The 72,089-nt window shown below is 44.0% G+C and overlaps 1 protein-coding gene across 6 annotated transcripts; it reads right to left on the bottom strand.

The window, feature by feature from the left end:
- Positions 1-3,282: 3,282 nt before the first annotated feature.
- LOC125091743 (integrator complex subunit 6-like) lies at positions 3,283-56,609 on the bottom strand. Of its 6 annotated transcripts, XM_047715663.1 has the most exons (19): positions 56,169-56,609; positions 55,950-56,027; positions 33,877-34,026; positions 32,956-33,045; positions 32,541-32,724; positions 32,141-32,269; positions 29,892-30,055; positions 27,120-27,272; positions 23,845-23,977; positions 15,966-16,060; positions 14,845-14,955; positions 12,359-12,577; positions 11,586-11,709; positions 10,219-10,361; positions 8,589-8,823; positions 5,583-5,957; positions 4,703-4,796; positions 4,167-4,299; positions 3,283-3,544 (listed from the first exon to the last, which is right to left on the bottom strand). In XM_047715663.1, the coding sequence occupies exons 1-18, from the start codon at positions 56,277-56,279 to the stop codon at positions 4,191-4,193; spliced, it is 2,697 nt and encodes an 898-aa protein (XP_047571619.1). In that variant the 5' UTR covers positions 56,280-56,609; the 3' UTR covers positions 3,283-3,544; positions 4,167-4,190. The 6 variants fall into 6 exon arrangements, 5 of the variants coding, with proteins under 5 accessions (XP_047571619.1, XP_047571621.1, XP_047571618.1 ...); XM_047715665.1 differs by having other exon boundaries at positions 3,283-4,299; positions 8,721-8,823; XM_047715662.1 differs by having other exon boundaries at positions 3,283-4,299.
- Between the last annotated feature and the right edge of the window lie 15,480 nt (positions 56,610-72,089).

The raw sequence follows: 72,089 nt of genomic DNA on the forward strand, positions 1-72,089 counted from the left end.
ACTGGGTATGTATCCGAAGAAAACAAAAACACTAATTTAAAAAGATATATGCACTCCTCTATTTACTGCATTATTAAAATACCCAAGATATGGAAGCAAGCCAAGCGTCCATCGATAAATGAATGAATAAAGAGGAAGGTGTGTGTGTGTGTGTGTGTGTAATAGAATATTACTCAGCCATAAAAAGAATGAAATCTTGCCATTTTGCAATGACATGCATGGATGGAGCTAGAAGGTATAATGTAAGTGAAATAAGCCAGTCAGAGAAACACAAATACCATATGATTTCACTCATATGTGGAATTTAAGAAACAACCCAAATGAACAAAAACAAAAACAGAGACAAACAAAACAACAGACACTTAAATTTAGAGAACAAACTGGTGGTTGCCCAGAAGGAAGGTGGAAGGGAGGGTGAAATAGGGAAAGAGGATTAAGAGCTCATGATGAGCACTGAGTAAGGTAAAGAAGTGTTGAATCACTGTATTGTACGACTGAAACTAATTTAACACTATGTTAATTATGTCAGGATTTTTAAAAAAACATTATTACATCTCATAATTTTGTATGTCAGGAATTTGAGCAGGGTTGAGATAGCACTCATTCTGCTCCATATGGCATCAAGTGGAATCAGATGGCAGCTGGACTGATCTAGTACATTTTGTTGTTGTTGCAAACTACACATAAAATCTACCATTTTAAAAGGTACAGTTCAATGGCATAAAGTTCGTGCACCATGTTGTGTAACCATCACAGAACTATCTGGTTCTAGAACTTTCTTACTATCCCAAAAGGAAACTACACTAGCAGTCATCCCCCATTTCCTCCTCTCCCCAGTCCCTCAGTGCTAGTTATGTATTTTCTGTCTCTATGGATTGGCCAGTTCTTGGTATTTCATGTAAACGGAATCATACACATATGCCCTATCTTGTCTCGTTTGCCTTCTTTCACTTACCATAATGCTTTCAAGTTCACCCATGTTGTAGATGTGTTGGTATTTTATTCCCAGCAATGTATGAGGTTTCCAGTTTCTCTACATCCTCAACACTTGTTCTGTTTCTTTTTTATTATAATCATCCTGGTAGGTGTGAAGTGTTATCTTATTGTGGGTTTGATTTGCAGGTCCCTAATGACTAGTGATGTTGAGTATCTTTCCATGCGCTTGTTGGCACTTTGTGTATGTTCTTTGAAGATACTTTTTTTCCAAAAAATTTTGGCCTCTTTTTCCTTAGACTGCCTCTTTTCTGTTGAGTTGAAAGAATTCTTTTTATAGTATGGATATTAGATATATGCTTTGCAAATATTTTAAAATACTCCCAGCCTATGGGTTATCTTTTCACTCTCTTGATAGTCCTTTGATGCACAGAAGCTTTTAATTTTGCTGAGGTCAAATTATCTATATTTCCTTTTGTTGTTTGTGCTTTTGGTGCCATATTTAAGAAACCATTGCCAAATCCAAGGTCATGAAAATTAGCTCCAAAATTTCCTTCTAAGAGTTGTATGGCTTTAGCTCTTATTGACCTTAATTTTAAAGTTAATTTTTGTATATGGTATGAAGTGGGTATACAACTTCCGTTACTGATTTCTAGTTTGATTCCATTATGGCAAAGAGAATACTTTGTAGGGGCTCCTGGATGGCTCAGTCAGTTAAGCATCCAGCCTTTTGATTTTGGCTCAGGTCATGATCTCAGGATCATGGGGTCGAGCCCTGAGTCAGGCTCTGTGCTCACTGGGGAGTCTGCATGAGATTCCCTCTCCTTCTGCTCCCTCCCCGCCACTTGCATGAACTCTCCCTCAACAAATAAAATCTTTTTTAAAAAGATACTTTGCATGCATGGGGCACCTGGGTAGCTCAGTGGGTTAAAGCCTCTGCCTTCGGCTCAGGTCATGATCCCAGGGTCCTGGGATCGAGCCCCGCATCGGGCTCTCTGCTCGGCAGGGAGCCTGCTTCCTCCTCTCTCTCTGCCTGCCTCTCTGCCTACTTACGGTCTCTGCCTGTCAAATAAATAAATAAAATCTTTTTAAAAAAAGATACTTTGCATGATTTCAATCTTTTAAAATTCACTGAGACTTGTTTTATGGCCTGAAAAGTGCTCACAAAGTACTTGAGAATATGAACTCTGCTCTGTAGGTGTCTGTTAGACCTAATTGATTTACAGTGTTGTTCAAGTGCTCCATTTCCTTACTGATCCTCTAACTCGTCATTCTATCCACTATTGTTCTGAGCCTAATGCTTAACCAGAGGTGAAATCTTATGGTCCTCTCAGGTCTTTTCTGACTCTGAGCCCTGCCCCGGGCATGCACATGGTTTTCTAGATACCCAGATGCACACGGGAACATGTCAAAGGCCTTATTCTCCAAAGTAACTCATTCCCTAGTGTTTCCTTCCCGGAGGTGCCCAAACAGAAGCAGTCCTTCTGGGAGCCCCCAGACAGGTTCAAACAGACAAACACAATTCCTTGGGACTAAGGTCCAATCTCCTCTCTCCAGAGCCAGGAACCCACACTTAGAATGCAAGCTGCCATCCTCAAGACCAGGGAGGGGGTTGGACAAGAATACGTTCAAATCCCCCAATACTCTCTTATCATGTCTCAATGGCTTTTTTCCTGATTCAGCATTTGCTTGGTTGCTGTAAATCTTTGACTATCTTCCAGAGTCCTTCATTCCCACAGATTTTTCAGTGTGTCTGGACAGGGGTTGACCCCCCAGAGTATACTCCTCTGGCATTTTCCCCAACATCACTGGGTTCTATGAGTGATGTTTTGAGGCTTAAATCCTAGTGTTAACATCTTCATTTAACAATATGCACTGTTTCTGAAAGGAATAACACATCACAGAAAAGATAAAACTAGAAATTTCTTGGGGAAACTGGGTGGCTCAGTTGGTTAAGTGCCTGCCATCGGTGCAGGTCATGATCCCAGAGTCCTGGGATTGAGCCCTGCCTCAGACTTCCCGCTCAGGGGGGAGTCTGCGTCTCCCTCCGCCCCTCCCCCAACTCGTGTGCTCTCTCTCTCTCAAATAAATAAATAAAATCTTTTTTTTTAAGATTTTATTTATTTATCTGACAGACAGAGATCACAAGCAGACAGAGAGGCAGGCAGAGAAAGAGAGGGAAGCAGGCTCCCTGCTGAGCAGAGAGCCCGATGTGGGACTCGATCCCAGGACCCTGAGATCATGACCTGAGCCGAAGGCAGCGGCCCAACCCACTGAGCCACCCAGGCGCCCCATAACTAAAATCTTTTTAAAAAACTAAAAAATTCTCTAGTATTACCAAACTTGTGAAAATCCATAAAATGATTTATTTTATATACGCAAACTCAAAATATCTTTGTACACTTAAATTTTTGCAAATTAATACAGACATCACAATACTGCTCCATATAAACCTTTGTATAAACATTAAAGGAACTATATACATGATTTTTTTTTTTCTTTTAGTGCTTCCAAAGCACAGAATGTCCAAGTCCACCTGAAGACTTTCTGGCGTCACATGCAAGAACAAATGTCAGGGTTGGGGTAGCCTCAGGTGCACTTGGTGATGCCTCTAGACAAAATAGAAGAGAGTTGGAGGTAGATCGTTTGTGACTCTCCGTGCCCCCTCCCACAGAGAAATAAGTTACCCGAATAGCAGCTTTCTTACTCTTTGATTCAAACTGTCCTGAATACTGCATGGTTTAAAAGGCACAACTAGGAATTGTTGAGAACTTTGTTCGGCACGCACAAGATGACCAGTTGGCTTCTGAACACCTATTCTTTTCTGGAGGACGTCGTAAGGGCACCGAGCAGTGCTCCATTTACAGGGGGCCCTTAGTCACTCTGGAAACGCCCAGAACAATAAAGCTCTGAGGAGGAAACCCTTATCACATCTAGTAGGGGTGACAGTGTTTACTGAAATGAACCTGCAGAATTAACAACATCACCTTCCTCAACTGGGAAAAGAAACAACAAAACAACAAACTAATACTTTCAAGGAAAACTCTTAGGGCAAGAGCCACCTTTTACTTCCAGAGACTCATAAAATTAAAAATAATAATAATAATAATAATAATAATAATAATAAAAGCTCCATGGCTTTTTCTTAGCTTCAGGAAAGCATTTCCCATGGCCAAAACATTCTAGGAAGCTTTAACAATATCCTGTTCCATCCTACAGCACGGAGAACTTGCCCTTTTTTCTCCTTGGTCTTTGTATTAACACGATGATCGGCTGTTGATGTGATTAACATTGTTGAGGTGGTGGTGGGAGTCTATTTTTTCTAGGACCTTCTCCAGGTACTGGATTAAGACTCGTCTTTTAAACCTAAAAATAAAGAGAAATTTTATTAACCAAAAGATACTAAAAGCACTTCCGACATATGAGTGACAAAGTGGAAGGCAGGGGACAAAGTGGGGCTGGTGATCTCCATGAGGATCGAAAATGCATCCTCATGTAAAGATGGGGCTTAGCAAATACAAACAGTGCCAACTGAGGGAGGGCCCAAGTCTGCCTCAGACTGTGGTGAGCCCAGAAGATTCCATAGAGTTGGATGAACGAGTTAGACTCAGATACTATCGATCTAAATGACTCTGGAGACAGCATTAACTATGAGTGAGGGCCAGGGCTGGAGAAAAGCCAGGCAGGGCTTATTCCTCCCCCTGTCCTGCACTGGGCCCTACTATTTAAAAAAAAAATTAAAAAATGAAGGTCTCCTCTTTACACCCACCTTGCGGCTTCCTTGATGGTAAATTCAACAAATTGTTTCTTGACTGCAAGAGGCCCTTGCACTTCTTCAAGCAAAATGAAAATCCTTTCGTACTCTGAAGATATATATATTTAAAAAAAGGCACTTCAGTATTTAAAAAAAAACATGAATGGGAAATAAAATTCAATCTTTATACATCCTCGGGATGGAAAGTTAGATATAATTTGTATTTTAAATAGTCAAATCAAAACATCCGCCCCTTAGCTCCTAAGGGAACTCGTAAACACTGCCCAGATGTGGCAGGCTGAGTCACGGCCCCCAACGTTGTCTGCACCTCAATTCCCAGAACCTGCAAATACGTTATCCTATATGGCAGAAGGGACCTGACTTAACACATGGGATTAAGTTACGGATCTTGAGATGGGGAGGCTCTTTGTGTTTATACGTCAGCGTAGTCACAAACATCCAAATAAGAGGGAGGCCTTAGAGTTGGCATCAGAGAGGAAAGATGTAAGGAGGGGAGAAGGCTAGGCAGGAGAGAAGGTGCTAACAAGACAGGCTCAAAGACAGAGGAAGGGGCCAGGAGCTAAGGAGGGCCGGCAGCCCGTGGAAGCTGGAAAGAGCAAGGAGACAGATTCTCTCTAGAATCTCCAGAAGGAGCTCTGGCCAGCCAGCACCTTCCTTCCAGCTCAGCGAAAACCATTTCAGGATTCCGACTTCCATGACTCTAAGAGAAAGGTGTACTGGGTCCCTTTAGTTAAAGCAAGAGGAATCGCTTTAAATGATGTGAAAACCCAATACTCCCCAAAAATGTACCTCAAGAGAGAGCATGAATCATACCCCGAGTCACAGAATGAGGACCTTCCGTTATATTATTGACGCATGTTCTTTCACTACTTACTTCGTCCAAATTTCCGAACTTCCTTCATTAACTGATGTTTTATATCAGCATTGATTCCTTGCGCCATGGCAGGAGTTATCTGCAAAGCGTTTGCTACAGTTCCCAAAGCAGATGTTCCTGAGACTTTCCGATCCTCTACAGAGACACTGCCGCTTTTGCTTCCCCCTAGGATTGCGTTAGTCCCAGGTTTGTGAATCAGGCCATCCTTCCTCAGACTAGCAAAGTCATCAGACAGAGAATCCAACTGGTTGTGTGGAATACCATCTCTTGCCATATTCATAAGCTCTAGCGGAGCAGGTTTTGACAGGAAGCCATCAGGTGCGAGCTGACCATTTTCCATCTTCTCCTCGTGGACCTCAGGAATGACCATAACGTCTGGAAACCAAGTGAAGAAGTTAAGCTGTGAGGTAGGTGTGTTCCAGCCACCCCACAGGTAGATCCCGGTGCTCCTCAGTTGTGAGGAAATTCTTTGTTTCAGAGAGCAAGAAGACAGACAGATGGAGTCTGAGAGCCCTCCAACTGAGCTCAAGGAGATAATACCACAAAACCATTTGCTTCTCTTCCTGGCACTCTGAATACACATGGAAACCAAGTCAGACAGTACAACTAATAAACATTCTCTGATCCCTGGCAGCCACGGCCTAATGGCTGCCTGTGTTTTACAAGTTGAAAAGCAGCAAGTCTCACTTGATGTCACGATTCCTGTCACTGACATATGGGTTAAAGCCTCTTCCTTCAGCTCAGGTCATGATCCCAGGGTCCTGGGATCGAGCCCCGCATTGGGCTCTCTGCTCGGCAGGGAGCCTGCTTCCTCCTCTCTCTCTGCCTGCCTCTCTGCCTACTTGTGATCTCTCTGCCAAATAAATAAATAAAATCTTTAAAAAAAAAAAACACCATGCCTCACTGAGTTTGGCGCCACACTACGTGGGCCCCCTGCAAACTCTCTTCTCTACCTCGAAAGTTCTGAGGAAAACAGAGGTGGCCATTAGGTCTCAAGGCTCTATATGGACTCCATCACCAAAAATCTTTGTCTGTATATGATTCTCATCATTCCCTTCTGTGACAAAGAAGTGGGTTTCCTTTTCCTCCCAAGTCTGATCCCTGTACTTCATATGCTCAGCTTCCCCAGGCCAGGCACTGAGCCAAAGCCTGGGGATCAGCAGGGAATGAGACAGATGGAAACAATCCATACCCTTATGGAACTTACATCCTTATGGGGAAGGCAGCCAGTAGGTGCACAATGGGCAAAGGGAATAACACAGTTTGACTTTGTGTTGGGAAGGAAGGAAGCAGGGATGTGAGTGAGAGCAGGACGGGAAACCTCCACGATCCGAGGTCAGGCAGGGCGCTCTGAGGAGGGGACCCCTGTGCAGAGCCAGAAGCGGAGACAGAGCCGGCCCATGCACACACAGAGGCGGCGGTCTGGTTGCCGTGAGGGCCGTGCACAGCCCCTATGAGGGGACAAGCCGGGGCCATGGAGCAAAAGTCAGAGGCAGAGAGAGCAAGGAGGATGTGGAAAGGACACGTGATGGCAGGAGAGGCTGGCAGGGCCAGGTCATGCATGGTATGGAGACCAGTGTCAGGATCTCAGACTCTGTTCTGAGTGCAAGGGGAGTTGACGATGGATTTCGCAATGGATGTGGCACGATCTGGTTTCTGTGCGGACAGGGTCACTCCGGCCACAGGGCAGGGTATGGGTTAGACAGGGCCAAGAATGGGAAACAGGGAAATCAGATGAGAAGCTGCTGTAGTAGTCTGGGGACAGATGGTGGCAGCATACACTAGAGGGATGGAGACAAAGGGGGCAAGACAGGGATTCCATCGGGTGTCAGGTTGCCTGGATTTGCTAAGAGATGGAAGTGAGAGAAGAACTGAGAGGAATCATGGTGACTCCAACGGTTTTCACCTGAACCCCTGGGGAAATAATAGTGCCAGGGCTGGGCAAGGGCTGGTGCCCACCTGCTCGTTGAGAGGGGATTGCACCCAGATCTTCCCGACCTGGCTCAGTGACCTCACGCCCACGGCCTGACCTCAAGAATGCTGGCATTATTTACTCTGTGGAAACCTGCAGACACTGTAACCCAGGGTTTTGCTCTCCCAACCCCCACACCCTCCAATGGCCGGCTGTCACACACAGCTTTAGCAACACACACTGCCAAATGGTGTCACTTAAGATTAAGCGTCATGCCCTGGGGACGGCTGTGGGGAGAGCTGTTACGGAGACAACAGAGGTGAGGCTTTCCCAAGAACCACGTGAAACCCACTGAGTTTTGTCTGCCTATCGGACATCTCGGTGGGGATACCATGTCCATCGACAAATTCAAGTCTGGTTTTTGGAGCAAGCTGTAGTCAAGAGAGGTAAATACGTGAGTTGTTGACACGTGTATCTCTTGGAGAGCCCAAGACTGTATGGGATCACCTAGGGAGGGGAGAGGGGCCAGGATGGAGCCTCGGGTCCCTACACTATTTACAGGTGGGAGAGAAGGGCAGGAACCACAAAAAGAGGATCAAGAGGGGCTGCCATAAAAGGGCAAAGAAAACCAGGGGTCGTAGTGTCTGGGAACTGGAGAAAGTTTCCATGGGGGAGGGAGCGAAAAACCACGTCAAATGACACGAAGAAGCAATGGCCACGGGTGGCAGACATGGTGGACCCTGATGATGCCCATGGCAGTGGAAAGGAAAGGCGGAGCCGGACTGCACTGGGTGAGAGCAGGATGGGGACATGAGGCCACAGAGGCAGCCCAGACCCAGCCGAGGTCTTCTTGAGCCTGTTCGCTCCTGCTGCTTCAGGAACCTGCTGCCTCTTTCTGATTCACGCAGCAGACATGCTCCCACCACCACCAGAAGCAGGGCCTCCACTCCCCCACGGGGCACCTTTGGTTTAATAACAGTTTACTTAATGACCAAAAAGCACATACGAAAGACATGAGTACAAAGGAAATGGAAAGTTGCTTAGTGTCTTAGTCCTCTAGGAGCCATAAGGAAAGCACAACCACTACTCTATACCTGTATGGACAAGGGTGGGTTTTAGGAGGTTTGGATAAGATGGTAACCACGAGGCTGAGGGTGGTCCCTTGCCGCCCACGTGATTAGTTACAGTAGGTGGTGTTTGTGGTCTCGCCAACAGCAGGGACATACTCCGCCTTCTCTTAGATGACAGAGGACTGCTGGCTTCTCCCGGACGCTTCACTTTGTTTTGTGGCCCTGCTACGAACTCATCTGCTTCATCAATCATCATTCCCTAGAAGACATCAACGAACGCGTTCCATTAAAGACCACATGTCCCACCCCCAACACAGGCCTTGCCTCTCCGCTCCAGCAGAACGGGGCGCCAAGGTCAGACACGGTACAGTCAAAATCACCCAGAAAGCTTGAGGATCGAGCGACTCGCATCAGCCGAAATGGGAATATAAACCCACAGTGACCTTTCTGCGGAAGGACAAACCATTCAGAACCAACCCTGGATAAAGGAAACAATTCCCTTTGTGTGCTTTTGCGCTTTAAACGCACCATTAGGAAATATTGATTATCCCTGTATGGAATGCTGCATGGAGATGGTGGGCGGCAGGCAGATGGAAAATGTCATTCCCCTGACATGCTGACATGACAGCAACCTCACAGAGATTCAAGTATGTCCACCGTGGGGGCTTTTCACTCTTGGGGGGTACAGGATGAGAGCAGACATGTAAAAGGGTAGCTAAAAGCTGTTCTCATCCAAGGATAACCCAAGAATATGAAAGTATTTTCATAAAATCATGAATGATATTTCCAAGGCACTTTCCAAAGCAAGACTACATGCCAGGTCGTGTTCGAAAATGGTATTACACGCACTCACTCAACATTCCACAGGGCTCTGTTAGTTAAGTGTAACAAGCAGCCCCAGCACTACAGAGGAAGAGACCAAGGCACAAAAAGATTAAGAAAAACTCCAATTAATTGAGGATGGGGTGAAGTGGAATGCCTTCCAGTCTTGTTTTGTTACAAGAGAGATTACTGTATGGTCTGTACCTTAATACCAATTGTCTTCTCCATGTGTGCAGATATAATCCCCATGAGTCCTCATCCTGAAATGGTCAAGTCAGCATCTCTCCCTCCCTCTCCCACCCCCACCACACCCCACATTTAGATCTCTAGTAGGACAATCCAAATAAAGCAACATCACCTAGTACTTCCTATTTCAAAAGGAACAGTTAGTTCATCACGGTGTAGATAGAGCATTAGTGATCTGAGTCATGGAAACAGGAAATAAATGGCGATCTCAATATTAAAGGAATTGGTGTGTAGAGGTGGGAATGCATATAGGCTCAAAGCTGGAAAGATGTGAGTTCAAATCCGGCTTTTATCAGCCGTGTTAGTTGACTGCTACGAGTTTTGATTTCTTCTTATTAAAGGGCAGATGGGAACGCTCATCTACAAGATGCGATCATTTGAAACACCAGCTCCTACTTGGTACCCAATTAAGGCCTATTATTTTCTTCAAGCAACACACCTTCACATCCATTCACCAAGAGCCCTAGAGTCCTATTTTATTTTTTAAACAGAGGGATAAGCTCTGATTTATATTCATCTTGCCCAAAAGAAAGGAAATGTAGCAAGGATATCACGAGGTACACAGACCCAGAAATCGGCATCTTACCTTCTTATCTTGTTTGAATGGGTTGCCGAAAGTATGCAGTCTTTTTGGTTGATCAGGATCAATCTCTCGAAGGGGGGAAGCCAATGTCTTTAGATACTCCTGATAGTTACCCATTTGTGCCACTGGAACGCTATGAAGGGAATCTGTAACATCACAGGAAGAGACAGAGATGCCAATGCCCCGTTTTGAGAGGACACGATCCTAGCTGGCTTTAACAATGTGGACCTTGGCATCCAAAGCCTAAAATCTCAAATCCAAAGATCCAAAAGCATCTCTCTTCGTCCCACTCAATACTCGGGGTACCATCACTACTGCCTACAAGCTCAAATCACTAGGCTGACCACAACTCCCTTCCGCATCCAACTGGGTTTGAAAATGGGCTGACATTTAGTATGCCACCACCCAACCTGGGGTGCCATGTTTGTTCTGCATTTCAAAGAGCCTAGGCTCCATGGTTCTCTCTCATCATCCAGAGAACCTTGGATAGTAGGCCTTATGTTCTTGGGAGAATGTGATTAAATCTACAGGCTCTCTTCCTAGTGAAGCTTTCTCCTCGCCACAAAACTTGGTGTATGATTGCAAGAGATGGGCTGACTAAGATTTGCTCATTTTAATGGACAAATGACCCCTTTTAAAATGAACAAAAGGGAGTAAAGGGGAATTGTACACCGTCACCAATTATCCTAGACACTCTCCGGTTCATTCTTTTCATCTAAATGAGGAATTCTGGATCGAATTCATCAGGACAGGCCAGGTTGTGCAATTTCCAAAATGTGACAGACCTAGCTCCTGCCACTTTCCAACTCACGAAACCCGGACTTAGCTATTAAAATGCTCGCGAGAGGGAGAGAGAGCGAAAGCCAAAGCAAGAAACACACTCCTAACCATAGAGAACAAACTGATGGTTACCAGAGGGGAGCGGGTTGGGGGGATGGGTGAAACAGGTAATGGGGATTAAGGAGGGCACTTGTGATGAGCTCCCGCTCTTTGGACGGAAGTGCTGAATCACTAAATTGTACACCTGAAACTAATATTACACTGTATGTTAACTAGACTGGAATTAAAACAAAAACTTCAAAAAAAAAAAAGATGCTCACTCTCAGTTTCCATGTCCATGAAATGGGCATAAAAGCAGTATCTCTCTCATGGGACTGTTTTGACGCTTCGAGAGCTGAAGCCTGCAGGCCGGTTAACGCACACCTCCCCTAAAACCTGAGGACAAGCAACTTGTGCCTGGGAAGTGTAGGGATTTAGCAAAAATGGGCATTCTAAGCTTTTAAAGATTACCGATTATGCAGTAAGTGCCTTCATGTAAGTCAGGCTTGACGTTTTCCTAATCAACAAAAAATACTGCTTTGTTCATTTACCTTCATCTTGTCCCACAATAAACTTGTGTGTCTTCAGGAGATTGGATCTCATTCTTGTTAACTGGTCTAAAAGACCTCTACGTGGAATATCGTAAGCATTTCTATATGTCTGAGGTTTCAAATCCTATTCGAAAGGGAACAAATAATTTCAGTCACTCCTGAGGCTTTTGGTGTAGAAGTGTCATTCTTAACTCTCTTAAAATCTTGGTGAAGAGAGAGATAGTCATTGTAATTAACTTATGGTAGAACAGGCTGGTGGCCAATTAGCCTTTGATGGCCTTGTTCTGAATTCCAATACACCCACACAGTATTCAAAGCACTGGGAATATCCTTTTCCAAGTATGTCAGCTGGCCTGGCCAGTTCTGCCCAACATGGACCTCGTCTATGGGAAATCGTGGGGCCAGGGGTCTGGGCAGGGCTGGCCCAGACTCTCACAGGTGCTCTGCTGCCTGAGTCTCTTCATACCCGATCCTCTTGTCCTCTCCTCTCACAGGGGCTAGATCAGCAGTCCAGCCTGAAGGCTCTCCCTGCCCACTTCTGTCCTCTCTTCCCTTTATCCTTGACAGACATTACCCACCCCACCCCCCTCTGGAATGCATCTTGCGCATTTCATGCCATATTGGCATCTGCTGGCAGGACAATTCCTAGACTGGTCCGTATGGATAACCATGAAGTCCAAAACAGGATCGTAATCATTTCAAAATGAAAATAATGCGACATAAACGTATCAGACAAGTTCAAACAAACACAAATGATTTATGTCACGGTTTACCTTGTTTAGGAGCCCTAACTGGAAGCCAGCAAATTCTTTGGTATTCAATTCTGTCAGTCTTGGTGCACTTTCCCCTATGATTTCTTTTAATAGTTTTCTAAAATTTTTACTGTGCGTCAAGGACACGCCAACTCCAGAATGGTTTTTCACTCTGATTCCAATTTCCTGGGGAGGTTTCTTCCCCACGGATGCTAGTATTCGTTCTGACTCTAGTTTGGTCTAAAATGAAAGTACATAATATGTTAAGAAAAGATCTACATTATCACAGTTGTTTTCACTACTTAAGAAAGGTAATACTTTAAGAACCCCACAGAACAACTTTTCAATCATAAATCACAGAAAAACTGATAATTAAACATTTCCCTGTGCTTCTCTGTGCTAGCACAGCAAACAGGGAGGGCGCCTAGAAAGGTAAATAACTTACTACATTTTTTTCTCTTGTCTAGTGTCAAAATTTGATTGAATCGTGGAGAGAATGGAAACTGTGGCTAAGACTTCTGTTCATAGACATTTAAAATCACATTTTGTTGTTATAGAATCTAGTCTAAGTCAACATATTTATTTCAGATCCAGACATAAAGGTTTAAGACTCTGTATTTATAAATGTAAACTAGTGCTAAAATTCGGATTCCATAGATTGGCATTACATCTGGAAAAATTAAACTGTTTGTTTCTAATATCGGACTGCCCCCCAAAAAGTAACGTTTAATTTAACAAACATTACCACATAAATAATATGTAATGTATATACTCAGTAATCTTCCAGCTAACTGGCAAAAAACACCTCTCTTACTAGACACTGTTAAACCACATTGATAAATATTGCTTGACAGTGTATTATAGCAATATATTGGGCATATTTTGGGATTTACATACATCTGAGATGGTTCAAGGAACACTGGCAACATAGTTATTAAATTAGTAATTAAATTAGTAATTGGAGTGATTATAAATTAGTAATAATCTTTTTCTTTTTCTCTAAAAGAAGGACTCCTGCCAATGCCCAGTAAGCCCAAAAGAATTTTGAGTTTCTTATGATTAGGTCAGAGATACCCACTAATTTTCACTATGCTTGGAATTAAGTACATGTATTATCTTTTGCAAAAAATTAAGTTATGAAATAAGGGAGAAGAGCAAATGAAGGGTCTGTTTCCAGAAATGGTCCCAAAATCCCATTCGGAAAACTACACAAGCAACATGTCCCAGAAGATCCCAGAACTTGCATGAGTTTCAACTCTGCTCACTATTCTTCCTTGTGGCCATACCCTGCTGACACAGCCTTAAAGGCCTAAAGTAGACATCAAATAAAAAATATATATAAATCAACAGGTCAATCAATCAATAACCAAAACAAAACATTAACAACAACAACAAAAATCTATTAGCAGAGAGGAAAGGGGGTCGTGGGGACACTCGGTAGACGGGAAATCTAGGTTTGCCTTTACTGTCTCTTGCATTTATGAGCACGCTGGCTGGTCAGGAGCTGGTAAGCCTCAGGCCATCCTTCTGTCTGGGCCAGGTCCTCGCCAGGAGTGTCAGTGTCCCCAACTGTGGAGTCATTTTGGTTCTTTAGTGAAATCTGACACTCTTTTGCTTACTACTGTCTGTCTCCTACAGGCCCAGCTTCCAAACATGTCTGACTTAAAGCCTGACAGCCACTACAAATGCTAGTACTGGTCCCTACCTGGGAAAACCCTTGTGCAGAAGAAGAAAGTAAAAAGGCAAAAAGGCTGCATCATCTTGTCATATAACGTAACACATTTCTATGGCAGTAAAGCTCTAACTCAGTAGTTCTCAAATATTTCCATCCTGCAAGAATGGGCTAGGTAGAGGTGAGAAGTATGATAAGTAGGGGTGAGTGGAGAATGAGGTACTAATAGAGGTGAATAATGGTAAATGAGGTTGGGGGGATAAAGGAACAGATGGAGGGCAAGAAGAGGGGAGGTTGAACTCCACTCTTCAGGTCCCTTTGGGGCCTGTCACCCTCCAGCACGAGGAACACTGGTCTCATCTCCCCGTCTCCAAGAAAAGGCATCTGCATATCTATTGCCTAAACGCGAATGTCAATGTCACGCAAGACGCTGAATCACACCATGCCTCCGAGGGCTGACCTAGAAAAGGGGGCGGGATACTCTAGCCCAATGTGACTTGAGGAGAAACTAGGTTTAGGACAGACAAAATGTGACCCATGAGATAATTTGACTAAGCCTCTGCCCCTCTTAGGCCACAAGGTTATCAACCAGCTTGTGGGCAGCACAAACCGGCGAGCGAAAGGAGAAATGGCACAGTATCCAATGACACTGACAGACCCTTAACTGTAGTTTAATGGTGAAGCTAGAAGCCATAGAGAATCACATTATTACTAATCCATAAAGTGGAGAAATAGATACACATTTAATCTGAAAAAAGTACAATTACACTAAAGAATAAGGAAATGCACTTCTGAGGGCAAAGGATTTTTGTTTGTTTATTTTTACCAATACTACCTGTTGGCTGAGTTTTTTAAGGTAAGAGATAACACTGTAACTAAGTCCACAATCTAAATTATCTGATATCAGATTTGGAGCTCCCATCATCCTTAGTGCTTTCTTTAATGGCTATAAGGAAACAAAATACACAACAGTAAGAATAGAATAAATCTTAAAATACTCAAAGTTCAGTTATAAGGGGCAAAGGGACACGATTCATTTCTTAGAAGTCAAGGTGCTGCACATAAAACCAAACATGGAACATTAAAAAGTGGCAATGAATACAGCAGAGGAGTAAGAAGCAGAAAGTAACAAAATCAGAAGACAGTGGGATAAGAAGAGCAAGAAACAGCAAATTCAAACAGGTAAATTGCTTTCAGGCTTAAGTCCCGAGTCATAAAATCATTTCATATTGCATTTTATCGTGCACCCCGTTCCTGCCATGGTAAATACTGATGCACCCCAATTTCTCCTCCCAGTGATACCAATGGTACCCTTTAAGATTCTGCCTTTTCACCTCTAGAAACTTGGCTGAAAGTTTGCCATATCCGCCTCTGAAATGATTTTGATCGTCTTGATTTCGATTATACAACCAGTTCAAAATCATCATGACTGTTTTTTCCCAAATTGTAGAAACCCAAATGAGGCCAAGTAGCTTTTTGTTCTTTTTGGATTCCCCTCCCCCAACCAGCACCCCTGCCTCGTGCTGTGTCTCGGACACATTTAACAGGCAGAACGTCCATATCCAGCCTTCTGAGTTGTTTTTCAGAGGGAAACCACATATTGAAAATTTCTAGAGTTAAAAAGGGAAGTTGATATCATACATGAATCCAGACCTATTTTTCTTAAATCCCCAAATTCCACTTTCATAAGGTTACTTTTCATAAGAGAAACACAGATAGACGTGTTGTTATAAAACAAAAACAAAAACAAAAACAAAAAAACCATGGCAGTTAAAGGCAATAAAATAAAAAAACAATTCTCTTACACATAACTTGAGAAGACAGTGGCGATACAAATATTTAGCAATAAAAATATTGAGCTTATTTCAAGGGTCCAGTGTTTGGTTCACTGACATTTCTGGTGACAAGAATCATCACTGATACAGCTAATGCATATATATACACATAAATACATACTAATAAGTAGTACGGAGGCAGAGTTTTTAAGTAGCTGTCAAAAGCCTGTCGCCACTTCAGATTTGCCTTAAGCTTGTGAACTTTAAACAAGTCATCTGTAAGAGAAAAACCAAAGTATTACGTGATTCCAGTCCTAAATTCCAAGATTGAAACCAAGCAACCCGCATCCATTATATCGTTTTCTAGACATCTCAAGTTTTAATTACATTAGCTGAACATTCATTGATCTGATTGTCTTTTTTGGTACCATTTACCAAAATTATATAGAGTATTTTTCTAGAAAAAAAATTCTCAGGTTAGATATTCCTCTGCCATCTGTGAAGCTACGTAAAATATCGTATTAAAGCCGACTCCGATCCACGTGAACTTTCTGACCGGTTACATATTGGTAACACGGCTGTACTAATTTCCCGTGAGGGGGACTCCATGGTCACTGGCTGATGGAATATTTCTTTTATTCGAATGGAGGGTGGAAAGGCAACAACAACAAAACCCCGAACTCAGAGAGACAGAGAACAGCTCACTGGTTGCCAGAGGCCAGGCAGGGGCAGGGTAGGCGAAACGGCCAAAAGTTGTCGAATGGTACAAACTTCCTGTTACAAAATAAGTAAGTCCTGGGGGTGTACTGCACAGCATGGTGACTCTAGCTAATGATCCTGTAGTGCCTATTTGTAAAGCTGCTAAGATAGTAGATCTTCAAAGTTCTCATCGCAAGAAATTTGTGGTCGTGTGTAGTGATGGATATTAACTAGTGTTTGCAGTGTTCTTTTCACAATATGTACAAATTTTGACTCATTACGTCGTGCATGGGAAACTAATGTTATGTGTCAATTATAAGTCAATAATTAATACATAAATAAATGGAAGGTGTGGTAAAGAAACTTTACAAAGTATATGAGAACAAAAGCGAAGCCTCTAACTTGCAGGCAAGGACAGCGAGCTCTTAAATTATGCTTTGGATTCGCTTTTATCAGCCTGTCCTATTCCACACCCAAGCCCCACCCTTCATTTCTTCCATCTCAAGCCAAACATTGGATCTGTCAAATGTTAGTTAACAATTAGGTCATGGCACTAGTACAAGCTAGTGGAGACGTTAGGTTGAAGTTCGAAACTCTGTACAACTAAGTATGTTTCTTGAATACCGTGTGCATTAATACCCCTAAAGATACTGTCCTTAAATAAGCAGACATCCCTTACCTTTCTCAAACTTAAATTTAATTGTTTTAAGAATCTAAATGCATAAACTACAGAAAAATTTCCAAACCATGTCATTATCTCCAAGGGTATGAAAAATGTATTTTTATATATTAATTCAAAATTGATATCGTCAGACATCAACAAAAACCTGCCACACTTACTACAAATGCCAAAGATATTTTGAATTCATCTTCTATTTTGTTTCTTCAGGTTTCATTGGCTCTTATCCAAAAAAATCCAAATGCTTTACTTCCAAGGACAAAAGCATCCCTATGCCATATGCATAATTTCTCTACAAATAGGCCTATTCTTTGAAATGCTGAATTACTTCAGTTAAGAAAAGCAACTACACATTTTCTTCCTTTTACTGCTATAATAAATTATTCACCCCTGCCGAAACTAATTTAAATGAATTTACAAAGTCATAAAATGTGGGTCTTTTGTTCTTTTGGCACAGGGTAGAAAGAACAAAGAAAAACAGATCTGAAGAGATTTCTTGCCCATTGTAACATGCAGGTCCCTTAAAGACCATTCATATCTTGATAGAAAGGAACGCGAGACGGTGGAAATACGCTGTTATACTTGGGTCTTTATGTGGAGTCTGTTGGGAATTAAGCAGATTTTTAGAAACTGACAAATTGAAATAGAAGACTGGGGAGACATTTAGATATAAATAGATTAGATAATGAGAGTCAAGAATAGTCTTAGAATTTCAAACAATGCCAATTGCAATGATTCCACCAATTAGTCTAACTGAGTCTAATTATTTCTTGTTGGAGTTTTTGAAACGGGGGAGGAAGAAAGAAAATGTTCCACAGCCTAGATTAAGGGTAGAGAGCTACTGGGGTAAGGGCCACTTGAGTCACATTCTCCATGGGGCAGGAAATGATGTTCATGGCGTTGTATGAGGATGGGACAATGAAGACGTCATAAACCCTCAGCTAGTCAACATTTGAAAGACAAAGAGATCAGAGTGTAAGAGAGTGAAGTGATACTGCCCACACCTCAAAAACTAGTAACATTTTCCCTTCCATTCGTTTCTCCCCGTTTCCTGCTGAAAAAAAAAAAGGGGGGGGGTGGAGGAGGTGGGTTTGAGTTCCAGGCTCAGCCACACACTTAGCAGAGTGAGCTTAGAGAAACCACTAGCCTTGTTGAGCCTCCATTTCTTTTTGTTCTCCTGATAATAGTACTGGTCTTAATATGGAGCTGAATTTTATTTTTTTTTACACAAATCCCAGTTCTTAATTAAAAAAAAATAGGGGCACCTGGGTGGCACGGTCAGTTGAGCATCCAACTTTTGGTTTTGGCTCAGGTGGTGATCTCAGGGTCATGAGACCGAGCCCCACATAGGGCTCTGTGCTCAGTGCTCAGTGGGGAGTCTGCTGGGATTTCTCTCTCCTTCTCCCTCTGTCCCCCTTCCATACTCTCTCTGTCTCTCTAAAATAAAAAAATCAAATAAATAATCTTTTTTTAAAAAAACAGGTGAACTGACTGTGGTAGAGTTAAGAAAAAAAGTTATTACAAATGTCTTAATTTCTGTAGTTACTGGCCCTCGATAGAAAAAAAAAATTCCTTATTGAGAGATAATCTTCTTGCTAACTATGATACTGACATGATTCTCATGATGGCTCATTGATCCAATTAAGCCTCACTTATCCATTCCAGGTTAAGTTTTAGTGCTTAAATAATTAAACCTCTGTTAACTACTTCTGATGGAAATCCTGAATCAATAAAGAAAAAAAAATAAGGGTGATCTTATGGACAGTTATCATACTATGCAGTAATACAGTGATGTTTCTGGGCATTAGGAAGTGTACATGCCTTCACTTGCCTTTTTTACTAAATATCCTGCCCACCAAACTGCAAAACTGTCCTACATCTTTATATAATGTCCTTCATATGGAACAGCAGTGTCTTTAAGAGCTATTAAAATAACACAGGTATCAATAATGACAACAGTAATGATAATGCTAATAGCATAAATGAACAGTTACTATTGGCAAATTAACTGCATTAATTCATTTAATCCCAACTAAATGCTTTTGGGATATGTACTATCATTATGCCCATTTTACAGATGAAATAAGTAAGGCACAGAGAAGCTATGTATCTTATCCAAGCTCACAAAGCCAGCAAATGGCAAAGCCAGGATCTACATGAGGGCAGCTATGCTCTACAGTCCATAGTCTTTTCTTTTTTAAGATTTATTTGTTTGTTTACTTGAGAGGGGGGAAGGAGCAGAGGGAGAGTGGGAGAGAGAGAATCACAAGCAGACTCCCCGCTGAGTGGGGCACCTGACACAGGGCACGATCCCATGACCCTGAGACCATGACCTGAGCTGAAATCATGAGTCATGAAATCAACTGACTGAGTCACCCAGGCGCCCCTCACAGTCCATACTCTTAACAATATGGGGCTACACAACCCAGAAAGTGAAGTAATGGTGGAAATGTCGAGAGCATCTAGTTCAGAACTCAACACAAAACCCAAGTTTGGGATTCGGGGGCACAAGGACCTCCAGCCTCTAACGGTATGAAAAACCCCATGCTCCCTGGGAAGAGAGAGGTTACAGAAAAGCCTGGAAATGGGTATTTAAGGCCAAAGGACAGAATAGGAACTGAGTCGAGGACAGACTGACCCTCAAATGGACGTGTGGCATTGGGGAAGGGGAAGGATTCAAAGATGCATCTGGGGTTCCTGGTTTGAGATGTTTGCAGAGGGACAGTGATGCTCTAGGCAGGGCTGGATCCTTGGTGTCAGAGGTTAAGGAGGACCAGGGACAGATGTGGCACATGTACCTCTTGTGATGGAAGACACTGCAGGGAGAAGGGGAACTTGGCATTTGGGGAAGAGGCAGACTAATGGGTGACAAGCAGCCGGTGCCGGGAGTTGACCTTACCTAGTCCTGGGGAGTGCAAGAGTGGGCAACATGTGGCTACTTAGGCACAGCAGATTTAGACAAAGGAAGGACTGGATGCCTCCTCTTCACCTCTATTACCCACAAGACCAGCAAAGCCCATGCTTAGAGAGTGGTTCTTGCTACTGTGAAGAGCTGCGCATCTCAATCTCTACTGGGAGACAAGCTACCATGGTTAGGGGCACTTTCACATAATAATTTGGAAGGCAGGCTGAGTTGAGACCAAAGATGAGATCCCGGAATTCAGCCCCTAATAGTTCTATAGAACTTTCCCACTGCCCTGTGGTAACAAAGCCAACCCCGCCCCCGAGGTGTCATTGAAGACCACATGGGGAGGAGTATCGAGGAACTCCTACTTCTCCCAGCCATGGAGGTTATCATTCCAGTGAGGATTCAGAACCCCCGCCCAGCCCCCAACAGCAGTAACGAGGAGCCCCCCTCCCTAAGAGTGTCAACAGAGGCCAAGTGGGGAATCTGGACTTCTACCCGCTCCTGGCACTAACAAGGCAGTACCTTGTAATCTCTGCCAGGAGGGTGAGAGAAAGCTGAACCAGAAGGCTTAAATAAGATCGAGACTCAGAACCCAATACTGAAAAGGCACAGGATTCAATGGAAAATCACTCATCTCACCAAGAACCAGAAAGATCTCAAAACACATTCAAAAGACCATCAAGAGATGCCAACACTGAAATGACAGAGACATTAAAAATATCCAGTAAAGATGTAAAAGGAGCCAGCACAAAAAAATGTTTCAACAAGCAATTTTAAACAGGCATGACACAAATGAGAAAACAGAAAGCCTCATCAAAGAAAGAGAAAGGAAAAAGCTGAAGATGTAAAGAAGAACCCAGTGGAAATCTTAGAACTAAAACATACAAAAACCAAAATAACGAACTCAATGGAGGGGCTCAAAAGCACAATGGAGGGGACAGAGTAAATAATCAGTAATCTGGAAAAGATAACAGGAGAAATCACCCAATCTGAATAACAGAAAACACACACACACACACACACACACCACCAAAATGACCAGATCCATAATTTGAAAATTTTTCCCTGTTCCGTAGCTTGCCTTTTCACTCTGCTGATTATAGCCTTTGCTGCACGAAAGCTTCTAAGTTTGATGGATCCCCATGTGTTTATTTTTGCTTCTGTTGCCTGTGCTTTTGGTGTCATGTCTCTATTATTTCTTTTTTTTAGTTTCAAGTTTTTATTTTAATTCTAGTTAATGAACTTACAGTGTTATTATATTCATTCCAGGTATAAAATTTAGTGATTTGGCACCTGCATACAACACCCAGTGCTCATCACAACAAGTGCCCTCCTTAATGCCCATCCCCAGTTTCCCCCCACTCTTCCCCTCTGGTAACCAGCAGTGTGTTTTCTATGGTTAAGAGTCTGTGTCTTGGCTTGCCTCTCCACCTTTTTCTCCCTTTGCTCATTTGTTTTGCTCTTTAAATTCCACATAGGTGTGAAATCATATGGTATTTGCCTTTCTCTGACTTATTTCACTTAGTATTATACTCTCCAGGTCCAACCACATAGTTGCAAATGGCAAGATTTCATTTTTCATGGCTGAGTAATATTCCATTATGTATACATACCACCTCTTCTTTATCCATTCACCTATCAATGGAAACCCAGGCTGCTTCCATCATTTGGCTATTATAAATAATGCTGCTATAAATATGAGGTGCATGTATCCCTTTGAATTAGCATTTCTGTAATCTTTAGGTAAATACCTAATAGTGCAATTACTAGATCACAGAGTAGTTCTATTTTTAACTCTTTTTTCTTTTTTTTAAATTTTTTTAGGAATCTCCATACTGTCTTTCCCAGTGTTATTATTTCTTACAATTGCATGTGACTCTACAATTATCTGAAAATAAAAAGCAGTCTTAAAAACAGAAAAATAACACCATTAACAGCCTAAGTGGAGGTTATCTAGTCTAATCCTACACTTTACAGTCAGCAAAACTGAAAGTCATAAAGGATGCAACTGTGCCATTTGTGTACAGCTAAGTGCAAAAAGTTGGACAGAGAAGGGAAAAACGTATGACTTCACTCATATGTGGAATCTAAAAACACAAAAGAAATGAACAAACAAACAAAAAGCAGAATCAGACCTGTAAACCCAGGGACTGAACTGATGGAGGGACGGGGGTGGGGGGATGGGTGAAACGGGTAAAGGGGAGTGGGAGGTACAGGCTTCCAGTTACGGAATGACTATGTCACGGGAATGAAAGGCACAGTGTAAGGAATGTAGTCAGTGGTATTGTAACAGTGCTGTGTGGGGACAGATGGCAACCACACTTGTGGGGAACACAGCAGAACATACAGACTTGTCCAATCACTATGTCATACACCTGAAACTGTGTGACATTGTGTGTCAACCACACTCATGTAAAAATATTTTTTATGAAATCATTAATAACTAATAAATGTATTTGAATTTATAAATAATTTAAACAAATCCACAAAATATAGGTACCTTCTATTGGTACCCTTATGAAACTCAAAGACATAACCTACATTTTATATCAGTAACAATCACCTTCAAGAGGACATTTCTAGACTGGACTAAGAAATAAAGTAGGTAGACTATATATAAAACAATCATGCTAATCCATTTAGGATGACCCATTCTTAACCTGCTTAACTTGCAACATATTTTTTATATTTTATGTTTTATTTTTATGTTTTTATATTTTTCAGTATACTTAGTATAAACACTATTTATAGCACTAAAAATCTTAATGCTTTTAATGACTCGATTAAAACACAAAGGTTGTGGGGCGCCTGGGTGGCTCAGTTGGTTAAGCAATTGCCTTCAGCTCAGGTCATGATCTCAGAGTCCTGGGATCGAGTCCCACATCGGGCTCCCTGCTTCTTGGAGAGTCTGCTTCTCCCTCTGACTTTCTCCCCTCTCATGCTCTCTCTCACTGTCTCTCTCTCAAATAAATAAATAAAATCTTTAAAAAAAAAACACAAAGGTTGAAACTTTTGCAAAAATTAAGAAGCCCCAACAAATAAAAATGATCTCAATTTTACAACTAGAAGGATACCACGTGGTACGACTATATTGCTCCAAACAGATGTGGCTCTTTCAATGAGAAAAAAAAAATCTCTACACACATTTTCAGTGATATCTCGGTAGCACCTCCTGGAGTTGCTCTTTGTAGAATTTTACCATGGAAACGACAGCTTCTATGACTACAGTGATCGCAGAATTGACTCTGTACCTTGTTCCTTAACTTGCCTAACACCAATGCCTCCAGAGCACTTAAGATTCTTTTATGGGGGAATGAGTGGGAGCCAGTAACCCCCACAGAAGCCCTATTTTCTGGAGAAAACCATCAGATTCTTGGAGCATTAACCCCAATCACGGAATTTTTGGTCCCAAATTAGTCTACAGAAAAGCCAAGTCTCTTGAAATGAGGCTGGGGGGATGGAATGGCAGCTCTGGTTCTCACAGCCTGAGGAACAGCAGGAGCTCTCTTTAGGAGAGAGGCTTTGTCTCTTTGGTCTGATTCAAAAAAACAAAAAACAAAAAAAACAAAACAGAAAACACAAAAAACAACAGCAACAAAGCGAACAGAACAGAAAACAATGTGCAAATTCTATCCTTCCAAACCCGTGTTTAGCCTTTTCTATATCCCGATTATCAATTACTCTTCGACTACATTTAAAATGCTTAGCCCATTCTCCTCTTTTTCATTTCTGTTGCGTTTTAAAGACGAGGAAGTGACACATAACTTTACTTACCTAAAAGAGGGAGTAAAACCGGGTAGTTGTACGGCATCACAAAGAGGTTTACACAAGTTAAAGTTGTACTGGCTTTTAAATAACCAAATGGATAGCCAAGTTCATTGTATTTTCCACTGCTAGTAACAAATACCTAGGAACATGAAGTCAGACACAGTCATGACAATGAGGATTTTATGTGAAACCGAACTCCCAGCAACATTCCAGAATGACATCTAACGCATAGCTTAACTGTAATATAAAAATGGCAATAGTGTTTTTAACCTGGGGTTATACCTACATAGACCATACTCAGTAAGAATGTTCACACTGTAATTCTTTTTACATTATATTAAAAACTGAACCCAGGGTGCCTGGGTGGCTCAGTGGGTTAATTAAGCTGCTGCCTTCGGCTCAGGTCATGATCTCAGGGTCCTGGGATCGAGTCCCGCATCGGGCTCTCTGCTCAGCAGGGAGCCTGCTCCCCCCCCACCCCGCCTGCTTCTCTGCCTACTTGTGATCTCTGTTAAAAAAAAAAAAATCTTAAAAAAAAAATTTGAACCCAGACTCTGCAGTCATCATTCGGAGACCACGGGCTCCATCAACAATTTCCAAATATTTACTTGGTTAGCACAATGGCAAACGAGGCTGAAACACCACTAAGTGATACCAGCCATGAAAACAAACAATGGACTTTAAATGGGCTTTGCTTCCTTTGGTGCCCCCATTCCCCTACCCGTTCACTCATTTTTCACCCAGTAAATACTTATCAAGTAGCCTATTATGAGCCAGACACCGGTGCTAATTATTAAGAGGCAGCAAAGAGATGCTTTGGTTCAATCTGGAAGGCATTTTCTCTTCTAAAGGATGCTGGCAGAGCAAACATTCAGTAAAGATTAAAACATTAATCTTGGGGCACCTGGGTGGCTCAGTCAGTTAAGCATCTGCCTTCAGCTCAGGTCATGATCCCAGGGTCCTGGGATCCAGTCCTTCATCGGACGCCCTTGCTCCACGGAGAGCCTGCTTCTCCCTCTCCCTCTGCCTACTTGTGCTTTCTATCTCTCTGTCAAATAAATAATTAAATCTTTTAAAAAGACTATTAAAAAACATTAATCTTTATTCCATGTGACTACCCCCTTATTCCTCGCTGATGATTCCTGGTTCAATATATATTATACAGTCAGGTCCCGTACACTTGATAGGCTGGGCTGAAGTCCTCTGGCTACCATACTTTCTCTCTATTCCTTGTTTCCTCTTTGGCCCAAGTTAGGGCGCCGGTATAGACTTCTAGGGACCTACACCGCTGCCTTTTCCCAACTCCTTCAGCAGTATCACTGAAGACAAAAGTCAAACCCTGATGGCGAACAGAATCCATTCACCTTGTTAATTCCTGGTACCATCCATATCTCCTACCAGTTGACTAAACTCTTGCTATATTTAGTCACAGCTAAGAATAAATCTTTTCTGTGTCATTTCGACCCCACAAAACAGTAAGTCGTGTTGGTGCTATAAAACAGGACTTATCTCCTAGATTTCATGTCATTATCTGAACCATAACAGAAACAAAGAAGTGTAGTAACACAGGGTGGATTTCCCCCGTTTTCCTAAGTATGTATAACAGAAGAGAGGGGAAATCATCATAAACAATTAAAAATATTACACATAGCCATCAGGGATCAGACCTAGGAGCCCCATGAGAGGAGAAACACTGATTTTTTTCCTCTCTCTGCCTTTCTCTCTTTCTTCCCTCCTCCCTTACTTCCCCCCTTCCTTCCTTCTCATAAGCCCCCTGAGTTTTTCCAAATTCCTTATCACCTGCAGATTCACAGAATTGCGGGGGGGGTTTCAAAGGGATCATTAGAGACCATCTCATCTAGAGAAAGTGTCTGGCCCAGGACCACATAACTGGAGGCAGACCTAGGGACCTAGGGTTGGAATCCAGGCGCCACTATGATTTAGCCAAATTTTCTGGCTCCTGGTTCATCTTATTCCTTTTCACTCCCACTAATTCCTTGCCTTCAAACTAAACCAAAGTCACATAAGTTACAGGACCACAGGCATATGGCATATTTGAGGGGTGGTGCAGGGAACAAGGGCAGGATGTCTTATGTGTCTTGGGAGAAGCTTTACAAGAAATGTGCTATACAGAAATGAGGGCTTCTTTTTTAGGGAAAAGGTATGATTTGTAACTGTATTTGCTTTTACAGCAAAATTGGTGTCAATCCATGAAGTCAACCTCCTCCGTGGTTTTGAGTCAACATTCTATCTCTACATTGTATTTCTACATTCCTAGCGCATTTCCGGGGTATCGTACTGTAATATAAACATACATTCAGAAAAGTGTGTGAGTGAAAGCACATGTGTCATCAGCACCCAAATCAAGAAATAGAACACGACCAGAAACCTCCTGCTGGGTGTCCCTTGCAGGCCACTGTTCTGCACCCCCCAAGAGAAACCACCAACCCAACTTCTGACAGAGTCAGCCCGCTTTGCCTCTCTTCGAGCGTAGATAAAATAGAATCATAGGATGTGGGATCCTTGATGTCTGGCTTCTTCTGCTCAATATTATATTTATGAGATTGGTCTATTTCTTACACTTCTACATTCCTGCTTCAAGTGTGTTCCTTTTCTCCTACCCAGTTTTAGCATCTTTGGAGAATTTAAGTAGCTTAAAGACAACTAGTAGCAATAATCTCACATTTTAGGATGAAACAGATGGCAGTCTAAAAGTGTTTCTTGCGTAAATAGAACCTAACAATTACTGATTGCTCTATGGTGCTGGCGTCTAGGGATAGAACAAACATACTTCCAGCGTAGGACTTCCTTATTATATCCAAATAGAAGGGCTGTGTGACTGCCATGTCTGGATTTTTACAAACTAATATCTGAAGGTGAGTCTATTAATAAATCAGCAAGCCCTTCCAGCTGAAGTGTAACACTTGGAAGAGCCAGTTAACACGTGTATTTGCCGCATCCAAGTGAAATCCGCGTTATGCACACCGATGTGCTTTGTACAAGAAGAGAAGTTTGGTTACATGACGCTAACACAAAAACTAGTTTCAGGGATTATGGGGTTTTTGTGTCAAAAGTATCTTGTACACCTGAAACTAATATTACACTGTGCTGTTAACTATCTGGAATTTAAAGAAAAACGTTTAAAAAAATTGTTCTTGTACTTCTAATCTGTCAAGGTCACATGAAACTTCAGCTGCAGAAGCCACCGCTGAAACTTCTTGAAACAAATCCCAGATCCCAGAACGGTTACAGACATTTGGCCGACAGGTAAGGGTCAGTACCTGCCAGCAGGTATGGGGAGACTTTCGTTCCAGGATGTACTGAGTTAAGGGTGAAGGTTCAAGTTCATATTTGTCAAAAGGAAGTTTGTCTATTACCATTGGCTCACAATCTACACAGGAGAACCTCACAACAGGATGAGATGTTCGTGGAGGCTAAAAGACAAGAGGGGAAAATACGGTGCGTTATCAAGGTGAGCTTACATTTCTGACAAACCCACAACCCCTTTTGTGTTTTGTGAAACCATTGTTGAGATCTACACCAGTGCTTTGAAAAAGAGGGCATTGCCAACAGCATCCATCCAGGCAGAGCACATGGATTCTTTGGCTCTACCATCTACTTGGCACTGGGAGGAGGAAAGGTAAATTAGAACACTCATAACTATAATTTCAGTGAAGCAAAGATGATAAGTGCTTTGAATATGGTTAGGAAGTCACTAATGATCCATAGGGTGAACTCCAACTTTCAGATCCACTTTGCAATCCCCAAGCATGATCTGCCCTTCATTCCTTGGTACCGAGAGGTTACACACAGTCCAGATGCTACCCGGGAAGAAGAAATCCATGAAGCTGTCTAATGAGCAAATGAGAGAGCTAGAGCCACTAATGAGCAAGCAGAAAAACTGTAAAGCCGTGGGAAGGGCAAGACAGGTACCAAAAATGAGCCAGTCCCAACACCCAGGGCCACTGGAAATTTCCTTTCAAGCTGATTTTTTACAGCACTTCGCACACCCGCACACTTGCCTCTGAACAGCTGAGGGCCAAGGCTGCTTTGGGCTGGGCTGCAAAGGCCCACGTGCCTGGGGCACCAGAGCGGAGGAGTGGAGCGGCCATTTTATTAACAGGTTTAGTCTGTGGGGACGGAGAGCACCAGGGAGAAAAATGGTGGCAGCAAGAGCGAGCCCAAGAGATGAGGAGATAGGACAAGTCCCAGGGACAAGGGTGAGACGTGACTCCCCCTCTTCTTCCAAGAGATCTCTCAGTCTAACAAGAATATGACAAAACATCTCTGTTTCCCTTATAAAGGGGGAAACCATGCTCCTTTGTCTTTGTGGTTTACATACCTACAAGATCTGTCCTGGGAGCTGAAGGAAACAGCCATCAAAGTGCTTTTAAAGCTGGAGGGATGGTAACGGGGGTGATGTGTGAGCTGGAATTTCTTTCATTCCAATTTTTCCTGATTTCCATTTTTTGGGAGAGAGAGGGTGCAAGCATGGGGGGAGGGGCAGAGGGAGAGGGAGAAAGACAAGTAGACTCTGCACTGAGCATGGAGCCCTGGCATGGGACTCGATCCCATGATCCTGAGATCACAACCTGAGCTGGAATCAAGAGTCAGTCACTTAATCAACCAAGCCTTCCAGGCGCCCCCTTGATTTTCATCTAAATTAAACTTGAGAAATATTTCTGGCTTCTTAAATTTAAACCAATTTTTAAAAAGCCATAAAGACACAAGTGAGTGCAGCCTTGTCACTAGCAATAATGACATAAATTCATAACTGAAACATTCACTCTGGGGTTTGGAGCTAAGAGCAACTGCACGCTGAAATCTGACCAGTGTGTCACCTTGGAGCCCTGAGGGAAGGTGGAAGAGATATACCCTCACCCACAGCAGGGACAGAAGTGGCTACAGTCCTATGTTCTCATGGCCTCTCCTAAAAAAAGGAGCCTAGAAAGAGTAATCCACGGGGCACCTGGGTGGCTCAGTTGGTGAAGCGTCTGCCTTTGGCTCGGGTCATGATGCCAGGGTCCTGGGATTGAGCCCCGGGTTGGGCTCCCTGCTCAGTGGGAAGCCTGCTTCTCCCTCTCCCACTCCCCCTGCTTGTGTTCCCTCTCTCACTGTGTCTCTCTCTGTCAAATAAATAAATAAAGAAAATTTTTTAAAAAGAAAGAAAGGAAGGAAGGAGTAATCCAGAAGAAAATACAGTTCATGATAGAAATTTCTAAAACATACACAGAATGCAGAGTGGCTGACTGCAAAGGTGCTGAACTGAAGGCGTAGTGATCATTTTTTGTGCCTCTCCCCCCCCACAAGAAGGATCACTCTGGCCTTTGTGCAGAGGCTGGGGGAAGGAAGATGAAGGCAGAGTGGGTTTCATATGCTCTCCTTCATTATCATACATCCTTCTCCCCCCAAAAGCCGATTCGTCTGGTACTAGGAGCAACTACAATGTCAAACCCTCCTCTCCCAATGCAGTGAACAAAAAGAAAAGCCCTCACTTAGAGATCATTTTTAAATATTGCTTAATTATCCATCATTGAAAGGTACACTGCCAAGGAAACAAGTTGATCTAGTACAAAAAGATGAAAAGCAGATCCACGAAGTTCCACTGTATGTCTAATGACTCCCTGGGAGGAAGCCGAAGAGCTTCTGTTTTTAATGTGTTCCAGGACCTATGCGAGGTGCAAGCTAAGTTTTCATTTCCTGAGGATGTGCATGAAAAACAATGCTAGCCCTCTTTGGACACGGCATTTCCCATGTCAATCAAGTCAGCCGCAGGGAAATAAAACCCCAGCCACAGACTGTGACGCCGTCAAAAATAATAATGCTTTGCTTTACCATCCAAAGTGGGCAGTTCAAGTGGCGAAAGGCAACGAAAAGAAAGAATGCCAAAAGAGCAAGGAAGTCCTCTCTTGCTTTTTTAGGTACAAGCTTAGACTTACAGCCAGAGATAAAAGCTTGTAGCTTAAAAGCCTCAAAGCAATTTTACAAAGGTCACTGTAATCAGCAAACTGAAAATCCAAATGATGTTTACCTTTTTGTTTTATGACACTTACTAGTGAAGGTAAATTCTGATCTGGCCAAAAAGATTCTGGAATTGGCCAATGTCCAACAGGAACACCAGTCTTAGAGTTAGGTCGTACATAAATGAGCTTATGACAACTATGCCATGGTTGAGGAGCAAATGAATTGCTTGGCCTGGCTGAATCCATAAGTCCATCTAAAAGGTAAACAACAAAGACAGAACAAGCTAAAACGGTCATTCATGAAAAATGAAAGAACTAAAAGACTCTACTGGGATTTCTGAATGTTCTCTCTAGCATTTTTTTCATCTAATCCATCCCTCTAATCCAAAACCTGCCCCCATCCTTAAATATGCCCTCAACACCTAGTTATATGGAAAACTATTATAAAATTAGTTTTCAATTTTCTGAATTTGGGCACATATATTACACACACCAAACCACTAGTTATTTTTCCAAATTAGGCAAATGAAATCGCTCATCCCCTGGTACAGTTTTTATATTTGGGGGAATCTGACAAAAATAGGTTATAAATTCCACTTAGATTTTCTTTCTATTCCCAATTAGATTTTTTTTAAAAAAAGTATACCTTAATAAACAGACCCAATGACCACAAAGGCAAAATTAAAACAATCCAGATTCACTCAAAGATAGAAGGAATGCTGACAGTACAACCCATGTATAAAGTTTGGGGAAGGGAACATAGAGCAAATGCATCAAGTTTACTATAGGACTAATTCATGACAGTTTCCCCATGCACCATTAAAAGTCCATGGAAACTGGGCATTGTATAATGCTGAACAATGTATCCTGAAAGTGTTTTAATTATTTAAACTAGCATATTTCATTTGTCCCCCCAAAAGAGGACAAGACAGAATTATATAAACTTTAATGCAATGATTCAATAGTCTATATTTGTAAAAGAGACATTTTAATTATTTGAGTCATATTTTTAAAATTACAGGTCATTTGATTTACTTATTTAAGCATTACTTTAAACAAGTAATTACTTTACACCAAAAGATTTACTAGGGTCCCCGATCTCTAGGGAATACATGTAAAAGTTTCAGGGGACCAAGAGACAACACCTGAAGTTGAGCTCACAATTCTGGAGATGTGCATTTTTCTGAGGAGAGAGTTCTTAGCTTTCATGAGAATCTCTAAGGCTAAGATCCCTGGAAAGAAAATCTGAGCTATTTACAGGACACCAAATCCAACAGGCTTTCCATAGGGCAGTTCCCAGTTCACCTTAAGGTAACAAACACAAAAGTATGGATGGAGCCATCAGTCGTTAGCAAGAGAACAAAAATGTCCTTCCTCAATTAATTTCATGAATCTCAAATAGGCCATGAGGCTTCAGTCTTCTGTGATGGATGTTTTTAAAGTGGAGTTCGAGAAACCCTAGAATTAAATACCAATTTGTATTTGTGTGGCTTATGTCCATTATTCTAGGGAGAGAGGTCTCTGTTTCCAACAGCTTCTTACAGGGTTCTGGGAACTAAACATGAAAACGGTCAGGAACCAGAGGATCCATGGCTTCAGACAGAAACGTGTGTCTTTCTGAGCAGCCACCACTGACTGCGGCCACGCAGTGACAATGTATGCATCAGGCCAGACAAGCATCATGGTAATGAGGTATGTGAGCGCACAGGCACGAGGAGAAGCAGCAGCCTTGCACAGGGCTCCCAGAAAGCCTTGCGGCGGGGGGATCACGTGAGGGAGAAGACCCTCCCCTTATACAAAAGTACTTCTGTGCTCACCTCTTTTGAGATGTTGAACTTTCTGTAAAATGTCACTCGAAAAGTTTCGGCCATTAAAAAGTGGCCGGGAAACTCCCAGTATACGATCTTACAGGATATTAGCAGTTTCTGGACAAACATTCACAGTCTCTTGCTGACATGCAGTGACAAACACAGATTTCATAAAGGTGACTTGGCACATTTGGGGCTCACATGACCAACACCAGGTTACTGGTTGAGTGGCATTCCAAAGTGGTTGTCCAGATATCTTGTGAATCGAGAGGTGAATAACACAGTGCATCCCCAGACTGGGACCAGGGGATATGAAAAAGTTAGGGAATAGAAGGAATTATTGTAAGATCTGACACTGAATTAAAGTTTTTAGAACCTGACCACCCAGCTAGTGAGTGAATGGCAGTTGTTTGGATGGATGTTTGCAACCCCATGAATGTGTACAGATAGTAAAGACCATATCTATTATGAGTTTAATGTCCTCTCCGTCTCAGATCATTCTCCAGGGTAAAAAAAAAACATCTACTGTACCTTCTCCAACAGGAAGTGGATCTGGTCCTGTTTTTTCAAAGTTAATAACTACGCCGCTCTGAATTTTCTGAACTAGAGATTCTAAACACTGATTCAACATCCTTTGTGTTCTCACACAGTAGGAGCGACCTATACCAGAAGGAAGAACAAACAGTGTAAGTTGGATCCAATAAAATATGACTTAACAATATAAGCATATGAAATCTCACAATAGATCTTGGACTGAATCTTGGACTGATCATAACTACATTGGAAGCAGACCTCACACTCATGACAAGCAGAAGGAGCAGCGCTAAAAGATCCTGAAGGAAAGCAAGACAAGACAGAATATGGTGCTTAAGAGAAACCATACCCTGCCATTCTGGATTCTTCCTTTAGAAATATGAGATATTGCCAATACCTCCTGTGACTTCACACATTTGTGTGATGGCGGACTCATCAGTCGGTACACTCCCTACTTGCTCTGGTTCCGTGGAAGCCAATCCAGGCAAACGCAACACCAGGGCAAATAACCTTTGATCCCAACGAAAAGGTTCTTTGGTTAGTTCACTTCCGGGCAGAGGAGAATTCAAAGGGAGATGAAGCTGATAAGGGAAAAGTTGAGAAGTTTCATCATAAGAACCCATGCAACAGAAGAAAGAGTTAAAAGGGTCACTTTTCTTTCATGGACTCAGTAATCTTTCAGGGCTCATGAAGATGGAAGGTTTGATCAAACTTATTCTTTAACTGGCAACGCGGGCCTGCCACAGAAATAGCGGCATGTTCTCTGCCATTTAAACGAAACTCAAAAAAAAAAAAAAAAAAAGAAATCTCACCTCTTCTTGAACACCAGCAGTACTCGTTAACTTGTTTCCATCTGTGATGGTAATTAAAATAGATGGTTCTAAAAAAAATGGATTTCTCCCCTAAAATACATTTAAAAAGTATTAGAGCCATATAAAGTAATAAAATTGTATTTAAACTTTTTTTTTTTTAACATTTGCTTTGCCAGGGATCTCTCAAGTGTGTGATAAAATTTGCCTGGATAAATAAGAAGGAAAAAATTAGGGACTGAAGTGGGTGGGACTCAAAATAAGGATCCCTGCTGAGGTAACATTCAGAATAAACTGAGGAATTCATATCATTCAGGAGCTCCCCAAACTATAACATCCAAATACTCCTTTCTCTCTGCTTTCCAAGTAATCATAAAAGAAAGATATTAAAGAGATTATAAGGGCAGCAGCCTTCACACCCGTGAATCCATTCGCCTGAGTCAAAATTCTGGCATGGATGGGGGGACAGTAGTGACTTATGCTCTGGGATGAGGACAGTGACTCTGGTTATCGTGCACAGAGTTTTCTAGAGTAAGGACAGCAGGAGAACCAGATGCTATCTTGCCTTTCTCTTATTCTAGGGCTTTTCTGTTGAACCGGGAAGAGATGAGGGAGTTCAGGACACTGAAAATTTCACTTTAATGGCCTCATTCCAGTATTTCTCAGCAATTTGTTCATCCCATTCTCAGATATCTGATGATATGATGGGGAGGCAATTTTCACTACATATGTCATGATCAAGCCACATACAAGGACCCTCCCACCCCAAAAGAGGGATCTTTTTTAAAGCAGATATTTAAAAGATACGGACTTCCTTTCGGCAGTTGTGAAAAGTAGCAGAAAACTCCGTAACCACGCCCAATTTTAACTCTTGCCCCAAGTCACCAAAATAAATTAGCTATACTCACTCAAAGTTTTTTTTACCTGTCCATAATTGTCTATTCCAGATATTAATCTATTGAGATTTAACAAATCAAATGAGGATCTTAGAGCCTGACCAAGAGTAGTCAGTCCAGAAGCCTGAAGATTTTTTAGTTCACTCATGAATGTTGCGTGATTTTCCTTCCAACCAGCCTGAAACCAAACATTTACAAAGAAATTCCCGATTATACAATGAACAATATATAAAGTGCAAGTATCAAACCTCTAACAAATTAATAGTTCCTTGATCTAGTTCTATGTCTTGACTGACCAAGTGGAACTAAAGCAAGCAATCAGTTTCAGAAAGATCTGTCAGCATTAATGACCAACAGCAAAGATGCAAACAGTGCATTCGTCCGATCTTCTGTTCAGGTCCAATCGAACCTACCCAAACACCTCAGTATTTATAATACTTTGACGAGGATGATGAGCATGTCCTTGACAGAGACAACTCGCTCTTTGAGTGTCTGATCTCCTTGAACTTTTCTAACCAAGACTCTTCCTCTCAAACAATATTTTCACTTTAAATAAGAGTCAAGGGGCAATTCTAGGAATAGAGCCAAAACTCTTTGGACACAACCCTTCTGGCATCTTCAAACATTCAGAAAGCCCCAAATCTAGAAAAAGGGGGAGAAAGAAATTTTAAAAGTCTTGGCAAAGAAGCAGCAACCCCTGGCACCCAGCCAAGAACCAAAGACCCAAGGTCAGCAGCCAACATGCTGTGACTGAATGGTTGGTAGAAGAGAAGGGAAAGATCACGGTGACTGGTCAGTCATGGCCATAAAAGCAAAGCAGCACCAAATGCTAAGAAGAGAAGCCAAATGAAGACTCGGCAGCTAAGAGCAGGTCAGAGAGGAGGAGGCCAGCCAGGGAGAGAGCAAATAGCACAGCTCGGCCACTTGGTGGGAGGAATGACTCCTTGAGTCTCAGTAACCCCGCAGGCAGCAGTGTGAGATGCTGAAGGCTGAAGTCATGCCAACCGCGCCAGAACAGCTGGAAGTGGAAGCAAAAGCAAATAATACGCGATAAAGTAAAACATTTAAATGTCATGTTTAGCTGGAGGCATCCTGTCCGTGAGCCACACAACTACAGCAAACGCTATCTTCTTCGCTAGTTTCCCCGGTCTCCAGAAGCAGTCTGGGTCAGGATGAGTGGGAGACAGCAGGGGGGCAGGGTCTGCATGACCTGGAGCAAAACCATTGGCTCTGAGGACCTAAATTGTATTCTCTGCAAATGAAGAGGGATAGGCAAGCAGGGACACTGTGGGAGGCTGCGCAAAACACAACGGGAGGGAGGACTCATTCCCGTTCCGATCTGTGAGAATGGTGCCTCTTGCGGCCGAACAGTCCAGAACCTGGTTATGATCCAGTCCAATCCAATAGTCTGGGAGTCTGTGAAATTAAAGATGAGCTTAGCTGTTTTTTTTTTTTAAAGACTCCTAACAGATCCTCTAGAGCAAAGGATCTAGAGGTAAAACTTTTCTACGTGTCCTTTGGCCACACTGTAGCTATGACTTCCAGCGCCCAGGGAATAGAGCCCAAGAATAATTCCTTATGGCCCCAAGAAAATCTTACTGGCTTAGACAAACTCAACTTTACTTAAAAGGAAGGCCTGTGGTGCCAACTGTCCTCACCAAATACCTATGAATAACAGCAGGTTACAAATCACACTGAATTCAAAAATAAGCTTTCTTCTTTGTGGCGGAAGAGAAAGGTCTGCAGTCAGGAGGGACAGCCCCAATTCTGTCCTTCAGTCAGCACATTTGCACAGGCCCCATACACACCGAGGATATGCAAAGGGCTCAGCCCTTGAGGAGCTCCTGCCACAGAGGAATGAGAAATGCAGTTCTGGAGGCCGAAGGGACAAGTGGCCAGAAAGGCAGGGAGGGTTTCTCGCCGAACATGGGGCATCTGCAGAAGAGCGTGGGACGTCCCACCCTGATGGTGGGAATGGAGGGGCACACCAAGGAGAATTGAGCATCCATAAAAGGCTTGGGCTTCATGGGGAACCGCAAGTACTTTGATTACCATTGTTCTGGGTACACGATGGGAGGCAAGGCTGATAAGCGGGGCCCTGACTGTACGGTGCTTTGTACACTGTGCTGGGTAGTTTGGATTTTATCTGTTGGCTCTGGGGAATGACTTGAGGTTTTTAATTAGGGGAGTGGCACGATCAGATCTGGATTTTAGCAAGATCGTTCCGCTGGGGAACTGAAGAATAAATTGGGGGGTGGGGGGGAGACTGAAGCTCGAAGCAGGGAAACTGGTTTGGAAACTGCTGCAATAATTTACGGGAAGAGTGATGAAAGCCTGAACAAGAGCGGGGGAGGGGGAGAGGAGGCTGCCAAGGAATGAAGTATTTCAGAGGTGGAGTCATAAGGTCTTAGGAGCTAATCAGAAGGGCGGGGTGAGGGAGAAAGGTTGTCCATTGGGTTGAGCTTTGTGGCCTGGGCAAACCTGCGAATGGCCCGCCGTTCACCCACAAGCCACTTTATAAAGCTGACTTCTTTTCTGGAGTTAACTTCATTGAGCAATCTTCCTTCCACACCGTAAACCCGGCATGACATCTACAGCGAGCCTTGAACTTCTGGGAGCCACAAAGCAGTTCAAGGCATGACCAAAGAAAAATTAACAGACTACTTGATTTGGGAAAGGGCTGGGATAAGACATGGGTACCACTTAAGCAAGCACGCTATAACTCATCCAAATATAAAATAATGTATCCTGATTGTTCATCGTCTTACTAATCAATCTGTCGGAATAACTGCCCTTTGAGTTTCCCTCTATACTATGGATTGAAAGCATTTTACCAATCGTTTCTGCATCTGAATCACTGGCATTGTTTTTAGGTCAATTCCAAATCTTTGCAGTGAATGGTACACAATTTCTTTGCAGTACAAGAAATCTGGATGCTCCTCCCATCTTGGAACCACAAAAGTGTGGGGGCCACATGTACTATCCAAAGCAATAACCATCTTGGGAGCAGTCTAGCTCCTTCAAGAGAAAAACCAAATGTCCCCAAATGCATTATTCCTCACAATGCTGAAGGGGAAAAAGCCAACGAGTTAATCTCAATATTTAGAGAACTTTATTCATGTGACAAATCTCTTCCCAAAAGGTAATTATAAAGAGCTAGTGGTAGAAAGTGGATGTTTATATTCCTCATTCTCATTCTCATTTTATTCTTCACTGTTTGGAGTTGACTTTTTGTAATAAGTGAATTCAGGACAGCCCGTTTACCTTCTTTTTTTTTTTTAAGATTTTATTTCGGCATCATCTCTACATCCAATGTAGGATCGAACTCAAAACCCTGAGATCAAGAGTCGCACGCTCCCCTGACTGAGCCAGCCAGGCACCCCACACCCCCATTTACCTTCTTTTTTTTTTTTTAAAGATTTTATTTATTTATTTGACAGAGAGAGATCACAAGTAGATGGAGAGGCAGGCAGAGAGAGAGAGAGAGAGGGAAGCAGGCTCCCTGCTGAGTAGAGAGCCCGATGCGGGCCTCGATCCCAGGACCCTGAGATCATGACCTGAGCCGAAGGCAGCGGCTTAACCCACTGAGCCACCCAGGCGCCCCCCCATTTACCTTCTTAACACAGTCTTTTCTTTCAACTTACTCCAAAGGTACCCTACTCTCATGTCCGTAAAGCCTTGACTCATGGTGATGAGTTCCATACATTCTTATGGAGCTTTGCAGCTTGCCAAGCACTTTCCCATTTCCCATTTGTGTAGGGCAACCCTACAAATTAGGCATGGTATTACCAGCGCTCTTTTGTTTTCCTAAACCAAGAAGAAGACTTAAGTAGGTCTTGTTGGGGGGGGCGGGATGACAGTGGCAGGGAGTCACACTCTGGAGTTGTACTTATTTGAATATTCACCGTTAAATAAAATGCATTACTAAAAGTTTCACCTGTTTCTTTCTACTTCTTAAGATGGTTACTAGAAAACATTACATTTTGTGTATGGCTGGCATTATATGTCTGTTGGCTAGAGAGAGTTCTAGAAGGACCTGGAAGTCGGGCAAGAGAGCAGAGATGCACCAGATGCATTACAGACTGTGAGGCAGGGGGAGACGGGATCAAAGCTGGGTCTCAGGCAGGTCGGTCTGGCAGTGACATAGAGGAAAGATTGGAGAAGGAGAAACTGTGGTCAGGAAAAAGAAACTAGGGGGCTTGAATTAGTAATCCAGGCCTGAGGGCATCAGGGCCCTAATTAGGATGGGAATGAAGAGGTTAACTAAGAAACATTTCAAACCAACAAGATAGGACCTGGTGACAGACAGACCATGCATGGGCCTCAGGAGAGAGAGCAGAAGGTGATGACAAAACTTCAAGCCCAGGACACGGAAGGAACAGAGGTTGGGACAAAGGGATAAGCTGGGATGACTGAAATCCTAAAGAGTTTAGGGTCTTCACAGGTCAAGTTTCAAAAGTCTCCCAGAAGTCAAATGATGATGGTGACGACGACGATGGTGGTGCTGAATGATAACGGCAGGTAAATGTGTCTGGGCCAATGTGTCAGGACCTCACTTAGGCTAAGGACCTCACTTAGGCTAAGCACAGTACCCTCCCGGTCCAGGCGCCGCCACCACCCCTGCTCTTATTTCTATTTTACAGATAAACACGCTGAGGCTCGGAGAGGATAAGCAACTCATCCAGGTCCAACAACTAGTAAATGACACAGCTAGGATTTGAACTCAAGTAGCCTAAGGTTAGAGACCGCCCATTTAAACCGCCATACTAGAGAATCTTCTACCATTCCACACATTCCACACATTCACCTTGTAGACAAGCCTTGCTATAGCAGCTTAAAAGTTCATACATTTAATGGAACTTTCAGAGCTCATTTCCCTGAAGCCCTTCTTTCCCTGTGTCTAAACGTAGACCAGTCAGGTGTACAGAGCAGTGACCTAGGACTTGGAAGACCCTGGTCTATCCTAGCTGTAACGAACTAGCCAAGCAACTGGTCCAGAGGAAGTCAGTTACCCCTTACTGGGGCTGTTGCCTCATCCAAGCAATGAAAAGGCTGAAAAACCGATTCTAAGGTCCCTTTGAGTTTTCATATCTTCTAATTCCATACCGTTATATAAATCTCACTTACAGAAAGGAAACACCTCACATCTTAATAAATATTTTAATTCAGGTCTAGTTGAAATTTGTATAGTCAACTGAAAACGTCTTTGAATACCAACAGAGAAAGAATGGGCCTTTTGGTCTATCCATGCCTTGGTTCTAGCCCAGCTCTACTGACTAGCCACAAGCTATTTCTTGCCCACCTCGGATCACCACAGAAAGGAGAGAATATCCCCTCCTTTCCCCGGAAGGGCCAAGCCTAAAAGGAATACTCTCCACTCTCCTCTGCCGCCTTCCTTCCATCTTCTTATCTGACCACTGGGTTTGGCAATAGGAAACTGGCATGCTCCCTACAGGCCTGTTGCTGAAACTCCTTCTAATTTTCTGGTATGTTCCAACATATGTTGCTTAAGGGGTAAGCTCTGCCCCTACAACAGACCTATAGGGGAGGTCTAGCAAAGTGTGAACACTTTGGGGAACCTTTTGGGAACACACGCCTAGGCTATGTCCTCCAGCCCAGCCTTTGTCAGGAAGATGGCCACTATTTAGAGCTCTGGCTGGCTCCTGTGTCTTACTTCGTCATCGGTTTCAATGGAGGAGGGAAAGGAGGGGGTGTCATTTAGCGGCTCCCCCACATGTCCCCGTCCTAACACTCGTCCTTCCTGAACTTCATCTCATTTTGGCCAGACCATTTCTCTGATTCATTGATTTTTATTTATTTTTACTTTTTTTTTTTAAACAAGAGAACCCTTCCCTCCCTCGAAATCATGCCAGGAAGTATAAACAAGTCACAGAGATAAAAGCAGATCAACGGTCCTTGACGGGGATGTGGGAGTGGCACTAGAGCCCTTCGGGAAAAGCCCTGCACCATCTCTAAAGGGCACTCGTAAGCCTTTTCCAAAATATAAATGACCTTGTTAGGCTTAGCCTCACGTGCAAACTTAATGAACAGGCTGTTATTCTCCCCCTCAAAGGTAACTGAAAAACATACTTAGGACAGCTGCAGCTAACCTTCCACAAGACAAGTGCCCCCTTAAAAACTATGTAAATGGAATACTTATCAATCAAGAAATAAATGAGTAATTCCAATTCTCTAGGGTGATAGCTATGGAAAGGGAATAGTGGGGAATCGTCTCAAAGAACAGAACTATAGCTTTTCACAAGCCGAGTTCTCTCACTGGAAGGGCTCGATGGCTGTGTCCCGGCCCTCTGCCTTCCTGCTGAGCCACCACACCGACCCATTCTGGGCACACACACCTGAAAGCCTACTTGGACATTCCCCTGAAAAGTAATAGTTCCGCTAGGCCCAAGTCTTCGTAGCTTGTTAGTAAGCCTTTCGTGATGAATAAAAAGGAGATAATACGCATTGCTTCCCTCCCCTTGACAAGACTTCTTTATTTTAATCTTTTATTAAAGGAAATGAAATCAGCGTGGTAATATTTGCCCTTCGTAATCCCATACAGAGTGCCATCCTGGACTTCGGGCTCTTCTTCGAGGTGGTTACAAAGCAGATGATTAATGGATGTGAGTATTTCCCCAGATGTCGCAAGTTAAAGCCAAAGAGTTTAAATTTAGCAGGGCCACCATTTCTCCTGTTGAAAGATAAACTGTTTTCTTTTTTCCGTCTGCTCTCCGCAAGTTGCGGGCAAACTGGGTGTGCAGTGACTCCGACAATCGGACTAAATCAATTTCCACCGCATTTTTTAACCAACTTACTTTCTTCTCCCATCTAACGTTCTATCAACTTTGTCATCGCATACCCTTCTCACCTTGGTAAACGGACAGCAAGACGGAATGACGTGGAGAGGAAGAAGCCCTGCTTTTCCAATCAACTCTGTCTCTTGAGGAGACAGATGACTTTTCCCTTGGTCTTTGCCCTTAGCCTTATATGGAATATCTACGCGAGTTAAAACTTTAAAACTTCTGCAGTTTTCTTCTCACAACGAAAACAGACTCTAATTCTGAGAGAGAGAAGACAAGGTTTTCTTGCCCTCCTATGTAAACAGACCACTGTGATAGCCGAACCACCTTAAAACATTCAAACTTCTTTTTAAATTGTATTTACAGGCCACACACTTAGAAAGGAGCTTGTTAAAATGGTGAACTACACACTAGGAAGACACCGTACCATTAAAAGAATGAAATTGTCTTGCCTCTTGTATGTCCTTTAAAACTTTCTCCTGGTATTATATTTTCTAACCCTAACATCTTTTTCCCCCTCAAAACTCATGATTTAGACTGATTTCACTTTTGGGGGACTTAAGGTACTGATAGACTTTCAGGTTTAAAAGAGGTGGTCTATCATTCTGAATTACTAATATAGCCTTTTCTTATAAAATTACTAGTTTTAAGAATATTCAGTTCTCTTGGATTCCTGATTGTCAAAGTCTCTTCCCCAGAGGCGCGTAATGTCCTGAACTTGCTAAAATCCTCAAAGTGCGTTTATTTGACTAAATCAGTTCTCTCCCTGAGAACTCTGAATGCTACCATTCTATGTTTTGGTCCACCAATTAAAATCCATCCACGTGCTTCAGGAAATACTACCAGTCACGACCACACAAAAATTCTGGCTTATTTGAGTCCTCTACTTGTTAAAAAAAAAAAGTTCTTACGAAATTGCCCCCCTGGTACACTGCAGAAATGTATTTGACAGTCTGTGGCCAGCAGGACTGTTTTTCCAGCAGATGGCTAAGGCCCTAATGAATGTCTATTTTGTTAAAAGATTGTTATGTATTTATTTGAGAGAGACAGAGACAGAAAGAGCACGAGCACGGGGAGGGGCAGAAGGAGAGGGAGAATCCTCAAGCAGTCTCCCCACTAGGCACAGAGCCCAATGTGGGGCCTAATCCTGAGCCAAAGTCAGACATTTAACCCATTGAGCCACCCAGGTGCCACCATGAACATCTATTTTTAAGTAAACTGGGCAAAGAAATAATTCACAGTTTGAGTCTACTGACACAAAATTCATGATTTTGTGTCACCTATCTCTTTAGAAGTATGAGGTTGGTTGGTTTGTTTTTAGTGGGTAGGATTTTAGTAGGATTTTTTAGTGGATAGGATTGTTATCCTAAAGACTAGTCTAAAATATCTGCAAAATGCATTTATGAGTTTTCAATTCTTACCCCAGAGAATCAGGATGAAATTATGAAGTAGCACACCTCTCTCCTGAAAGCATAAGATCAAAAGAAATTTGATCTTTGCCAGAGGATGCGAACACCATAAAAACCAAACTTTAGAAACTTTTCTCTGAGAGTTAACTGCCCTGTTACGAAAGGAAAAAAAAATACTTGGAGTAGCAAAAAATTTGCCAAACTCGGTCAGATATAGTGTTAAATGCTACCTCTCTCACTTATAGACCATTTCAACTGTAGCTATTGACCTATTATCAGAAAAAAAAAAAAGTCCACTGCGCAGATCACGTGTTCAAATGTTTAGATTTTGGGTTCCGATAGAAGACACGTTTATGAACACATACACAAAATACAGATTAACAAAGGTGGCCTTGGAAAAACACAAGGACAGAGTGAGCCTAAGCCACCCACACACTACAGAATGAATTGAACAGAGGAGACGGTAGAATGGCCACTCATGACTTAAAAAGATCACATAGCATCTCTCTCCTCCAGACTAATTTTTTTAAAGAGTATTTATTTATTTGAGAGAGAGAGAGATTGGGAGAGACAGCACACAAGTGGGGGCAGGGTTGGGGGGGAGCAGAGGGAGACAGAGTAGCAGACTCCCTACTGAGCACAGAGCCCCCATACTGAGATCATGACCTGAGCCAAAACCAAGAGTCACCAAGGCACCCCTAGACTTTTTAAAAAATTATTTTGTCAAAAAATTTTATGAGTAGTTTTTGTTGTGTTTTGTTTTATTTTTACACTATACGAGTAACCTATATTCATTATTAAAAATCCCAACAGAAATACATGGTCAGGGGGAGCCTTCATGGCTCAGTCGGTTAAGTGTCTGCCTTCAGCTCAGGTCATGATTCCAGGGTCCTGGGATGGAGCCCCGTATCAGGCTCTCTGCTCAGCGGGAAGCCTGCTTCTCCCTCTCCCTCTGACGTGCCCCCTGCCACCCTGGCTCACGCCATGTGTGCGTGCGCCCGTATTCTCTGTATCTCTCAAATAAATAAATAAAAATCTAAAAAAGAAAAAAAGAAACACAAGGTTAGTTCATACTCTTCAGACATAACCATTGCTGGGAATCACTGATCTGTTAGCAGCAAACAGAAATGACACCAACAAGATGGAGTGACATTCCCTGACGTAAGGAGTCAGTGTGTAAGAAAGCACATTAGGCATGGACAGGAACCATTTTTCTTAAAATTTAAAGCAATTTTGAAATCACCCTGAATTCCATGCCTCAATTATTCCCCTGCATGACTTTCGGTTATACAGTCTAACCTGTACTTTTTCCGGAAAGAACAGTGGAAATAATCTAGTCTAATCCCTTTATTTTACAGATAAGAAAATTGACTCTACAAAAGGGAAGTGACTTGCCCAGGGTCACGAATCTATCTAATCAGTGGCAGACTGTGGCTACGTCCTAAACTGACATCCCTAGCCACAGGTACTTGACGGTGGGGCGGGGGGGGGGGGGGGGGAGGGTGACCCGCCAGACAGGATGTACCATGACCACTTTTTAGAAACTGATTTTTGTAAAAAGGACCTAGACTTAACCAGACTTCTAACACACAGATCAGAATCATCACTATGAGGTGGAGATCCCAATGTCAACACAGATGGGTGAGCTTTTAAGAAAAATAGAGACCTTTGCCCCGCCCATTCTCAGCTTTCACCTGCAAGAAATAAACCAGGACAGACCCTCATTTTCCAATGCCATGGCTGTTTGAAAGCCTAGATATTCTCCCCCACAATCCTGCTGTCTACTGTCTAGTTCTGCAGGCTCCCTGGGACACAGGCAAACGCCAAGAGAGACGGGGCTCCTGAGGACACAGCCATGCCTCCAGGCAACTGCAGGCCGATTTAAATCACATCTTGGTCTAGTTAGGCTAATCAACCTCCAAAGGTCATACTCTACCCTCCTCCCTCTTCCTTTTGCAAATTGTCATCTTTATAATAAAGCACCTTCTGTCACATCCACCCCCTCATGTCACGCTCTTATTGGAATGCTGCCAGTTCACTTTCTCTCCCCCCACCATGACGTCCCCAGCCTCCAGCTATCTGGGCTCTGTGTCTCCCCCGCCTTTGGTTAATTGATGCTCTAAGGGCTGGCGTCAGGAATGGGGAGACCCAACTCAGGGGGTAGAAGAGACAGGTCTGGCTGAAGCGCAGGGCTCCTGTGGGGAAATGATGTGGATTAAGTTTTATACTCACGGCATGAAGCAGATCCCAGTGGGCCCAGGATGGCATCCATAGACCTGGGGAGTCTTTGGAAGCTTGGGTGGGGAAAGGGGTTGATATGATGAAACGAGCTGTTTTTAGAAAGTCAGAGGTCAGTGGGGGAAGAGTCGGAATTTGGGAGGCACTGGGGAGACCACAGTGGTCAAAGCTCAAAAGGTCAGGCAGGACCTGGCCTCAAGTGATGGCAGCAGAAATTGAGTTGAAGGAACATATGTAAAAGACATTTCAAAGGGATGGACAGGTCTTAGAAAAAATGGAAGGACAAGGTCAAAGCTGAATAGTTCCTGGCTTTCAACCCTGGGTGACCGAAAGCTGGGAAATATGGAAGAGGGGATAGATTTGGGGCTACAGGGTCTTCCTGACGTGCTTACTATGAGCTGATGGCAGGACAGACAGCCAAGTGGAGATGTCCTGTAGTCAGCTACAGGTGCCTGGGTAAGAAGCTGAAGATGGAGAGGCATCCGTGTGGGAAGAATATTGGAAGCCATGAAGGAGGTCAGATGCATTGACCAAGGGAGCAGATTTGGAAGACAGGGAAAGAATACAGAAGAGACAGCTTCTGGAAGGAAGGAGTATTAACAGTTCCAAACGTAGTCAAGGGCAAAGAGAATAAACATGAGTAAATTGGCCCAAGTAGCTATATAGTGAATCCTAAGACCTTGAAAAATCATATTTACTTTCCTCGCTAGTACTGTTCCTCACTTGTACCAACATAAATGGTTTCAGTCTTTTGTTCATTAGCATTTAAGTCCAGAGCTTGGCTCTTGGTGCTAAGTTTACTGAACTATTCAACCTACAGGGCAGGACATAGATAATGAGAGAACAAATGCCATTAATGACGGGTATTTTCAGGCAAATACTGTTTAAGAAATGGCACTCCATTTTTCCTCCCAATGTTGGACACATCAGCACGAAAACCTTCATACACCTTTTCTCTGGTTAAGACCCCAGTGACTGAGTGGGGTGGGGGTAGGGGGCATCTCCGTTCCTTCGTTGAAATCCACCTCTCCCAACCTAACTAAGCAAGAAGAAATAAAAGCGACCTGGGTATGGCAGGGGTTGGGGGTCGGGGACACTGGGAGATGGGAAGGGAATGAAAAAGGTACCATTAGGTAAGGCCCAGGCTGATGCATAAAACAGGGCAAAGGTGGTTCTGGAGCCTTCCAGGCTTCTACAAAACCACTCTGCCTCCACACAAGTTATGGATTTGAAGAAATGAAATGGTTACTGTGGTGTATCTTGAACACATTTCTTTTCCTTACAAGAAAAACATGTATCAGGAGATTGCTAAAGTGAAAGTGGCAGATCCGATTCTGGAAGCCAATAGCTAGGCGAAGACTAGCCCATTGCTTTTTCAGGCCTACAGGTCTTCCTATAGGGCGGACTCAGCCCGGAGGACAGGCCCTCGACTCCACCTGCAACAAAGAGCCCCTATCTCCATGATCTCCACCAGCTCCACACTCCGTCCTAGGTAAGGGCAGAACCCACGGAACATCAAAAGCCAAACCATTTCACAAATGAGCGCACCTCGATATTCACCTAGAAACAGTCAGGAAAAAAAATAAATAAATAAAACTAGTAACTCTGGCAGTAATAATTTTCATTCATTGAGTGCTTGCTCAACTATAAATAAGAGCATGATAATTCTGTCTAAAAAAACATGGCTCCAGCACATACATCATAATGAGAAAATACCAGCGGGACGTTATTAAAAGGAAAGCTCTCCCATGACTGGAGGAAAAGCAAAGTGGCTCATTTACTGAAGACCTGAATACAGACAGACCCAGGTTACTATTCGGCTGCATTATAAGCAAGCTCTGGCCCCGGGTTTCTCTTGAGTTACGCTGGTTGGGAAGAGAAATGGAGTATGTGCTCTACAGTCATTGGCACATTGCCCTGTACATAGGCATCACTCAAGAAATGTCAGCCACCATTATTAGAAAGCGACTGTATTACTGTCCACGACTATAAGTAGTTATAAAGGCCAATCATATCTGTAAAAAGCACTTTCGTCCGGACTCATATTTGAACATTGCTATTTCCTCCTTGTGCTCACTTCGGCAGCACATATACTAAAATTGCTATTTCCTCCTTAAAGGGGAGTCTTTACAGTGGCAAAAAATAATAACGGCACATCAGGAGAACGGAGGTTAGAGAGAGGAATAATCATGGGAGTTCTCCTATCATGTGGACCTGGACGTCCCCCAACCTTTTAATGCTTCTGATGACACCCCATGATATAAGACGAGGGCTCTGCTAGGAAACATGGAGAACGCCTTCAGTAAGAGCATGGATACAAACCCCCCTTTGTTTCTTAGGTTTTACACTATGCCAAGCTGGAGAATTTATCCTTTATCCTACTTTTCTTGATGAATGCTGTTCCTAAGGATTCTTGGGCCAAGAAGCTCTATAAATCGAATCAGGGCTATGTCAAATATTTCTAATAACACTAAAAGCATGCAACATTTAGGGCCACTGGCAAGCACATATTACAAACAGAATTCTGCATTCCTGTGCTTACATTAGGCGTTCACACATATATTCTATTGTACTGAGCCCAGGAAAACACTTCTAACCCAACCAGTTGGATCACCAACTGTATCCAAAAGTGTAAGCTACCGAACTGGCTTTCAATTCAAACAAGAATGGGATGCTTTCATATTTTGCCCCAAGGCCAAGGGTTATCAACCCATCGACTCTGAACTGTATGATAACCTTTCATGCACAAATGAGTCCATTATGGTGTTAATTTTAAACAGAACTTCAAGAGAAAAGAGCCTCCTTAGCAAATAGTTTCTAGGACATGAACGTCATAAATATCTTAAGAAAGAATATACACTAACACTGCTAACAGAAATATAGTCAAGCCACATATGTCCTTTTATATTTTTAAGTAGCCACATTTAAAAAAAATAGAAATAGGTGAAAGTGATAGTATATTTTACTTAACCCAATATACAAAGAGTATGATTGCTTAAACTTATAATCGACCCAAAAATTGTTAATGAGATATTTAATGTATCTTTGTACTGAGTCTTCAAAACCAAGTATTTAATTTATACTTACAGCACATCTTGATTCAGATTAGCCACCGTTCAAGGGCTCGACTGCCACACATGCCCAGAGGGTACTGTACTGAATGTGTAAATATGGCCGATCTAAAACATTAATGGTGGGGCGCCTGGAGGGCTCAGTCGGTTAAACGTCTGACTCTTCATTTCAGCTCAAGTCAGGATCTCAGAGTCATGAGATCGAGCCCCGGTTGGGCATGGAGACTGCTCAAGGTTCTCTCTCTCCCTCTCCGTCTCTCCCCTCCCTCCCTCTCTCTCTCTCCCTCTCTAAAATGTGTGTGTGTGTGTGTGTGTATAATAAATGAATTAAAAAGACTAAAAATAATAAAACATGAATGGTATATTTGAAAAGCTATGCCTACCCTCACTGCCACCTCAGTCCTTCACCCTCCTTACTGGAGCCCTGAGAGTGTCCCCAACCCTCCCTTGGACCACTAGCCACCAGGAGTTGTGAGGAAGAAGGGAAGGATGTGTTTTTAACAAACCGCCCTGGAAACCCAAATCCATTTCCCCGTAGAAACAATAACAAACACAATAGCTCTCTGGTTAAGTGACATTAAGGGTTAAAAAGGCTTTCCTGAGAAGGAAGATCTGGGAACCTAATCACCCTTTAGAACATTGTATCCTGGAGAGAGTGTGTTCTGACCTTCCAGAACACACACAAAGGGACTGCCTGGATCTCTCATTTATTCTCTCTGCAAAAGGGAACTGGAGGCCATGTTTACAAAGAGGTTTTCACTGAAGGACTTAAATCAGCAGGGTCCCGTCTTCACACCAGTCATACAGAGGGTCCCCCATATGGAGGGTCCTTTAATCCTGCCCTTCTCTGGGAAGCAGCCATGTCTGAGCACTCTGGGAAACTAAGAGCTCTGTCCCAGAAGCGGTTCTAATTATCTTCCTGAAGCACAAGCAACCTGAGGAGGACAGGATTTGCCCTTTCCTTCCGTGTGCCTTGCCCTTCTGCCGTCCCTCCCACCCCAATCCCAACCTCAAGGCCGAGAGCTCTCAAGTGGTCAGCACTAATGCAAAACTAGGCAATTTCTCCCACAGCTTCTGGGTTCCCGCCCACCTTTCCTTCATCCCTCCCCCCAGCCCACCTCATCCTCCACTAGTGGGAATAATCACCAAATAAGCACACAGACAAACCCGGCACCATTGCTCTTCAACTCTGTCTTCTGTTTCTTCATCCCAGGAAAAATGTACACACTCTAGCTTGGAGGATTCAGAGCCCTTTTGTGATCCAGTCACAGCTCGTTACAATCCTGACTGGAGAAACTGACTCTCGCCATAGCTTGCCTACCCGCCTCCCTCACCTCCAAGCTGTTGGCTAAGAGTCCACTGTTCCTGACCCATCCCATCCCTCATTCACATTCTCCAGTCACCTTTGTTCCAAGGACCATCCTCATGACTCTTGATCACTAGGACCATGACTTTTCCCCTTCTGCCACACCTCCCCCCCGCCAGATCTTTCAGGCCTAGATCACAGGGCCCTAGACAGTGCTAGCAATCCACTGTCAGACTTCTCTTCTGGAAGCACCATTTTGATCCTATCACCCCAGTGGTGATAAAAGTCAGACCACCGGTTACCTTCAGGGGAGGAAGGGATCGCAGGAAGCAGCAAGAAGCTTCTTCGGGGGCTGATGGAAACATTCTGTAGCTGGGTCTGGGGCGGTGGTTACATGAACGTAGAAAGGTTTAAAACTGTATCAGGTCGTTAAGATTGATGTATCTCAGGATATAAGTTATACTCCAACCAACAAAAGAAACGAGGATGCACATACATCGGTCTTGTCAAAGACACAATTCTCCCAAATTATAAACCCGAACCTAAGTGAAAGCACTAGCTGTAATCAACAATAAACACGTCAAACCGTTAATAGTGATCACTCTCTGAAGGAAGAGTAGCAGAAACCAGAGTGGGGACTGGGGAGCTGTCCCACTTCCGTACTGCTTGAAGTCTTTTTCTCCCATTTCTTGAGTACCTGCTAAAATCTAAGCACTCCCTGCGGAGCTCGGGGCACAAAGAGAGAGAAGTTCCAATATGGGGCCTTAAGGAGCTCACATTAGGGAAGCCAGGGTGAGCACTGAGAATCACCATATGACATGCTGATTGCCAGAGTGGAGGTCTGCACAGTGTTGGGGGACCACAGTGGAAGCTCTTACCCCCTTTGGAGTAAATGTGGGGCAGAGGGGCAGGATGACTCTGGAGAATACAGAATGAAGACCAAGAACGTACAGAATGTCGGGCCAAGTTTATCCCAGGCAGAGGGAACAAGAGGCAGAGTGAGTCTGGAGAAGACAGCCGGCCTACTTTGTCACTGTGGCTGGAGCCTGAGGTCCAGGAGAAGGCACAGCTAGGAAGGTAAGCCAGATCATGAAGGCCTTGGAGAAGTCCAGATTCTACTCCGAAATGTACTGGGGACCCACTGAAGGATTTTAGTAGGGGGATGACTTTATTTTACTTTTATTTTGAGAATGACCAATTTAGCGACAAGGAGGGAGAGAAATCGGTCGGAAGCAAGACCAGAAGTACGGAGACCAGCTGAGTGGCTCCCCACTCCCTGAGGAGTCGGTTCATCCCTTTCCCTCTGCCCCCCACACCACTCGCGTTCGCACACTCTCTCTGAGAAATATATAAAATCTTTTTAAAAAGAGAAATTTTTTCCAGTAAACTACATTTAATTCATAGGTTGGACAAAAGTCTGTAAGCATCTACTTCACATGTATGTATAACTGATATATCCTTATATTAGTTTCATGTATACAACGTGTTGATTTCATATTTGTATATACTACGAAATGATCACCACAATAATTCTGGTTAACACCCATCACCATACACAGTTACAAAATTTTCTTTTTTCTTATGGTAAGAACTTTCAAGATTTACTCTCTAAGCAACTTTCAAATGTGCAATACAGTTATTATTAACTATAATCACCATGCCATATATTACATCCCCGTGACTTATTTATTTTATAACCAGAAGTCCGTACCTTTTGACCCCTTCACCCATTTTGCCCACCTCCCAACTGTGATCTTGGTTTTTGTTTTTCTGTTTTGTTTTGTTTTGGCTTCCACATATAAGTGAGATCACATGGTATTTGTCTTCCTCTGCCTGACTTATTTCACTGAACATAATCCATGTCTTGCAAATGGCAAGATTTCCTTCTTTTGTATAGCTGAATAATATATGTATCACTATTTCTTTATCCTTCATCCATCGATGGACACTTACGCTACTTCCATTTCTTCAGCTATTATAAAAAATGCTGCAATAAACCTAGGGGACTGGGAGTGCAGGTGTCTTTTGAGTCATTGTTTTTATTGTCTACAGATAAATACCCAGAAGCAGATCATAGGGTATTTCTATTTTTAATTTCTTGAAGAACCTCCATACTGTTTTCCGGAGCGGCTGCACCAGTCTGCATTCCCACCCACAGCGCACAAGGTTCCCTTTTCTCCACATCACTGCCAACACTCGTTATCTTTTGTCTTTTTGATAACAGTCATTAACACATGGGAGGTGATATCTCACTGTGGTTTGGATTTGCGTTTCCCTGATGCTGAAGGATATTGAGCATCTTTTCATGTACCTGTTGGCCATCTGGATGTCTTCTTGGGAGAAACATCAATTCAGATCCTCTGCCCATTTTTTAAGGATTTTATTTATTAATTTGACAGAGGAAGAGTACAAGAGAGCACAAGCAGGAGGAGCAGCAGAGGGAGAGGGAGAAGCAGGCCACCACTGAGCCGGAAGCCTGATACTATGGGACCCTGGGATGATAACTTAAAGCCAAAGGCAGACACTTAACTGACTGAGCCACCCACGTGCCCCTCCTCTGCCCATTTTAAACTCAGATGATTGCTTTTTTGCTATTGAGTTGGATGACTTCTTTATAGATGTTGGACATTAATGCCTTATCTCAATGTATGATTTGCAAATATTTTCTCCCCATTCAGAAGGTTGCCTTTTCATTTTGTGAAAAGCTCCTCTCCCCTTATTTCAAAATGCCCACCATTGCATGCTTGCAATGGCCAATGACAGCTGAAAAGGAAGCAAGGTCCAGGGAGACACAGTTGATAATAGAAGTTGGTGCACCCCCTTCGTGGCATTTTGAGATTCGAGTGCACCTTCTTGTCTCAGGTTGCTCTCACAGGCCCTGTTGCTACCAGTTCACCCAAAAGTACTTCCTTAGCTTCCAACCACAGTGAAAGGCTCCCCTCTAAGTCACTCTTTTGTCTAAATAAGGCCCATCACAATAGTGGGTGGGGGAGGGGGCAGGCATAGGAAAAAGGGATGCCTTAGTTAAAAGACCAACACAGGTTTGGAATACAGATCATTTAAAAAGCATTAATTTTACTTCCTAAATCTGTAAGCCAAACTGCTTCCTTTGCTGACACATGTGGACTCGGGCATGCAGATACCAGTGAACAAAACTAGCTACAGGATGTGAAAAAGCAACACTCAAGGGGAAATTTCACTTTTTCAAGTGCTCTGTGTTTTCAGATTACAGACTTGGGATAGTTCTTTGAAACATGTCTTCCTACTTATAAAAAAACAAAACAAACAAACAAAACAACTTCTGCCCACTATTTATACATGTGTTTCAGCTATTTCTAGAAAAGTGACTCAGTCTGATGTTCAACTCAGTCTGATGTTCAAAAGCATTTCCTTCAACAAAAAAGAAATCATTTTAAGAAAGTAGCTTCAAACATCAAACTATTCTGAATATGTATGATATCCCCTAGTCTCATGGCTCAACTTTCTTCACTGAATAAAAGGAAATTATGATTCATAGCAAAACAAAACATACAAGACAGCAGAACCTCAGCCAAAACTATTAAGAACCAGTAAGCAAAACAAGCCCCACTTTTTAAAAACCATGTATTAGTCTTTATTTTTTTTATATATATATTTTTTGAAGATTTTACTTATTTATTTGACAGAGATCACAAGTAGACGGAGAGGCAGGCAGAGAGAGAGAGAGAGGGAAGCAGGCTCCCTGCTGAGCAGAGAGCCCAATGCGGGACTCGATCCCAGGACCCCGAGATCATGACCTGAGCCGAAGGCAGCGGCTTAACCCACTGAGCCACCCAGGCGCCCAAAAAAACCATGTATTAGTCTTATATGATTACACTAGAAGCGTCAAATATTAAACGGGGATTTTCATCCTAGCTGTGTACACTAAAGATACCATTTTATAAAAGTAGTGTTAACACTCATGACACTGTGTATTAAACTTGTCTACAAAGCAATGCTTGAAACAGATGTAGCACAGAATGCTTGCATTCCATATGCTTTTTATGCAGTCCCCCAATCAAGCCTCATTCCATCCCTGCCAGCCAACTGCAAGTAACAGGTATGACTAATTTTAAAAGAGCACACAGCCATTCCTAGGGGATGTGCAGTAAGAAGCTACTAAGTCCCAGGTGAAATACTATATTCATGTACTCAACAGTATACATGGGGGGAAAATGCGAACCACTGTAACTTTTCACAAGATTTACTGTCAGAGCCTGTAAGTGGATATACTGGGAATAGTTCCACGCCTATTAGGAAAAAACCTCCCAACCAAATGCACAACTTCTGCCTGTTACACCACCAAAAGAACTGAATCTTATAGTAGAAAAAAAAATTCTCTGCAGTGTGTGGAGCTGTATATAACCAACACCTGAGAAATAAGCGGTTATTTTGAGGAGAGATAATCAATGGTCCTCCAACTGTAAAGCGACTGGGAAATACCAGTACACAGTGTTCTGCAGAAAAATAAGCTACCGATAAAACCCTATAATGGAACATCCCTTGGCTGACGGGGGCCCAGGCTCTTAATGAAGAGTGAGGTTGTGAGTAGGAACTCACATGCCCGCTAACAATCAAAGAAAGAACTTTTTGGTAATCTGTGTGACAGAAAACAGACCTTTCTGGCCCCCAGCTATTAGCTAATGAAAGACTCAACTAAATTTTAAGAAAAATTCACCAGATGTTCTAAAATTTCAGGCCTTCCCAAATGCCTAGATCCTAAAAGCCAAAGAACAAATAGTTACCACATGCTGAGGGGTTTGGGGGAATGCAGGAGGGAGTGGCTAAGGAGACTCAGAAAAAGAAAATGCTACCAAAGATGCCTTTCTTTAGTGATTCAGGTACACACAGCAACGTGACAGAAACATCTGTGAGATCATTAACCATGAGCCATTTTCTAGCACATGGAGTTATCATGTGAGATGAAAATGAAAAACCTGAGCGAACCTTGGTAAAGCATCAAGCCTAAATAAGAAGGCAACTAATGATGGGTAATTAAAAGCATTACACATTGTGCCTTCCCATACCTGACCTACAGGAGAAAACAGGATCAAATTTAACTTGGAAGGACTTTTTTTTTTCCTTAATGGGAAAAAATGTGATCTATAAAATGGCAGGATAAAATGAGCTAACAGATGAAACTTTCACTAAAAACAAGATCCAACTTTTCCCCTCTGTTCCCAGAACTATCTGGAGCCTCCAAAATACCATGGATAAGTTACGCAGCCGCTAAAAATTTTAAGTATGAAGACTATGTGGCAAGCCGGAATAATTCATGGGACAAAATAGGTGGGGAAAGTAAGAACACAAAGTAATATGTATACGGTGGTTAAGATGCATGATGGTTGTTAAGGGGGAAGGGGTGAGACTTTCCTTTTCCTTTTCAAAGATTCTGTAAATATTGTCATGAAATGTTTCTAGATCAAAAACGTTCAATAAGTTATCCTTTCAAGAAAAAAAAAAAGCCACACTGCTTTGTGGCTTATCCTTTTTACTACTTCAAATTAAGGAGAATTTCCAATGGCCACACTACAGACGGTGGGTTCTTATCTGCATTAGTACTCAAAGGGTGTAGACTTTCAGACTTAGGACGGACAAACATCTGCTTTTCTCTATGGAAGAAAAATGGTCACACCCTTTTGGGAAAGTGACATTTTTTAAAAGCTTATGGCATTTTGAAAGTTGTCTACTCGCTGCAGTTTTTAATATAGATAAATGGAAAACTGAAAACAAAGCCTCCAAACCAGAAGAGTTTGGAGGGGAACCCACTAATCGAACTGTTAACCCAAACTACGAGTTAACAAGATTAAAGCCTCCCTTTGGTTTTATTTCTGAAGGCACACTCTCTGGCCAACTATTCGGTTTGGTAGGTTCCGTTCTTTTAAACACTTCCCTCGCCTGAAAACGGATTACAACACATCCAGACTGCCGCTCCCCAGCACTACTAAGATAATTCTGAGAAAGGAGGCGTCTAGCAAAAGACGTCAAGGATTATGGTAATAATACATTTTTGAAATTTCAACATGCAAGCAGGAGTCTTATGCAGGTTGATTTCAAAGTCTGCGTTCTAGTTTATCGGGCCACTGCAGGCAAGGCAGTTCATTATCTGCTCGCCATTCGGAACATAAATTAACCACCCCACGGAGGTTAAATCCTCCCTACTTTTCGCCTGTAGGTCAGAATGCCATGGATCAAATCATCGAATTTGGTTACTGCAGCCTCGCGCAGTCGAGTCCTCCCCACCCCTTCCCTCTTTTCTTCTCCCAGGACAAACCCCTCCGTGGCTAACAGCAACCTAATTTAGGATGTGAATAGGTAGGCCAGGTCCCTAAAAAGCTCGGGCCCCCTGTGAGTTCCGATCAGCACGTCTCCGCCCTGGCCCGTCCCGGCTCCAGCGGAGCCCGCAAAGAAACACTAACAGTAGCAGGGGTGCCTACAGGCGGGCGGGAGCGGACCGATCCCGCGGGGGGGGGGGGGGGCGGGGGATTGAAAAGATAAGTTTCTGCGGGTCTGGGGCTGGGGAGGCACGCTCCGCGGGCAGATCGGCCATCGGGCGGGGTGGGGTAGAGACCACAGACGTGCACAGGCTCCGTCTCCTATCCGAGGGCCGGCGGCTGGCTCTGCCACGCTCTCAGCAGGAAGGGGAGGGCAGCAGGAGGAAGAGCGGGAGGCGCGGTGCGGGAGGAGAGGGGAGGGGAGGAGGGGAGAAGGAGGAGGCAGGGCCAGAGGAGGAGCCGGCTCCAGGAGAGCCCGCGCGCCGGGCCCGCAGCACCTCTGGGCGGAGTCGCTCGGCCCGCCCTGCCCCTCGGCCGCCGCCACCGCCGCCACCGCCACCGCCGCCGCCGCGCCCGGTGCGCCCCGAGGGGGCGGGCCCACCCCGCGGCCTCCCTCCGGGTCTCCGGCCCTCCTTCCCCTCCCCTCCCTCCCCTCCCTCCCTTCCATCTCAGCAGCGCCCTCAGTCTCCCTCTCTGGCTCATACAAAAGCAAAATGTCCGCCATGTTCCGAGGCCGCTGCGGTCGGCGCCGCCACCAGCTCGGCGGCGCCCCCCTCCAGCCGTTTGCCCTGCGGCCGCCCCTCCCGCGTCCCATGGCCCCGGCCCCGGGCGCCGCCGCTGCTCCGCCAGCCCTCCGCGCGCCCCCCACCGGCCCGCGCGCCCCGCCGGGCACCGCAGCACCTCCTCGGGCGGGGGCAGGGGGCAGCAGCCCCGGGCGCCTGGCTCCCGCTTCCCGCCCGCCCACGCCCTCGATGGCCCCTTTACCTTGATGCAGTACGGGGGTTCGTCGTAGGTGACCAGCATGTACCTGTCTCCGCGGCTGGCCGGGTCCCGGGCGCGCAGCTGCGTGACGAGGGATGACGGAGGGGGCCGCGAAGGGAAGGAGGGAGGAGGGGGCGATACGAACGTTACAGAAGCACCTAGATCCACCACCACCCCCATCCCTCAGGAGCTCTCCCCAGCTCTCCCCTCCCCTCCCTTTACCTTCAAGAATAACTCCACAGCGCCTTTGGCAATGTCCAAATAGGAGGTGCCCAAGTCAGTGCGCTGGTTCATAGAGGCGGACGTGTCTATGAGGAACAGCAGGATGGGCATCTTCCCCCGCACCCCTGGCTCCGCTGCCCACTCTCCTGACCCTCTTGCCCTCACTGCCGCGGACTACCACCCGAACCCTCAACTCTCGCAGAGCCAGGGTGCAGGGAGCAAGAGGAAAAGGGGGAGACGGGACGGGACGGATGGAACTGCTCCGGGCCTCCTCTTTCTGCAGCCCCACCTCCTCTCCCTCCAAGGGAACTTGAAAGTGTGAGCGTGTGTAGCCCTCGGGGCCCTCCCCCTTCCCCTCCCCTGCCACCACTACTGCCGCCGCCGCCGCAGGGACTACTGCCCAAGCATCCGTCCACGCTCACTCAAGCGCTCGCCCCAGACTGAGAGCTGTCTCTGTTCACCCACACACAACTTCTGTCCGCTCACCTACCATGGGCACCATGTGACCAGAACCCACGCCATTGGCTGCCAATTATGTGGTATTTGCATATTCATTAGATGACAGGGCAAGGGGAGGGACTTTGGCGAACCCTGGGAGTTGAAGTTTGAACCCAGGCAGGGGGTAAGGGGGAATGTTAAGGACCCTCCTTTAAAGGACTTGAAAGCTGTCAGGATACTTGGGGTGGTTTGAAGGGATTTTCGCCGGCTCTTCAGAGATGACGATTCGAAAGGGAGAGTGAATTTGAGCAACAGTTGCGCAGCACTACAGAAGCAGATGCTTGGACAGGCTGCCCAGAAGACGCTCTAACTGCAATCGATCAATCCTGCCAGTGGCTAAGACCAAAACATTTCAGAAGCACAAACTTCTTTCCTGGCAAGTCCTACTCGCATTCCTTCCGATGCCTCCCCACTCTTGATCCGTATTTGTAAGGCGGTTGCTGGCCTTGCATTCCACGTATATCCACTCAGAAAGAAAACTAAAGCTTAAACACAAGTTACCTAAACCGGCCTTTTGAATGCGCAAGCTTCTTCGGTTTCAAGGAGTTTTTTAAGTATTGCCCTGCCAGTGATAATTCCACCCATGCTTGCGTCTGCACAGCCTTTACACATGGGAGGTTTGCCAACCTACATTGTGATTCAGCTCACGTTTATTGAGCACCTATGAAGTGCCAGGTACCTACATTAGCTTTATTTAATCTTTGAAACAATTATGGTAGATGGCATTATATTCAATTTTCAATAAGAGAAAGTGCAGCTTGCCGGAATTAGGGCAACAATGAGGAATATTTTCTTTTAAAAGGGGATGGGGTGCCTGGGGGGGGATCAGTCAGTTAAACATCTGCCTTTGGCTCAGGTCATGATCTCAGGGTCCTGGGACCCAGCCCCCCCTCCAGCACTGGGCTCTCTGCTAGGTGGGGAATCTGTTTCTCCTCTCCCTCTGCCTCTCCCCCCTGCTTGTGTGCTCACTCTCTCTCAAATAAATAAACAAAAATATTTTTAAAAATAAAATAAGGGTGCTTGGGTGGCTCAAATGGTTAAGTGTCTGCCTTTGACTCAGGTCAGGATCCCAGGGTCCTGAGATTGAGCCCCGCAATGGGCTCCCTGCTCAGCAAGGAGGGGAGCCTGCTTCTCCCTCTCCCTCTGCCATCCACCTCCAACCCCCGCTTGCGTTCTCTGGCTCTATTTCTCTGTCAAATAAATAAATAAAATATTTTTTTAAATGAATATTCTCAGGTCTGGCTCTGTGGAGAGGCTCAGGAAGGGCCAACCACACTTGGCTGTCTACTTCACGTAACACAACTTTTAAATATGGAGGTGTGATTCCCAGCAGTGTGTTATAAACAACATGGAATCCTTGATCTTCCATGAGCTTACCATTTCATATATTCTTTGTAATATATATAGTGTGTGTATACACACACACACACACACACACACATACATATACCTACATATACACTCAATAACATTTTCAGAAAAATAAGATTTCAGAAGAGGCCACATGGCAGCATTTGAACCAGGGACAAACAACAAATGCAAGTAAAAAGTGCAACAGAGACAATGGTCCAGTGGTCTAGAAGTTCAGAAGGTTTCATGGATGGGGCACAGAGGCAGAAGGGAGGGATTCCGGGTCAGAAGGAATAGTGTGAACAAAAATTCAGCCAGTGATAGTAATATGCTTGGGCATTTCAGACCAGTGTGGTGGGATACCCCCAGTGGGAATTAATGAGGAAATCAGGATGAAAAAGGCACTAGAAGTTTCCATTTCCATTCTGACACAAATATGGTTGGACAAGGGCAGTGTCTACATGAGCCAGGGAACTAAAAGCACAGCACCGGTTGTGGCATCGTAACAAATTACCACAGAGTCAGCAGCTCAGAACAACATGTGTGTTTATTACCTGACACTGGCCATGACTCAGGGATCTCTGTTCAATCTCAAAGACCACAGTCAAGATGTGGGCCAGGCTGGGTTTCCATCTGGAGATTTGACTGGGAAAGAATCTGCTTCTAAACTCAGTCAGAAGGAGGGTCTTGGGGGTCATCTATGAATTCTGCCTAACATTAGATGAGGGTGGGATTATTAACTAGAAACAAATTCTGCCTAGCTCACAGTTTTGGTTAGAGTCAACTCCAAGTAATAATATGCCACTTTCAGCCCATGAGATCAATGCATGGGGTTGATTGGTTGCTTAGACTATTCTTTGGTTGAAGAATACAAGATTTTCCATTAAGGGGGTGCCTGACCATCTGACTGTTGATTTCAGTTCATGTTCTCAGCGTGGTCAGATAGAGCCCTGAGCCAGGGTCTGTGCTCAGTGGAGAGTCTGCTCGAGACTCTCTGTCCCTCTCCCTCTGTCCCTCCCCCACTCACATACACGCATTCTCTCTCTCTCTCTCTCTCTCTCTCTCTAAAGCAAATAATAAGTCTTTTAAAACAATATTTCCTGTTAGGAGTTTATATCATATATATATATATAATATTTTGTATTATACAGTTTAATATATTTTATAATAAATTGATATAATATATAAATGTCATTTGTGAATTGAGGCATATCATACTCCTTATCTATGATACCACGTTTCACCAGATACCACCTTATACCAGTCAGAATGGCTAAAATTAGCAAGACAGGAAACAACAAATGTTGGCGAGGATGTGGAGTAAGGGGAATTCTCTTACACCGTTGGTGGGAACACAACAGTATGGGAAAACAGCGTGGAGGTTCCTCAAGAAGTCAAAAATAGGGCTACCCTACGGTCCAGCAATTGCACTACTGGGTATTTACCACAAAGATGCAGATGTAGTGTAAAGAAGGGACACATGCACACCAACGTTCAGAGCAGCAATGTCCACAATAGCCAAACTGTGGAAGGAGCCTAGATGCCCTTCAACAGATGAATGGATAAAGAAGATAAGGTACATATACACAATGGAATATTACTCAGCCATCAGAAATGAATACCCAACTTTTGCATCGACATGGATGGGACTGGAGGAGATTATGCTGAGTGAAATAAGTCAAGCAGAGAAAGACAGTTATATGGTTTCACTCATATGTGGAATAAAAGAAATAGCACAGAGCATCATAGGGGAAGGGAGGGAAAATTGAATGGGAAGAAATCAGAGGCGGAGACAAACCGTGAGAGACACTTGACTCTGGAAAACAAACTGAGGGTTACAGAAGGGGGAGGTGGGTGGGCGGATGGGGTAGTTGGGTGATGGGCATTAAGGAGGGCATGTGATGTGATGAGCACTGAGTGTTATATGCAACTGATGAACCACTGAACACTGTATCTGAATGAATTTAAATTTAAATTTTTAAAAAAGGAAAAAAATTTAAAAAGTTAAAAAAATAAAAAGATTTCCTATTAGGAGTTTATATCCTATATATAATATATATAATATATATATTTATAATCCTGTATATAATATATTTTATGTTATACATTTTAATATATTTTATAATATAATATATTTTATAATATACTGATATAATATATAAATATCATTTATTAATTGGGGCATATCACACTCCTTATTTATACATTTGTATCTATATGAAAACAGTTATCTATAGTAATAAATATAATAAATAAATTTAATTATAAATATTTATATTATTTATAATTATATATATTTATAATATTATATTATATTATATTATATAGGTAGGTAGATAGACAGATAGAGCTATGTCCCAGTTCATCAATGGCATTTTGAGATGACACAAAAAATCTTCTTTTTGCTTTCCCCCCAACTTTTCTACAATGAGTGTACCCTACTTGTACCATCAGGCAAGAGATTACATTACAAAATGACATACAAAGTGGGCGTGGGGGTGGGGTACCCGGGTGACAGGTACTGAGGAGGACAGGTGATGTGATGAGCACTGGGTGTTATATGCAAATAATGAATCGTTGAACACTGCATGAAAAACTAAAGATGTACTTACTATATGTTGGCTAACTAAACATAATAATAAAAAATAAATAAAATATTTTTTAAATGACATACAAACTCTTCACAAACAATCCCCCCAGGTGACTGCCGTTGAAGCAGTTTTCGGAAATGCTTTACGGGTACTGGGGAAACGCACATACTTCCGGTCAGGACGCGCTCCGAGGCTGAGGGCAAGCAGGCTCCACAGGACCGCCCTTAGGATGTGCTGCTCGCTGTGCAGGTAAACGCCTTTTCATGGTTTTGTTTTCTCCCCTACCAGGGCACATTATTGATCTTTCCCCACATAAGGGCAAATGGAATCGAAATGATGTAAATATAGAATCTGAAAACTGTCTGTGTCTCATTATAAAACACAAAAGTGACAATATATATTTAAAAAAAAATAACCATCTAGCGGGTTTATTGGCTTCTCCAGATCAAACCAAACCCCTAGCCCTCAGCATGAAACCTCTCTTCCTACTCCCTGGAGGAAAATAACCGTCGTGTCATGTTTGAGCGAGCGTAGACACCTTTATCGCATTTCTTTGGCACACATCAACCCTAAATTCCGCCGCGCGAGCCCTTTCTCTCGTTTTTTCCTCCCCGGACCATCAGCCCCCTCAAGTTATAGGTTAATGTGTGCCTTGGCTTTGCCTCCTTCTGGAATGTCAAGTCCTGGGGAGCAGCCAGAGCCTATAACCAAGGACAGGTACAGAGCACAGGCTCAGCAAATGGTTGTTGAAAGAAATTACTGGCTGTCCCTTCTTTCGTTGTCTTCCTGGGCCTGACTTACTGGCCTCTGCCTGCCACCCTCCACTGAAGCAGGACAGCTCCCTGTCCCTTTGGGATTGGGGCACGAGTGAGCCCTTTTTGGGCCAAGCCCTTGAGCTGATAATCCTCACCCTGCCTGAAAACCAAGCAACCAACCAAAAACCCTGCGGCTTCCCTGTGGTTCTACTCAGGCTTCCTTTTGGAATGATTCTTCCTTGGGCCACTGCTCACTCTTTGTTTCCCTCAGCCAAATCCTCTCCCTGCCTGCTTGCCAGTCTCAGGCCCACTTTCGCCACCAGGCCTCTGGCCAGGTAACAGGATGCTTTGTTCATGGCGGCCCTATGACCTGCACTAACCATCCTGTCTTCTTTTGGCTTTTCTCATGTTTTTGAACTCGCTAGCTCTTGAAAATAGTTTCTGCTTCCCTCTTCATGTCTCTGCCCTTTATCTGCTTTTCGTTCACCAGAAGCCTCTAAATCAATTCACTTTAATGCCTCACCATACTCCCCCCGTTCCAGACCCTTCTACCTCATGTCTGGGGTTACCAGACAGCTTTCGGATAAAAGTTCGTCCAAACACTGCCCTCCTGGCATTCACTCCCTCCACACCAACTGTTAGCACGCTTTGTCCCATGTTTATATTTCCTGGCATTGGCCATGGTATGGTGGTGCAGTCCACCTTTGTTTTGGGGATAGCTGGTCTGACTTCTCGCTTTCCAAAGATTTGTTACCTCTTGCCTTTAAGCGGGCCCTAATCACCTTGGCATCTTGACAAAAAGACCTTGCTGAACCTGATTACACTCTGTTCCTGAGTTCCGCTGGTCATGGCTCAGAGGGGAGTAAGATCTGTCGGGCTGCTCCCGCTCCCGCTTCCTCCTTGGCTGGACCAAGCGGTCTGCTTTCTCTCCCCGGCACTCTTTGGAAACTGCCCCAAAGTCCCCAGGGGCCAGCTCCTGGCCAGATCTAACGGTCTGTTCTATATTTTCCTTTGTCCACTATGGAGCTATCTGTCACCTGCCTTTCTGAGCTCCCCCTCCCGGGCCAGCATTTCTTTCATCGCCTGCCACTTCGATCAGCGTCTTCCTTACCCCTTGGACGACTTGCTTTCAAACTCTTGAGACTCCTAAACTCACTGGCTGTCTCAGTCTGCGGCTACCTCTTTTCCCGCCCCCCACTGCCCCACAGAAGACTTGGCTATTTCCCCTGTTGGTGCTCATGCAATCTTTCTTTTTTCCAAATATTTCTTGGTCGTGTGTGCTATATGGCAGGTAACAAGAATCCCTTGGTGAACACGGGAAATGGTCTATTGCAGGAGCTCAGAGCTTAGATCTGGGGGTTCGAATCCCAGCTCTGCCATTGGCTAGCTCTGTGACCCTGGGCAAGCTACTTGACCTCTCTCTGCCTCAGCTTCGTTGTCTGGAGAATGGTAATAAGAGTTGTGCCTCGTATGACTGTTACAAGGAGCAAATGAATGAATATTTGTGAAGAGTTTCTAGAAGGGCTTAGCACAGGGTAAGCTCTAGGTAGGTGTTAAACCAAAGCAACAACAGGTAGAGTCCATGCCCATGCAGAGGACATTCTAGTGGGGTAAATGATCAGAAGAGTGGATGTGGTGTTTATGAAGTGCTGGGAGAGAGGCAAAGCATGGTGTCATGGGCCCACTCGAAGGCGCATACGCTCTAGAGGGCATGGGGAGGTCAGGGGGACACACAGAGAAGGCTTCCTGAGGAGCTGACTTTGAAGCTGACACACAAGAAACAAAGTAGCTTGGAGGAGGGCGGGTGGAGGTGAGGCACGGTACAAGGGGGCTAGGGAGAGTGTTCTCGTCAGGGAACGGTGAGGGGAGCAAGATGGCGAGTGACATTGAAAGAGCCCCAGTGGGAAAAAATAGAGGGGGGGGAGTTGTGTATTAAAGGGGAAGGAGGGAGGGAAAGCAGGATGGAGACAGTAGTGGCTGGAAATGGGCTTGCAGACGTGAGCAAGAGCCAGAATGCGTGGGGTCTGGTGGAGCCTGGTAGGCCCTGCGGGGGGAGTCAGACTTTCATTCTGGGAGCAGTGAGGCACCACTGAAGGATTGCATTTGAGTATCATCATTCTGTCTTCAGCTTGAAGGATGGGTCAGATGAGGTCAAACATGGAATCCAGGAGATAAATTAGAGGTCTCTTTCTTTATTCTAGCTGGGTCAGGCTGTCATGCTAACAAGGCTGTGAGGGGAAGTGCATGCGTTCCAGGGACCCTTAGGTGGTAGGATAATCAGGTCTTATCCCTTGATTGAATGTGAGAGTGAAGAAGAGAAAGGAGCAGAGGAGGACCAGTGTTGTTGCTTGAGCACTAGGGCCACTGTGGGGCCACACACTGAGACTGGGCATGAAGGAAGAGAGGCACACTTGGGGGAGCGGGGAGGCTCAGCCAATAAATGTTTATTAAACATCTACTATGCACCGGGCATTGCTCCAGAAGCTAGACAGACATCAGTGGACAAGAAAGGCCAAAATCCCTGACCTCGGGAATGGAAAATAAATAAACAAGTGTATATCTAGTGCACGAGACCAATGCTGTGGAGAAAATAAAGGAGGGACGCCCGAGTATAAGTAGGAGGCAAGCTGGCCTAGGAAAGTATAAAAATAAGCCTCCGAGGGAGGAGTCACTGCCCCACTCTGGCAGCTTTGGGGGGAATACATCAAAGTTGTGGGCGCTTCATTTTGTAAGCAGTAACGACGTGGCAGGCAAGGTGCTTGGTGCTTTGCACACCTCACCTCAGGTCAGCAGTCCTACGAGGGGAGGCCTATTCAAAGCATGGTGCCGGGGTAGGAAACCGCAGGCCCTCAGCTGGTCAGCTGTTGGAGGCCAGAGCCCGAGCACTCCTTCCCCACTCTGCAGGGACAAGAGGGGATGAGAGGGGATGAGCAGAGAGCCGGAGAGAGGAAGGTGTGAGCCGTCCACCCGCCCTGGCAGCACCACCGGCCTGGAGACTGGCCTCTCACTCCCGAAAGCCTGGCCTGTGAGAACCCATCCTATGGGGTCGTGGCTTTGCTGTGATCTGCCTCCTGCTGCCTGCTGATTTACCCGGGGCCCCGGGAACCTTCTTTGTGAAACCTGATGGCAGGAGGGCAGTGAGGTAAGCCGGGGGCGTCTGTGATCCAGGCCTCTGCCAATCCAGGCCAGCGGGTGGCCTGGCACAGGGGCCTAGCCCAGTCCTTGTCAGCAGCTCCCTTCTGCCCTGGGCTCAGACGCAGCAAGTCGGACAGACATTTATAGACCCGGTTACTCTGAGAGGTGGCGGAAGCTAAAAGTAAAAATAGCCGGTGATGAAATTTGGCCCAGGGCAGCCCCCAGACAAGCTCCCCAGCGGGTTTTGCCACTTGGGTAACTTCCTGTCACCAGTCAGGGCATTAGGAGCCTCTGGGGTTGAGGTCCTGGGATCTTCTGTGGTGTTTCCCTCCTTCCACCTTACCGCCCTGGGGCCACCACCCCATTTCCCCATCGTATGGAACCTCAGTCAGAAACTCACAAGGCCGGAGCATCCCCAGCCACAGGGAGCCCAAGCCCAACAGCAGGGAAGCCAGCCCCACCCCCTCACCCCTGCCCCCAGCAACCCGGAGCCCTCCCTCTCTGCCCTTCCTCGTGTCCCCCAAGCCACTGAGTCCCAGAGAGCTTTTACCTTATAGACATTACTCAGGTTCATCTCCCTCCTTATCCCTCCATTTGGGCCCTTGGCATCTAAGGAGCCAATAGTACTGCCATACCTTTAGTTTCCCTTTTTGACCTCTGGGGGGGCGGGATTAGGGCTGTGACAAATTCTTCAATGGCTTATACCAGCCATATCCACTTAAAGAAACTACTTCTTTTCCTGCTAAAGCAAAGATGTCATCATTTTTCCCTTCTCATCATAACACTTTTTTTAAAGGTTTTACTTATTTATTTGGGAGAGAGTAAGTGAGAGAGAGCTAACACGAGCGTGGGGAGCAGCAGGCAGAGGGAGAGGGAGAAGCTGACTCCCCCGCTGCTGAGCAGGGAGCACAACACAGGGGTTCAATCCCAGGACCCCGGGATCATGACCTGGGCCGAAGGCAGACACTTAACTGACTGAGCCACCCAGACGCCCCCCACTTTTTTTTTTAAATCAACAATATCTAAACCATGTTAGAACATATTCCTCAAAATGCACCAGTAGTAGGACAGTATTTGTACTTAGATGGAGGGAGAAGTCCTACGGCCACTTTGTTTGTCTTAAATAACTTAATTTTTCACAAATATATTAACTAGATTTCCCATTTTCCCTCCTGCTACTGGGGACGGAAGAACTCTTGATAGCAGAGCTGCGCTACCCCCTTCGGAAGTCACTTACCTGTTGCTTAGTACACCAGATACTTATTGAGGCCGGCTCGCGGGGCACTCTGCTGGCTGCCTGGGGCAAAAAGATGACCAGGACATGGTCCCTGCCTTGGTAAGTGGCTACTCCATGGGGGAGGCTGGTCACACAAGCAGACACTTTCAGCACAACGTGGTAAATGCTGAGCTACGGGGAGAGTAGCATAGGATTCTCTGTGAGCTTGGAAGGGTAGGGGGTGGCCAGCCAGTTACCACGGAAAATCTCCTGGAGGAGGTGATATCCGTTATGCAAAAAAGAGGCAGTTGTATCCCAGGATAAAGGACTAGTACGAGCCAGGGTCTGAGGTCTTGAAACAGATTAATGGGCATGATGGCCCCTGACGTGGCCAGTGCACCAATCCCACAGCTGCTGTGACCATGGGCTGCTAAAGGCTCTCAGCCTCTCTCCCTTCTCTGGAAAATTACCCTGAGGGGTGAGAGCCACGTTGGCCCGGAGGTTAGGCACCATGCCACGTGGGCAGCCTGCCCGCCTCCCCTCCTCCAACCTGCAGCCAATGACGGACAGACACGGTCCCCTTGCTTTAGAATGGGATCACCTCGTGGTGTCATTCGCACTTCACAGTGATCTGGGATCTGGCCAGAGCCAGACTCCAAATGAGACCACATCCTTGCTTAGCCCCATTCCCCGCCCCATGGTGTTTCCCTCGTTCTCTTTCTTCTGAGATCTTTCCCACAGTAAATTACAATCGCCCAGATCCTTGTTTCACTCAGGCTCTGCTTCTTGTATTTAGGGGGTGAATCTAGGAATAATTGGAATATTAAACCCAAGAACTGGGCAAGGGCCGGATCATAGAGAACCTTCTGTGCCGTGTTCAAGACCTGTGAGTCTTTTTTATTTTTATATTAAGCCTTTTCTATTAGACTAAAACACTCTTCCTCAATCATGCCTCCCACATTTAATGAGGTAGCCTTCCCATGTTTAGTGACTTATTCATTTAGGTCAAGGCATGGGGGACTACTGGGGTCCATAGTTAAATACAGATCTCTCTGAAAATGATAATCCATTGAGACATTAATAGTCTAATTCACCTCAAGGTATGATGTAGGTGTGAGAGATTGTATTTTCCAAAGATAGCTACACGTATGGCTCTCACCCATGAGCTCTTATAACATGGCTAATATTCTTCCCACTGGAGCTGAGGTCTATGTTTTCTGCCATTGAATCCAGGGATGTGGGCTTGTGGCTGCACTGGCCAATGGCATGCAGTAGTACTGGAAGACGTCCAAGGCAAGGTCATAAGGCAATATGTCTTCCACCTGGACCTATCCCACACACGCACGCTCACGCACTCTCTCTCTCTCTCATTCTGTCAGGATGCTCATTCTCGGAACTCAGTCACCATGTTGTGAGGAAGCCAAGCCACACAAAGAGGCCACATATTGGCATTCTGGCAGAAAGTCCCAGCTAGGGCCCAGCCGACACCAGCATCGATCTTCAGACACATGAGTGAGAAAAGCCATCAGATGATTCCAGCTCCTGCCTTCTGGATCTTCCAGCTGAGGGTGCAAACATCATGAGGTAGAAACAAGTTTCCTTTACTGTGCCTCGTCTGAATTTCCCACTCACAGAAACCATACAGATGATATGTGATTATTGTTAAGTTAAGCCACTAAGTTTTGGAAGAACTTACTTTGCTTCAACAGATAACTGACACATCTATCTAGACGCTGAAACTACAATTTCCCCTTCAAAATTACTCCCCTAGTAGGGCACCTGGCTGGCTCAGTCGGTAGAGCATGTGACTCTTAATCTCAGGGTTTTAATGTTGAGTATGGAGCTCACTTTAAAAAAATAATAATAAAATAAAATTTTAAAAATTCCTCCTCTAGCGTCCCTATGCAGGCAATTGGTATCCCCAGGTTCTTTCAGTGACTGAGCTCTCCATTTGCATACAATGAGTCATTATTAGGTCCTATAGATTTTCCTTTCTAGGGTGTCTCTGCCATCTGTCCTTTCCCTTGGTGCTTGTCTCCCCAGATGAAACTAAAGCTCAGCCCAAATCATGTTCAAACTCCTCAAAAACTGCCAACTTGCACAAAAGCACAGCTTCCAGATGGAATTATACAATTCCAGCTGCAATTTATATATTCCAAATAGACATATATTCTGAATATATACATATACTTACAGAAATTATGCTTTGCTTTTTCATTGTAATAAATTCAGATTTGTTACAATATAATACAATACCAAAAAAAAGTGAACATATCGCTCACCAAAGGAAACTACTATGAACATTTGCTGTTATATTCCAGACATTTTTCTAGGGGTACATGCATGTGTGTGTGTGTATATTCTAGGTATGTGTGTATTCTGCCTATTCTAGGTATGTAAAAATATATACACACACAGAGATGTCTGCATATATGCTATATACACGTTATATACACATATATGTATGTGTTATATACACATGTTATATACACATATACAGTAGATATGTTTAAGAAACATTTTTTTTTTTTACAAAATTAGGATCACAACACACATCATGTCCCATAATTTTGCTTTTTTTTTTCTTTTTGCCATTTTGCTTTTTTACCTAATATTGCTTCCTGGTTATCCTTCCATGACAGCACATGCAGATCTAATTCATTCATTTTAAGAGTTACAAAGCAGGGGCGCCTGGGTGGCTCAGTCAGTTGAACATCTGCCTTTGGCCTAGGTCATGATCTCAGGGTCCTGGCATCAAGTCCCATGTCAGCCTCCCTGCACTGCGGGGAGACTACTTCTCCCTCTACTTGTGCTCCCTCTCCCTTTCTCTGGCAAATAAATAAGTAAAATCTTTAAAAAAAAAAAAAAGAGGGGCACCTGGGTGGCTCAGTGGGTTAAGGCCTCTGCCTTCGGCTCAGGTCATGGTCCCAGTGTCCTGGGATCGAGCCCCACATCGGGCTCTGTGCTCTGCAGGGAGCCTGCTTCCCCCCTCTCTCTATCTGTCTGCCTCTCTGCCTACTTGTGATCTCTGTCTGTCAAATAAATAAAATCTTTAAAAAAAAAAGAGTTACACAGTATATTACACCATCACTTATTTAACCATTTCCCTATCGAAAAACATTTGATTGTTTCTACATTTTGCTACCAAGTAGTGCCGTAAGGTGTATTGTTGTGCAAATGTCCTGATGCACTTGTGCCATTTCGATAGAAGTGGTTGGAGTCCTGGAAATGTGACTGCTGGATCCTAGGGTGTGGACAATTTAAATATTGATAGGCAATGCAAGATGGTCCTTTTAATGGGGCTGGACCAATTTTCACCCACATAACACTCTAGCCCAAACAAGGTACTATTAATCTTGTCTAATTTTTATACCATATAGCCACTAATATAGACAAGGTAGCACTCGAAAGCACTGTCATGAGATGTTCACCAAGTGAAAAAGACAGAAGGCATAGTATAATTCCATTTTTGTATATATGCATAAAGTGTCTGGAAGTATATAAAATGGCATTAACAGGGGCACCTGAGTGGCTCAGTGGGTTAAAGCCTCTGCCTTTGGCTCAAGTCATGATCCTGGGGTTCTGAGATTGAGCCCCACATCGGGCTCTCTGCTCAGCGGGGAGCCTGCTTCCTCCTCTGTCTCTGCCTGCCTCTCTGCCTACTTGTGATCTCTGTCAAATAAATAAATAAAATCTTTTTTAAAAACCCACATCCTTTAAAAATAATAAAAAATAATAAAATGGCATTAACAGAAGTTCTTTCTGGGAAGTAGGCAAGTCTGGAGAACTTTAATTTTTTTCCATTATAGTTAAAAATTGCATTTAATACTGTCAGGAAAGATATTTTCCATTTTGAGAAACACTGCATAAATGATCTAAATGTTAGAAATGTTCTATGCATGGATAAAAGAAAAAAGGAACAAGACAAGGAAACAATGAGCAAGCAGTTGGAATCTACAGTTGACATCAATTCACATCTGCTAACTGTGGGAACCAACTACAGAGACATAATTAGACTCAGCATCAAATGGGCTTTACAAATACACAGCCCATTTCCCGTTGTTTAACATAGCTCACATATAAGGACACTGAAGAGCTCTTTGGCAAATGTGTGGTAAATCAAAATTTGGATTAAATTAACTGTATTCTAATAAGCTACTGAAACAATAAGACATTTCAGAAAATAACAATTCTCAATTAAAAGAGAATAAACCGGGCGCCTGGGTGGCTCAGTGGGTTAAGCCGCTGCCTTCGGCTCAGGTCATGATCTCGGGGTCCTGGGATCGAGTCCCACATCGGGCTCTCTGCTCAGCAGGGAGCCTGCTTCCCTCTCTCTCTCTCTCTCTCTGCCTGCCTCTCCGTCTACTTGTGATCTCTCTCTGTCAAATAAATAAATAAAATCTTTAAAAAAAAAGAGAGAGAATAAACCTTCAGTGGCTTCACTTCACTTAAGATGGTGTTTTGTTCATTGTGGTGAGCACAGCACAATGTTCAGACTTGTCAAATCACTATGTCGTACACCTGGGACACATGTAACGTTCTGTGTCAACTGTACTTCAATTTTTAAAAATTTAATAAAAAAGGAAAGTTTATTTTAAAAAAAGGAGAGAGATGGTGTTTGCCAACCTTGCTGAACATCAAAATCACTCCAGATATTCAGGCACTGCCCCAGATCTGAATCTGATTATAACCCAGAGATCCTCACCAAAAGGGTCTGGAACTCTCTGTATTTTTTAACTTTTTTATACATTTTTTAGAATAATTTCTACATGCAACGTGGGGCTCAAACTCACAACCCTGAGATCAAGTGTCACGTGTTCCACCCACTGGACCAACCAGGGACTCCTAGAACTCTATATTTTTAACATGCTCTCAGGTGAGTCTTCTAATCAGACAAATTTAGGGCACTACATTTGTGACTTACAGAAATAAATATAAACACTGTACCTAGACATTTACAAATTTCTGTGACTCCTGTCTGCATTTGTAACGTCATATGAGGCATTGTTCCAGGTGTTGGAACATATTGGGTGTCACGTAAGAGAAATCTGTTTTAATTGAGATAGACTTGACAAACCTTAAAATGCATTCTTTTAAAGAGCGCAATTCAGTGGTGTTTAGCACATTCACAAAATCCTGCAACCATCACCACTGTCTAATTCCAGAACATTTTATCAGCCCCAAAAGGAAACCCCATGGCCATTACCAGCCACTGCCCATTTCTTCCCCATCCCACCAGCCCTGATGACCATTAAGAGCCAGTTTAAGTTCTGGCTCTATGGATTTGCTTATTTCAGACATTACACAGAAACAGAATCATAATATGTGGGTGGCCTCTTGTATCTGTCTTCTTTCACTTTACATGTTTTCAAGGTTCACCTGTGTTGTAGCATGGACCAGTACTTCATTCCTTTCCATGGCTGAATGTTGTTCTGTTGTATGGGTATAACGAATTTTGATGACGCATTCTTCAGGTGAGGCACGTATGGGTTATTTCCACTTTTGGGCTACTATGAGTAAGGTCTGGGGAGCCTTCAGACTTGTCAGAAAGGCACATTTCTAAGCCCCAACCCACATTTAATCAATCTGAGTATCTGGGGGGTGTGCCTAGTGAGCTGTGTTTTAACAAGCTCTCCAGGCAATTCTGATGCACACTCAAGTGTGAGAACCACTGTGCCTCACATTGCCATCTTCAAATCTCCCAAATTCTGAATTTCAAAATGGATCTGCAGACCTCTGTTTCCAGAAAGATGGAATAGATGTGCTTTCCCCTACTCCTCCCACGAAGTACAGCTAAAAAGTCTCAACGTTACTTGCTGAAAAATTAAAAAAAAAAAAAAAAAAACCGAGAAGACACTGAAAGGTGAGGAAAAAAAAAAAAAGAGGAGGAGAAAACTTGGGACGCATGGAACTCAACAGCAGTGAATCCTGTCTGCACTGGATGCTGGAGAAGGTGGCAATCCCAAATGCCAAAAGACACAGACAGAAAAACCTCCAAGCTCTCTCTAGCCCAAGGCCAAGGAGAGGGACAACCTAGCAAGACAGAAACCTTTTAGACTGGGACACCTGGGTGGCTCAGTCATTAAGCATCTGCATTCAGCTCAGGTCATGATCTCAGGGTCCTGGGATCGAGTCCCACATCCGGCTCCTGCTCAGTGGGGAGCCTGCCTCTCCCTCTGCACTCCCCACTGCTTGTGTGCATTCTCTCTATCTCAAATAAATAAACAAAATCTTAACAAAAAGGAACCTTTTAGACAGTAAGCACTCTACTCCAGCCAAACCCCACAGAAAGTACAATGGCCTCAACCCAGCCATGCCGCTGAAGTCATGGTGTAGAACCTAGACCCCACCTTCAAGAGGCTGTCACAGAGCATCC

Source organism: Lutra lutra, chromosome X (assembly GCF_902655055.1).
Source record: "Lutra lutra chromosome X, mLutLut1.2, whole genome shotgun sequence".
Lineage (NCBI taxonomy): Eukaryota > Metazoa > Chordata > Mammalia > Carnivora > Mustelidae > Lutra > Lutra lutra.

What these genes read in the sequence shown, in the direction of transcription:
- LOC125091743 (XM_047715663.1), bottom strand. Translation starts at nt 56,279, where the DNA reads ATGCCCATCCTGCTGTTCCTCATAGACACGTCCGCCTCTATGAACCAG. An exon ending in TCCACTTCCTGTTGGAGAAG is followed by an intron (nt 30,056 to 32,140) that starts GTACAGTAGATG and finishes TTTACCTTTTAG; the next exon opens with ATGGACTTATGGATTCAGCC. An exon ending in ACCCACCCTTGTCCATACAG is followed by an intron (nt 5,958 to 8,588) that starts GTATAGAGTAGT and finishes CTTGGTTTCCAG; the next exon opens with ACGTTATGGTCATTCCTGAG.